Genomic DNA, 71,049 nt, shown 5'->3' with positions numbered 1-71,049 from the left:
CTTTCTGGTTGCTCTTCCGACTGTCGACGACGTCGGTCGCCGGCGCACTGCTCTGAGCTGAGAAACTTGCGGAGGAAGGCGGCGGACGGAGGTGGTGGCGACGGCGGAGAACTGACGGGTAACGGCGGGAGATGGAGGGCGAGAAGAGCGAGCTCAGAGAAGGTAGTCTCAGAGATACGACCATTTTTCGAGGCTCTGAGACTTGGAAGAGGGAGGAGGGGAGAGAGATGAGGTTTATGCTGTAGGTGTGGTGTGGTGAGGGTACATGGTTCGTGATGGTGGTTCTTACTTCTCCACCGTTGGATATGTGATCGAACGGTCACGGGTATGGAACTTTTGTCAATTCAATTTTATCCTTCTTGAACGGTCACTTGTTTTTGTAATGCTACCTCAACGGCAATTTGAGACTTCTCAAAAAAGTAATAGGGGCCGTGACCACTTACTTAATTTTAGTATAAAAATTGCCCACTTACTCAAATACTCTCATTTACCCAATTTAAACTTAAGTGACATTTTTATCCCCAATCTAATTAATAAACTACAAACTTCTCTCTCTCTCTCTCTCTCTCTCTCTCTCTCTCTCTCTCTCTCTCTCTCTCTCTCTCTCTCTCTCTCTCTCTCTCTCTCTCTCCGGCAAGGAAAGAGATCCGACGGATCCGTCCACAAGTTAATCACGAAGGAGTGGCGGATTCTAGAGAACAATCTCCCCGACTCTATCTACATGCGCGGATTCTCAGATCAATCATCGTCGGCGCCACCGGGACTCGCTACCACGACGCGCTCTTCTTCTTTGATATCAACTTCCCGTCAGACTACCCAACCCAGCCGTCCAATGTGCATTACCGCTCCTACGGGTTACGGGTCAACCCAAATCTTTACGAGCGTGTACGTCTGCGTGAGCCTGCTCAACACCTGGACCGGAAAGAAGAGGGAGAAGTGGGACCCGGCTCAGTTCACCGTCCTCCTGGTTCTGGTCTCGATCCAGGTGCTTATTTTGAACGAGAGCCATATTTCAACGAACCGGGTATTTAGTTCGTCTCCATCGCTTGGGTAGCTTGATCGCAGATTTTTGGAATGCTGCTCCATTGTCGCCACCGCCATGATGATGATGATTCAGAATTATTATTTTTTTAAATTTTTTTTTTTTTAAGAATGAGAAACTCGAGTCTTCTTCTGTTTCTATCTCTCTAAAACAGAAGAAGTGACAAATAGAGGGCAAAATTGGCCGACTTCAATATGAGATGTTGCTAGTAGTGATTGATTCGTTTATTATGATTTGGTTGGGCAATAATAAGATTATTGGGGAGCGAAAAACGATTAATGGAAGATAATAATAAGATTATTGGGGGGTAATAATAAGATTATTTATTTGGATAAACCTACTAAAACTTTCAAAATTAAAAACATCTTCATTTTTCACTAATTATTGATCCCTAATAAACTTGTTATTGGGGGGCAATAATATGGTTATTGGGTATTATTAGGGGGCAATAATATGGTTACTGGGTATTATTAGGGGGTAATAAATTCAGACGCCGGAATCCGGTCACCAGTTCGGTAGCCGAATTAGAGATTTCGGTGACCGATGGCCGGATTCCGGTCGCCGGAGTCCATCACCAAAGTCGGTGGCCTGCCACTGGTCATCGGAGTCCGGCAAGGTCTCCGATGACTTGTCTCTCTAAGTGAGAAAGAAGGAGAGGGCAAAAAAGTCTCCCAAAGTACTATCTGTTCTAGTCTCAATGATTAGTTGTTATACATTGTCAAAATTAGTGGCATTAGTACTGCTTATTTTGTAAGAGGCTAAGAGCAACATCACAAGCTAGTCTCAATAATTAGTTGTTATACATTGTCAATTATAATATTATTTGTTGCTTATTGACGTTTTGTTTTGTTTTTTTGGTTTTTTTTTTTTAAGAATAATGACACATTCTTATTAATGAATCAACCACAATGGTCGAAATAATACATCCACCAAAACATATATAAACTGATAAGCTTACGTCTACAATGGTAAGTAGACTAGATCATGGAATATTAAAACACAAAGTCTAAACTAACAAAAAAATCTTCATCTTTGAAGAAACCTATAGCCTGCTATTTACTTCTTGCCGAGCACATAATTATGGTACAAAAATAAATTGTACTTTTAAGAAGACTCATAGAAGATCATCAAGTAGGATAGACTAGACAACTAAATACTAGGATGCATGCCACTAAACTAGGGCATAGTGCATGTATAGACCGGGACAAACCCATAAACCCCACAAAGAATAGTGGGACTAGTTGGAAAAACCTGAAAAACTAAACAGGCCATAGCCCAATGGCCCAAAAGAAAATATGTATCCTAGTTGGCATATTTTGGGTGGATATTGAATTGAAAATATGGATGGGTTTTACCCACTATTTGTTATGAAAATATGGAATTCGCTTTTCTACTTCTACTCACACACACACACACATCATATTTTAGTTTTTCGAGTGAAATATTCTTTGTATTATTATTATTTTTGAAGCTCCCGAGGGCGAAAAATATATTCATAAGCCAAAATAGGCTATTACATACCCTTCTGCTGTCATCTAGACAGACAAGAAGATAGTGGTAGTACCCACAGTGGTACATAGAAAATAAACCTACACATTGTACAATCAAATACATAGACATAGAGGAATCTCCCTTTAGTACTACGCCAGAGGCGCTAGAATGATCTGACCCTCCCAACCTAACTATTACCCAGTAAATCTAATCGCCTAGAGACCTCAATTGGTGTACAACTAGAGACACTGAGAATTAAGTCGACAAGATTAATACCCATAGGTAAAACTAGATGCACACAAGTGCCTAGATTGTCCATGAAAATAGGGAATTATTGAAAAGACTAAGCAAACTAAATAGGGTCTAGGTCAAACAACCTAGCCCAAAATTCGCAGCCCAACAGTCCCAAGAAAGAAATACAGCTCAGGCCCAATTATGAACATCTTGAACCCAGCCCACCGTCCATCTTCAACCTCACCAGTCGACCGCCGCCACCAGAAACCAGACCCTGCCGCAGCATCGACGCCAACCCTCGCCATTACCACTGACACCAGCCTCGCCGCTGCAACGCAACGTCCGGTCATGCTGCCTTAACCCACGTCGAAGCCCGACCGAGCTACGTCAAAACCAGTCTGATGCAGTCCAATCCAATACGCCGCTACCACCGTCCAGCCCCTCCATCACGTCGTCCATCATGGAGATCAAGAAGGTGCCTCGGCGACGCTCGACCAGCGTTGTGTCACCTCCCACTGAGAGCAAGATTTCTTTTGGTGCTCGTCGCCAAAACCATCCAGAGCTGGACTCGAACCATAACCCCTCTCCAAGAAGCTGTGGGGCCTCTAGTTTTCAAATTCCCGTCCGGCAGCAGCCTCTAACAGGCGAGGCGAGCCAACGCCGCCCAGGCGCACCGCCGGACAAGAAGAAGAGTGCAAACCCTAGACCAAGAAACAGTCCGGGTTTTGTGGAACTCAATAAAAGGTATCTTTATAGTTATTCAGAATCAATTTTGGAATCTGTATTAGATTATTCTTTGTATTATTGAAATGACTTACGGCCAATATAGTACAAAACCACAAACATTATATTACTATTGATGTTTAACAAATAGGGTTAATTACATATAAGTGCATCTTTGAATGTTTTTTTAGCCATAAGGCCAGCAACTAATTTTTTCCCCTCATAAGGCCACTAGATTAAAAATAGTGTTATATTTTGGATATAAAAACCAACATATTTACATAAATGCCACTAGAGTAAAAAGTCAACAACCACTCTCTCTCTTCTCTCCGGCGAGGTCTCCGGTCAACTCCGGCAGGTCTCCGGCCAACTTCCGGTGAGTCTCCGACCAACTCCGGCGACTATAAAAGCTACTGTCACTAACACCAAAAGCTACTGTCGCTAGCAACAAAAGTTACTCTGGTGAGATTTCCGGCAATCTCTGGCGAGATCACAAAAGCTACTATCACTAGCAATAAAAGCTACTGTTACTAGCAACAAAAGCTACGCTGGTGAGATTTCCGGCAAGGTCACAAAAGCTATGCCGGTGAGTCTCCGACCAACTCCAGCGACTACAAAAGCTACTGTCACTAACACCAAAAGCTACTGTCGCTAGCAACAAAAGTTACTCTGGTGAGATTTCCGGCAATCTCCGGCGAGATCACAAAAGCTACTATCACTAGCAATAAAAGCTCCTGTTACTAGCAACAAAAGCTACGCTGGTGAGATTTCCGGCGAGGTCACAAAAGCTACTATCACCAGCAACAAAAGCTATTGTCACCAATAAAAGATACGCTCCAAAAAATCAAAAGCCACTAACACCATTAATAAAAGCTACTGTCACCGACACAAAAAGATACTCTCACCAGCAACAAATGGTTACTGTCACCATCACCAGTAACAAAAGCAACTCTCACAATCACCAAAAGCTACTATCAAGCAAAACAAAAACTACACTAACCAACACCAAGTCCTACTCTCACAAAAAACCAAAAGCTACTACCAAGTAGAAAAAAAAACTACTCTCATAGGCTGAGAAAGCTACTCTCAAAGACTAACAAACCTATAAAAATGTAAAGTATACAACAAAAAGAAAAATGCTACAGTAATCGAGAAAAAAAAAAGCATATTCAATGATGCAAAAAGTATGCAGAGTTCAACAATGATATAACTATGTAAAAAGTTGCTTCCATATTTGTAAAAAGCCACTACCATAGTTGTAAAAATCTATTACAATAGTTGTATAAAGCTACTGTCAATATTGTAATGCTACTGTCATTTTTCATATAGCCTTCGTTGAAGTTTCTTGTTGTCAAGCTCTACCACACTACACTAACCATAAGCATTATTTTGCCACCTACAGCACCAAGCTTCATTTCAACATTTCTTGGTTGGCTGAATGATCTCTTGGTCAATGGAGGCTTCACTACTCAAATTCACATGATCTTTAGAATCAACCACCGCCAGTGCATATGGGAAGAATTCTACGAGAACAAAAATATGACAAAATAAGCAATCTTTATCAATTAGATAATAAAAAACAAGCAATCTAAAAGCTACTGATATAGAAACATAAAGGCCTATAGGCCGGAAAAGTGCTATAGAAAGATCGGTGGAGAAAGCCTGTCCTATATAAGATTCCTATTCCAAGTTTGAAAGCTAAAAAGAACCGATCAATTAGTTGCTTGGACTATACTTTTCTCTTACTTCAAGTGGACAAAGATCGATCCAGAAATGCCCACCCAAATAAGAAAGGTGGAGTGGTGAAACATTCATCATGAATTAGGTCGTCTCCTTTGTTGGTTTGCTTAACAACTAACAAAGCATTACGTAGACCCAATCAAGGAATGTGCCCTCTTCCCCTGTCAGCTCTCATCCTCTTCCTCCATGTGTGTCGCACACCATCCATCTCATGATAATTGAACTCTTTTGTAGAGGTAAATTTCACTCATACTAGTATTTCTACCATCCTATAGTACCCAAAAGATTCAGCGTGCATCTTCTTGGTATATGATTGTTTCATTAATATGACAAAATAAGCAATCTTTATCAATTAGATAATAAAAAACAAGCAATCTAAAAGCTACTGATATAGAAACATAAAGCTACTATAACACATGTAAAAAACTACTAGACTAGTAATAAAAAGCTACGACCATATATACTGATGGCAACAAAACCAACTGATTATCCATATTGATAGTGTAACACAAATCTCAAACAAGAAGGGCTAGAGATACGAAATCTCGACAAAAGAAAATTGAGTTTCTCTACAAAATCTTGATTTTCAATTTGATAAAAGCTACTGGAATCAGCGTTCAAAGATACTAACATAAGCATAGATAGCTACTATCATTGTGTTGGAAAGTCATTTTAACAGTTACAGAAAACTACTGACATAGAGAATGTGGCACGCAGCTTGTTCACAAAATCTTGAATCTTAGTTGCACTCAATATCATGTCTTCCTGCCAATTAAATCAATAGCCATTGACAATTCAAATTGTTTGTGTAATGCAATCTTCTAAATTGTTAATAAGCATTTCAAAATGCACAATATGTTAATCGAATCAGAGATGAAGAGTGATACTCATTGTGGGAAAACAACCAGGTCAGGAATGTTAACTGCTTTGTAAAAGATGTTTTGTGGTCTGCCATGGTTATACCTTTCCTCATAATCCATCCTCATAATAGAAATCAAACAGTTCCAAACAAATTGCAATTCACCTCAAATGCAGGGCAATGAAATGCTTGTTTTTCATCTTCATTCTCTCAACCAACTTCCTCCCCATTTCATTAATATTGTCAGTAAATTTCAAGGCGTGATAATTAGTCCTACATCTCAGCTTCTGTAAATGTGATTCCAGGTTATTTGAAAGCCTGTAATCAAACTTTGTGAGCTGAACAGCCAGCACATTAGAAAGGATAAACTACAATTATCATTTACATTACATGGTCCCAAAAGCATATGGTATTCGATAAGCTTTTACAGAAATGTGTTACATTCTATGTGAAAGACACTTACATGCTTTTTATTAAGAACAGGCACTACGCGATTCAGGTAGCATTTCACATTACACTTCCTCGGGACACGCATGGTATATGGACTCATTGGTTTCCCTCCCTTCGAAGGAAGCTTTTTAATGATTTTGACATCATTTGACAGAAAAGATATGAACCAGTCTACATCAAAGATCTCAGGAAGTTGCTGCACGAAATACCCCATCAGATGAATATACACTGATTATTGACCTTGCATCCCAGAAATTGACAGTCAGTAAGAGTTCTTTATAAAATTAAAACTAACCTAGAATCCTTCCAAAATGATTGATGGTCCAGCTTCGGAACAACAAGAGTAGCATTTAAAATATAAGCTGCAACAACATCATCTGTTATCTGTAACCAGATACAATACGGTAAGCATTAGAAACTAAATTAGAAATTAGAGACCAATCGTATGATGATCTGTAATGAAATGAAAATAATTAATAGAAAGTACTAACAACAAGTCCCATTTCCTAGGAGGCCCTATAAGCATAGGCCAGAATGATATACCATACCAATCCTAAAGCACCTTTTCTGCATATTAATTTTATCCTAAGCAATAGATCGTCATACAAAATCCACCCTATGAGCCTCGAAATTTAAAAATGAACACGATGGGATTGGAGAACCATGAAGCTGCAGCTCAATGCATTTCAAATTACAGAATAGAAAAAAGTATATAGGAATCCATTTCTGAAGTACCTTCACCAGAAGATTTTGAGCGACGGAGGTAGGAGATCTGGAAAATCGGAAGATATTGGTAGCAAATCGGAAGGTACCTAGTTGGTTCAGATCCACCGCGTTCTTCATCTCGATGATGTCCCTAGCCTCGAGCCTCTTGGCGAATTAGAGTGGAGCAGCACCATCACGCCGACGCCACGAAGATCCGTGATCGATGAAAGTGAGAGATAGAGAGCACCGCACCGGTCGTCTCTGGAATTGGAGGTGCAGACCAAGATGTGATCTGTGATTGAGGAGAGAGAGAGGGACCGAGAGAGCGTGGAGGTGCATACCAAGATTTGATCTGTGATCGAGGAGAGAGAGCGTCGTGCCGATGGTCGCGGGAATCGAAGGCAAAGATTGAGGAGAGAGAGAGAGACTATGATCGAGGGGGGAGAGACTGTGAGAGAGAGAGAGAGAGAGAGAGAGAGAGAGAGAGAGAGAGAGAGAGAGAGAGAGAGAGAGAGAGAGAGAGAGAGAGAGAGAGATGGATTTGTGGATGGTGCGCCGGCGGGGAGAGAGAGAGAAAGCTTCATCTCGGCTTGCTAGAGAGAGAGGGAGAGTTTCATCGTGGTAGAGAGAGAGAGAGAGAATAACTGGAACTGAAAATTAAATGGTATACAGGTGAGGGTAAAATAGGTATAGCATAAAAAGGAGCTGATGGTTTTGGGCTCCAAAGTGGTCTTATGTGTACAAAACAATTTAGGTGGCCTTATAACTAATATAAGTCTCAAAGTGACACTTCTTTGTAATTTTCTATAACAAATATGCCTATCCCGCTCATCAAGTAATTAAAACGTAAAACAATTACTTAGTAAGCCTAGCTATTAAAGACGCATATCGCATTGAAAGAAAAAATCGACTATTTAACAACTTAAACAGCCTGTAGGGCTCTCACTAGTAAAATAAACTTAGCAACAATGCATCTCAAGATAATTTTCAATTTTATAAAAGAAACTTTCAAAAGAGTCGAAGTTATTGTTATGGACACCTCCTCGAGAAATTGATCTAGGATATCCAGTCCTAAAGGCCTATAGGCCGGAAAAGTGCTATAGAAAGATCGGTGGAGAAAGCCTGTCCTATATAAGATTCCTATTCCAAGTTTGAAAGCTAAAAAGAACCGATCAATTAGTTGCTTGGACTATACTTTTCTCTTACTTCAAGTGGACAAAGATCGATCCAGAAATGCCCACCCAAATAAGAAAGGTGGAGTGGTGAAACATTCATCATGAATTAGGTCGTCTCCTTTGTTGGTTTGCTTAACAACTAACAAAGCATTACGTAGACCCAATCAAGGAATGTGCCCTCTTCCCCTGTCAGCTCTCATCCTCTTCCTCCATGTGTGTCGCACACCATCCATCTCATGATAATTGAACTCTTTTGTAGAGGTAAATTTCACTCATACTAGTATTTCTACCATCCTATAGTACCCAAAAGATTCAGCGTGCATCTTCTTGGTATATGATTGTTGCAGAAACATAAAGTTCACCACCCCCCCCGGGGGCTCTCTATTTACACACACACACACAGATAGCTATATCATCTCGTACACTTGTACAAATAATATGATGCTCACGTATGTAACTCAATTATCTGTGATCAAATTTATATATATGCAGCAATCTTATATGAATGATTGATAAATTAAAGAAACCTAGGCACAATAACTGATTTTAGGAGAAAACTAAATTTTTAAGTCCATTTAGCTTTTTATCTACTGCCTAAACACTAAACCGTGAACCCTAAACTATGCTAAAATGTGAGCAAACACAATTACAAATTCTTTCAGCTATTGAGAATGTGAAAACAAAACATAACTCCTACATTAGAAAAGTATAACCTTGCCTATGAGTTTAAGGGTTTAGGTCAACCTCCATTTATTATCAATTGGTTTTGAATGTGAAATTAGAGCGGGTTACCCATGTATAGCTTGAGCAATCGCCACATGTGCTCACCGTCACCTAATATAACTTGTCCATCTGTATAGCTTGAGAAATCGTCATACATGCGGCACCATATTGAGAATTTGAAAACAAAAACCAATGTTTTAAAAGAAGTGCCTCAAGGCGTAAAATTCACCTTAAAATGAGTCAGTTTTGATGTCGAGGCGATGAGGCGCAAAAAGCGCAAAACAAGGCTTAAAAAACGCAAAAAATGCGCCAAATGGGCATGCCTAGCCTTTTTTTTTTTTTTTTTCCAAAACTTAAAATGACTTCGATCATTTGAAATTTCAATTTTAAATCTTTGATTTTATTTCATGTTTGGTAATTTGTTGAATCATATGGTTCTACTACTTTAATTATTATGAATGAATAACAATTACTAATTTTTTTTGTTTACTCTTAATGTTCTATATATAAAAATTTTAATTACATAAGTATAGATCCTTTATACCGTAAGGCTCTCCATCGGGCTACGTCTTAGTGTTTTAAAATATTGAACAAAACATAACTCTCATATTAGAAAAATATAATATAACATTATCTATAGGTTTATAAGAGTTTAGATCAACTCTATATATCAATTACCAATTGATTTTGAACATGAAGTTTAAATTACTTTATCATCAGCATGTAAAGTGAAGCAGATACCTGAATCTGTTCAATCGGATCACCTACCTAGGGTACGGTAATTCTAGTATACAAGACACATACAGGTACCAAAAATCTACTCATACACATCACATGAATGCAAGAAACTACTGTAACCTTTCCTCGTATTTGATTTCATGTGTCTGTCAAATTCTCATCATCACCGCCCACTAGAATAGATTTATACGGTTAATATTTTAAAGGTCAAAGTCAAGCCCCCATAAGGATCCACAAAGCAGGAGATTAATTAATTAAACATGTCAGCTAGCTGCCAGCACAGACCGGAATGAGATTAATGTTCTGTTTAAATTAAAATTAGGGTAAAGAGGGGACAAATGAGCAGCAGTAGAGGCAGGTCCGGACTCCGGGAACTGTGGAGTTTTGGGATTTAGCCATTTAGGAGACTAAGAGAGCACATTAATGATGATGCTTCACATGGTATTGTTTCCTAATTCAAATTTGTGAATGATGTTCAATAATATTGATATATGTCTTAGTCTGCAAATTTAAGCATATGCATTGTTTTTAATAAACCCTAATTAGACAGCCACAAGGCCCATCGATAATGAACATAGCCTGCTACCGTGCTAGCTTATGATTTATTCTGAAACAGGTGCATGCAGGCCGTTCTTTCTCTCATATATGCCATCTGAAAGAGAATGAATATATGTTCACTCTTTGTTTCTTTTATCCCAAGTGACGCAAGAAAAAGCCAAGAAGAGATTTACCAAACAACTGAACCTAATGAGGAAAAGTGACCTAGCACGTCAACCCTTTGGTCAGAAAGAACCGCACTCACTTTCATATGCATTTATTCCTTTCTCGGCTTCTCTTTCTCTTCAATAACGAGTTCATTTCCCAAGCAAGCATCTCTCTCTCTCTCTCTCTCTCTCTCTCTCTCTCTCTCTCTCTGTGTACTTAGATGGACCATCGATCAGTTTATGCAAAATTATGAGTCGATGAGAGCACGCCCAATGATGATGTCTCTTCAGAAAGTCTCATTGCTTAAAAGGGATTCTCATGCTTGACTTCAACTCAAGTAAGAAGATGCTCGCTCTTAGGTCAATTTTCGATAACGACTGAAATTACATTATTTATTCCTCCTAGCTACATATATGTCTCATACTCATTATTAGACTCTCAAACTTGGATCTGTCCATAGGTATTTAAACCCAGCTGCTAGTAAATTTTCAAAATGAAGTACTTCAAGCGGGTCCATCAAATCCAAATCTGCAAAACTACCTTGTTGCTCTTAATTTTCAAGCCTTAACCGGTCGTCCTGCTAGGAAAGCTGAGGTGGGTGATTCATATCTAAAGCAAAGCTGTACGTGTTCCATATGTAGTTTTCTCAAATCATTTTCATATATTGAAGCTGCTGCATGGCTTTGTGCTTCCCAGCCAGTTCTATCTATATATCTGATTTGCCATGGTACAAGGTAGTTTCAATACTATAAAGAAAACCGCAATTGTGAAGGAAACAAGCTTCACTTGATCAGTAGTCGTCTTCTTGCACAGGTATGTCAAGTATGAACAGGAAGTCTTTCCTTTTTTAGGATATGCAAATTCTAAAACCTTTAGTAATTACTGCAAAACAAGGAGACATTTTTCTTTTATCCATCCGCAGGCACATATATTCTGAGTTTCTAACCGTGGTGTGTGTGTGTTAGCATTCTCATCGATCTATCTTGGACAGATTTTTATCCTAATTAGGAGTTGTCTAGCCAGGACCAGTAATTACGTACTCCCTAGCTATAAGTCGTTTTGCAATTGCAATTATTACATCTACATAATCTATCTATTTTTTGATAAGATACATAATCTATCTATACATCTAACAATTATAACTCTTAATTTCAAACTACTACCAGAATGAAGTCCCCATTCAGAGAAAACTTCAGTGTTTTCAATCAATTCCAAAAACGTAGCCTTTCAATACACGCCTCAGTTCCTCTAAAAGTCTAAATAACTATGGTCTAACTGAATACCATATATATGGTTGCTAATTGACGTGTACTGAGATGACTGGACAACAGGATGAGTAAAAACTATTTTAAGTAATCAGGACACTATTATACTATATATTGAGTGAAAACAACACACCATAATTATTCTACTCAAATGTTGTCATATATGTTTTTTTACCTATCCAACCTGAAATCTCTGCCGTTCACATGTTGACACCATGTCAGGCAACATACAAATGATGATATAATACAGAACTAACGGGTATAAGGGATACACATACTGACATACAGACTCATTTTCAGTTATATAGGCTTATGAATTCAGCTGCATATACTATCGATGTCTATCTCAAATCAGTTGTTGTGTATAATGTAGTGCATGCATCACAAGTAAGAGAGTTGGGGCAGCTATTTTCCTTTTCTCAGATCACTTGTTGTGTCGAACATGACATGTAACTATAAAGTTCCATGCAACCCAAGAAAGGATTTAACAAAGTTTTAGAACATACGAGATATTTCAGATACTAAAAGAGCTAATGGCCTTGTCAATCGGCCTTTCTCTTATGAACGTATATTCATTGATTTCTCATTCATTCGTGCAAACTAAATGGCAGCTCCCATATGATCTCATTCAAAGATATATGATGCAAAAGTCAGGCATTTGCCAATTTTTAACATGCCACGTACAAATAAACAAAGTATACAGTCTTTTAAGAACTGCATATACTCCTCAATTGACAACTGATCATAAGGTATCACCATGCTCTTTCATGCACAATTAGTAGATTTCATAGATATAGGAATTGCAATAATACTTCATATGCATAATAACACACATCTGACAAAGTAGGGTAAGGGATTCACTGATCATAAACATTTGTTTTTTTTTTCCCTTTTCTTTTTTCTTTGCAAAATACTTCGATCATAAACCTTTTCATGAAACAGAATACAATTAACAATGCAAAATAAAGCAAATTACATTCAACAAGTTTCTCCCAGATAATTCAACCAGTACTTCTTAGCCACTCCAGTCCATGTACGTATATAGTCCTCTTGATCGACTAAGTTATTTTTTTATTAAAAATAATTCGGTACTCTAACAAGCTGCAGCTGCATTAGCTAATAGTATATATATTGATGATTAATAAAAAGGGCACAAAAGTCGAATAGGTAATATAGTAATACCATTCTGTTTACCCTATGTACAGCAACGATCAATATATTCCTTTAAAGTACTGTACCTCCTATGATTATAATAGGTAATTAGTATCATGTATGCACTACTTACTGTAGTAATATATGTTCTTAATGCTTAGTTTCACTTCCACAGATCAATTTGGCAACTTGATGTGGATGTTGAGGCGGCATAGTCCTGTCCAATATTATTTTCTGGCCTCTTGGATTCGTTGGCTCCCATATTCATATGTACTTCATCACCCACAGGATCAAATACTGCTTCATTTGAGTAATTTGTTGTTGTTTCCTTGGAAGCTTCTTGCTGGTCATGGCTGAGCTGTGATGCAACAAATTTGTCTAGAACTCGCCAATCTGTCAGTTGATCATCAAGACTGTTGTCATTATAAAGTAGTGGTGAGGAGTTGATCATGAGATTCTGTTGATTCATCTGCTGCAATTGCTCATCTGGCCTGAATGTCGAAGATGGCATTACATGGCATCCATTGTTCCTATGATGATCATAAGTGCCATATTGAGAAACCTTGGGGCTTTCTAATTGAGGGAGCTGTAGAAAAGAATCAGGATGGGGAGGCACAGGCATAGCATTGTACTGCAAATGATGATCAAGTTCTTGTTTGCAGTTGGAGTAAAGCTGGTGATGATATGATGATGATGATGATGTTGTATAAGCAGGGTGAGGAATCATATTTGTCCTTGGAGAATCAAGTTCGGGCATGAATGAGGAGCCTTGGTCATACCAACATGGTGACTCATAATCACCCATTCTCCTTACTGTTGCCAATCGTTTCTTGAAAACCCTACACACAACCCATCCTTCTTCCTGCAATTTTATATGGACAGTTATAGTTAATTAACACCAAAATTTCACTTTAGAAGTAACTTCACTTTTGGTATGAACAAAGAGACATAACTCTAGGTAAATAAAACATATAATTTGGGCGTCGGGTGGTATTTGGTATTCTATGATGTCAAACTGTCAATAGTCCAAACTGACAGTTTCTCAACTTAATATTAAGTAAGATGCAATGCACAAAAAGGATTACATCCAAATGTGGGCTGCCTGGAGAAGGCGAAAATCGATTCCATGACCTCTGTTTTTTGTTATGCATATGTAGCATTCTAACAAAATTGCTCAAAACCTAGAGTCTTCTGATTAAATGTGTTTAATCAAGTATTCTGCAATCATATAGGCCTAATTTCTTGTGTGATGAGAAGTATTCCATACGTACGGTGGATCTGGTATGTATCTTATATTTTGATTAACTCAATGTGGTAAACCTCTTGTTGAATTATATGTGAATGAAAGTGGAGAGGTTCAATCGCGCTATATATATGCCTATTTTAGAAACTTGTCCAACAAATTTAACAGAAAATTTACAGCTTAAAAGCTAGAGCGTGAAGAAATTGTTGTAGAGTGAGGAGAGATATAAAAATACTTGCCTGAGGAGGGCCATTTTCATTAGTTTCAAGTCGATACTCGTGCATGATCCAATCTGACTTCTGTCCATTTGGAGCACGTCCTTTGTAAAACACCAGAGTCTTTCTCATGCCAACAAGGTTGTGCCTAATGTAAATAGCTTTATCTCTTCCAGTTGCTTTCCAAAACCCAGCTTTTGTTGCCCTATTTGTGCGAGTTCCTGTAGGGTACTTTTTATCTTTGTGGCTGAAAAAGTACCATTCATTCTGATCTTCAGTCCCTATTTTGCACAATTCTGTCCAATTGAACAACTACTGTCAGTGCACACTCGGAAGATATCAATCAAAGTCTTTTTTACTCAATTTAATCAATTACTTGATCAACAAGTTTGATGAATTTCTACCTTGAAGATCCCATGGCTCAATCTTATAAAGATCAACATCTCTGATGACATCAAGGTCGATCTTCTTTGAAGCAATCTTCTTTCTAAGATAATAATCAACAAGTTCTTCATCTGTAGGGTGGAATCTAAAGCCCGGGGGTACATGTGAAAAGGTATTCATGTTCTTCAAACCTGCACATATTTTACAAGAATAATTAAACATCAGTATGTAGAAAATTTACGGATTCCATAAATATGCATGAGAAAGACCAATAGGAAATGCCATATAAGAGTTTGGGGGGACTTTTAAAAATCACAATTACTGCAGTCGACAATACAACATGTCAAGAACGAACAATGCAATACCTTGTGTGTGAACCAATAGGAAACTGTTTAATTATTGATACTGGAAACTTATGTCAAAAGTAATGGAGCAGCTACAACAGTTTATAGCTTTTCCGTGAGTATGTGAGGAGAAACTCTATAGGGCATGAAGAAATCTAATAAGAAATAGGAATCGGCATAAATCTAAAAGTTACCTAAACTGAAAGGGGATGATTTGATCAAGGGCATAAAGTTTATTTTCTTATTCTTGCCAGATTTCCTTAGATTCTTTACTAGATTTTATTACAAGGAAAACTGAACTACACCTATACGAGTCTACGGAACAATTAATGCTTATATTATTGGAGATTATGAGCACCATGAAGGAGAAAACTTACTGAAATTCAAGAAATTTCTAGAATTCAAGAACATATCATTGACATGATTCGAAAGGAACCATAATTAAACCATCCAAGACACCAAATTTCTAAATTAGGACCTTTTTCTTACCTTTCTAAGGATAACTAAGGTTACCTTACCTTATTTGAATCGTGAATAAGATGAATGACTGTACAGTACTGATGATGTTATGACTTCATGAATCTACTTACGTATGAAAACTTATAATTTAACATTTTAAAAAGAAAACCTATATATATTAAATTTTCCTAGTCATTCAAACCTGGATGATTAACATTTTCAAAGATTTCAGATTTCTATAAATGTGACTGGAAGAAACTCAGGCATCTTATGGGATATTAGCGAAAAAGCAATAAGAAAAATCCGATCAATTTTTGTGGGGTGACCAAAAGTTGTCTCTAGATTGAATTGCATAATTTGAAATGGGGGCAAAGTATAATCATATATACTAAACGAACTCGGCTATCTATACATATTAATTATTGTCTACACCATTTGAAACAACAAACAATTTGCATGATGTTCCATACTAGATTTTAGTGATACAGATAAGGTTATAGTAAAGGCATACATATATGTTGCTCCTCAATCGACCAAACCAAGACACTTTAAACCCGTACCAGAAACACACGAAACAAACAATCAAATCCTGATGATTCAAAGATATCTAGGGAAGTCCTTACATAATTCTCAGATATATTTACTGGTAAGCTCATTTGCTGATAGTACTCAAGAACAATCAAAGACGATGCAGCAAGTTACTACATAACCAAAAACAAAATGATTATGCTTGTAGGACTCATCTAAATGATTTTGCTTTTCTTTTCTTTCTTTTTTTTGTAACCATAGTATGACATTATTTACATGTTGGACATAAAGTACAAGTATAGCTATCTAGATCCATGCGTATAAAAAGGATATGGTATGGTGAGTGTAGTGCTAAATTGTTGATTTTTATGAAGAAAAAAGGAGATTTTTTTTTTGTCACTGCTTGGGTAAACCAAAATTACTATATTCCATGGAAGATGAATTTTCAACCAAAGGAAAAAATGCAGAAGATGAACTAATTGTAAGAATAACCGTGCGTTTTTTCCACATGAAATCATGAAGAAGTAAAAAATCGATCGGTTGGTCAAGCAATTCCATAACAAGAAAAGATCCTAGCTTCAACAAATTTTAGCATTCACTTAGCTATATGATCAATCCATATCCTGTGAGGCCACACAGATCGGGAAACTAACAAAGAATATAAAGCAAACCCAAAAGAGAGAAAAAGAGAAGAAGAAGACGATGATGATAATTAATGATAATGAAGCAGACGAAGAAGAAGGGGAAGAGGAAGAAGAAGAGAGAAGAGATAATAACAACCTTCGCTAAATTTGCTGCAGTACAGATCTGGTTGAACCAAAACCTCGTGTCCACCAATCAGCCTCGAGATATAAGATCGAGAGCTAGGTGTGCTGAGCTTTCGTCACTCTTACTTTTTGTTGGTAAAATCCCACTGAGAAAGCAGACAAAACAGAAGAAGCACAGAAAGAAAGAGAGAAACACAAACAGACAAGCAAACAAGAAGGCCAACAGAAGACCTCGGGAATTGAGGTGATCTCCTCCTCAACTGATGTACTCTCTGTCTTAAGAACTGTCTTGTCACAATAGAGAGAAAGAGATCAGATCCCGAGGACTGGAAAAGAAGGCAAGGAAACTAGGAAAGTGAATTCGGAAAAGGGAAAAGGAAAGCTAAGAATGGTAAAATAGAGAAGAGGTTGAGTTAAATTACAAGAGCAAACACAACACAACAGAAGAAAACAAAACACATGCCCTAATTATAATCCATCCCTCTCATATATACTGATCGATTACATTAGTTTCTTTCTCTCTCCTCTATCTTTTCAGCGGGCTTGATTGCTGCAAAAGCTTCAAGCTTAGAAAAAGGGAGGCGCTCAAATGGCTCACTGAGAGAGAACGAAGGAGGAAAGAGAAGAAGTGTATAACCTCCACAGCCACCCACCAGCTACTGATGGAGACCAGAAGAGAAGGCTTCAGCTTCTTAATGAGGCTTTCTCTCTCTGAGAGCGAATGAAAAAGATTGGACGGTGAGATCGAGATGGTGAGATCGTTTTGGTTTTCTCTCTTAAATATCTTAAACGACAATGAAGGACAAGGGATAAATCTATTAAAGGAGAGTGTGTTAAAGAAATTAATCGATGTATGATGATGACTATTACAATTATAAATATATAGCTAGATTTGTAATCAATGGAAAGGATATTTTTGATAGTGGTGACCTTGACCTCTCTCTCTCTCTCTACCTGAGGTGGCGGTGAACATTCTCCCGCCCAAAAAGTTATCCCTGCCCTAGCTTACTTAGCCCATCGCTTTCAGCTAGTCCTTCTATATACTACTGTTCCATCAATTTGAGAGTTGAGGCTACACCGCGTGTTGTGCACGCCCAGATTAATTATAATAGGACAAAAATATGATTATCTAGCCACCCCTTCTAGATGCTAGCTGCAATTTGAGACTTCTATGAATTTAAGATTTAAAATCAGAGATTTCCTCTAAAAAGATGAGATATGGTACTTATGTCTCTGTTGTTTTAGATTGTTGTTCAATTTTTTTTCGGATACAAATTTTAAATTCTAAATCCTCGCCTCAGAAGTTCGCAACATTAAACACGTATCATATTGAGGATTTGTTGACCGCTTTAGTATTAATTGTTCGTACTATGTCCAAAACGATATTATCTCTATTTATTTAAGATTATTCTTTATTTTTCTTTCTAGTATGAATTTTAAATACCAAATCCTCAACTCAAAAGCTCGCATTGTTTAATTTACACGTATTAGATCAAGGATCTGTTGGTTGTTTTAGTATTAAATGTCCGAATGACCGTTGTTTCTTCTCCTCATGTCATTTTTCGGCTTGTGTAGGAAGATATTATCGGAGATATGATTTTCCATGCTCCCTTTCCACCATTCATACCATCAAGCTAATATCACAGCCTATTGTTTCGGTATTAGTTGTATTTATGTTCAAAATGATATTGTTTTAAGGGCTGAAAGGTTCACTATTTGAATTTCATACTATACTTCCATGTTTGAGTAACAATGTACCATAATTTTAAACACAAACCTAATAACAACAATAGGGAAGATCAACTGCAACTCCAAATCCAATCTTTAACCCTCGTAACACCATTTTTTTTTTTTCTTTTGAGGGGCTCGTAACACCATTTTTTTTTAAAGTAACACCATATTAGCACCCAAATAACTAACAAACAACCCTACTAACGAACCTTATAGAAACATGCTATACACGATTATTTATATGTTGCTCTTTTATATTATTATACCTTTTGTGACCAACCATTACCAACACCTTACTTTAATAGAGTTGTCATAAGAGAAACACAAACACCCAACTCGATAGAGTTGCACTCCAAACCCTAAACCAAACTAGCTCAATCGAGCCCGTAGCAATGAACAAAACAAATTAATCCCAAAAAGTGCATATAAACAATGCAACAAATTCAAGAAAGAAAACCTTAAATTAATAGAATTTTTATTATCCTATTCCTCACCAGCAATTGCACGCGGGCTCTGGTTGGTTGGTCCGCAATAGTCTATGTTTGTATTTCCATTCCCTTGGTGACCTGGACCCCACAACCGACCCTAGACAATACGGACAGCGACGCCTCTCCTCTCATCGGCTCGGCTCAAGCCGGTCGATCGAGCCAGGTGAGACAGTGCGACATTGAGAGTCAGGTCGTTTCGCTGTGTGTGTTTCCGTGCCCCTGTGCTGGTGGAGAGTGGGGCCCAGGGACAACGGAATGATGGCCGGGACTGGGTTACGTGGCGGCTGATGGTCCGGCGTGGGCTTGTCCAAGAGATCATTAGGCTCACGATTTCCGTGCAGGCCGGTTTGTGCTTGTGGGGCCCGTCCCGTAATCCCGTTATGAGCTCGACTTAAGGGTCCCACGCTCGGCCATCTTTTTTGTAGGAGAAGCTTACGCTTTGCCTACTTACACATGTACCGGTTTCCGTTTGAGAATGACTGGTACAATTTACAAAGCGTTTATCTTTCTTACTTTGCTAAGTTGTCCATCATCAACCTTCTCAAAATGGAAAAGTAGTAATAGAATTACTCTGTAAATAGAAAGAGAATGAGATCAATTATTATTCATACTCCTTTTTGAGTTTAAAACTTTAAATTAAATCGCAAAAGGAATTGTGAAGTAATTTTAAGAGAAAAATGAGCGTGAATATTACATTTTTTGTATGTATTCAATTTCTTAGTTGTCTAAAGCATTTTCACTATCAGTTCTTATTTAGCCATTCTTCAAAGAGAATCGATTGCATTACAATGCAATCAGTAGGACGCCGTGACATTGTAAGCAGCGCAAGAGAATACATATAAAAGTTTAATGGATAGATTACATGTGTCGAATTGGGAAGAAAAAAAATGATGTACCAAAAATCTTTGAAAACCCTAATTTGAATTAAACTATGTGATCAAGCATGTCTAGAATCGAATTAAAACTCTTGGGAAAATGAGAATATCCAAAAGATTAAAATTTATAAAAAAAAAAAAAAAGACTCGTATTGGGATTAATTATCAAAATACCAATATATAAGTTGAGATGCTCGAGATTCAATGGAAGTTGTAAAGTAGAGATAATTGGTATTTCAGTTCATAGAAAAAATATTGTGTATTTGATATGTACCGGCTATTGTTCTACTTGAATAGTATTATGTTAGAAACTAAATTCGTATGTTACCGAGTTTGTATGTGATGACAAAAGTTCAAAGTTCATTTGTGTGAACTTAAAATTTAAAGTTTTAACATAACAAGAATAAATGACATTTGAAGTGAATTTAAAGTTTTAAGATAATAAGAATAAATGCCATTTGAAGAAAATGATACATTGCGTTAATATGCATCGTAATCAACTATTCAATGCATTTATTCTCCTCCAATAATTTTTTTTCAGAAATTAGGATGAATTTTCTTAAGTTTACTAATTATTTTATATTAAATTTAGGCAAACCCACCATCGTTTTTTGTTATTTTTTCCCGTCTATCGGGGCGGTGCATTGCCTTTGGGTTTTGGGGTCTTTAGGGTAAAGGAAATAAATATGTTAAATGTGATATAATAGTTGAATAAGCGTGTTTCGCTGTAACAAGCTAGTAAAGAAAGAAGTGAAGCTAAAGTCTCACACGTGATCCCAGTGTCACTTAGGACCCATGCTTACGTGGAGTTGAGTATGGTTTCAAGTTTAAACTCCTATTCGATCAAAAGGGTTTCATTGCTAGCTCTTCCATATCGATAATGATAAGTCTATCTAAGCTTAATTGAGTTAATGGCACCAAACACCAATAACCATAAGACAAGGTATAGTTGCATGCACTAAAAAACTCAATGATAAACACAGTGATGCACTTAATTGTTGATTTCAATTGCAATAATCAATCGAAAGCATTACTTTAATATTGATAATTAGGAGTTTTGGTGCAACATATATTAATCCTTGTTGATGATGTGTAATTGATAGAAGAGTGACGCCATTACAATGGCTCCCATTGAATGAACAAGTTGTTTTGGGATGGCAATAGTCTTATTCGATCGCCCTCTTCAACTTCCTAAACTTGAAATGGCTAAACTTTCCTTCTAAGCTTTTTACAAGTTACCAAAACAGATAGCATGCATGTATGAGTAAACCGGCCAATAGAGAGCTTGTAGTAAGTGAAATGGACATTGTACGTTGGACCTGAGACCAATTTCGATCGTTTGTCCAAATGTATTTGTACAAATTTTGGAAAACAATAGCAATCTGCTATTACCATAATCATCTGTTTATGCATCTATTAATTACTAACAGAATTATCATGATTTTGATAAAAATGATTGATTATTCGTTAAAAAAATTATTAATGAAGCATGCATTATGTCATAATTGAATGTAAGCTGTGAAAAATGAAAATTAGTGTCGGTAACTTGTGGCCTGTTGGTTATTTGGAGTGACCGACATTGTGGAGGCTATAAGTTTAAATCTTAATGGCATATAATATTATGGATTAATTTCAGTTTACTCCCCTGAGGTTTGGGGGTGTCATCATTTCACCCCCGGACTCTCAATTTCACTTTTTTACCCCCTTAACTTTCCAATTTTTGTCTTCCGTGCCCAATGTCTCATTTTCGGTCCAAATTGGACGTTAAGTCCAATAATGGGGCCCACTTTGAGGGCTAAAATGGTTATTTCAAGACTAATTCAGTTTACCCTCCTGAGGTTTGGGGGTGTCATCATTTCACCCCCCGACTCTCAATTTCATTTTTTACCTCCTAAGCTTTCCAATTTTTGTCTTTCGTGCCCAATCTCTGATGCTCCGTCCAAATTAAGGACTAAAGAATGGAAAAAAATCACTGAAATATCTGCGAAATTTTCTAAATATTGCGATATTTCCCGAAATCATCGACATTAATGATAATTTAGCGAAATTCCAAACAAAATGGAGCCCACGCGCATAGAATTTCTTACATTCTAGAGCCTTGCCACTGACATTTGAAATTGTAAACAAAATACAACCACAGGCAGTCAAGAAGTTTCGAACCTTGATTGCTCATGGAGAATCAAAGGGACTTGTCCACTGCCGCTGCAATAATAGCTTTTGCTAATATATTGTACATTTTATTATATATATATATATATATATATATATATATATATATATATATATATATAGACACACATAATAGCTTAAGTAATATATATTACTTCAAAGTCTGGAAATTAAGAGAAATATCTAATCAATAACCAATTTACAATAATTTTTTTTTTACCAACAATTCTCAATCTAAAATAATTTTTGTTACTTTGAAAATAAGAATATTTTCATCACACAATTCATCTTCTGTAGCTACATGCTTCACACTAAATATATCTCTTATACTCTTATTTACTGAAAATTAGGTCTACTATTATTTAATATTACTAAGTGTTTGGTTTATATACTCTCTTTATTGAATTGAATTAATCATACCTACTTTTCCATCTAGTATAAAAAAATATTAAGAGTATTGAGTTAAATTTTATGAAATGCCAGCATACACTAATTCATCTTAAATTACTATAAGTCAATATGTTATAATTTTTATTCAACATTTTCTTTTGAAATATAGTAGATAATTGATTAAATAAACATTTTCAAAAGTCTTATTTAAAATTTTCTTGTTTTTATCTAAATTTCCATCATTTTTCTCTAATATTTATCGATATCGATATTTCCGTCAAAATTTTCATGTTTCGGACTATCGATATATCCTCGATATTCGATATTTTAGTCATTGGTCCAAATTGGACGTTAAATCCGAACTTTGATGGCTAAAATGATCATTTCTTCGTCCAAATCCGACGTTAAATCCCAAATCCCAAAACCTTACCATAGGGACGTTGGGGAGGACGGGACAAAACATTTGGCGTTGTGATAGAGAGATGGATTTAACGCAGAGAGAGAAGGGAGAAACACCGGTAAAAAAGTGAAATTGAGAGTCGGGGGGAGGGAGGGGGTGTGAAATGATGACACCCCCAAACCTCAGGGGGGTAAACTGAAATTAATCATATTTTTTTTCCTTGAAATGACCATTTTAGCCCTCAAAATGGGCCCCATAATCGAACTTAACGTCCAATTTGAACGGAAAATGAGACATTGGGCAGGAAGACAAAAATTAGAAAGTTCAGGGGGTAAAAAAGTGAAATTGAGAGTTAAGGGGGTGAAATGATGACACCCCTAAACCTCAGGGGCGTAAATTGAAATTAATCATAATATTATAATGCATGGTATGAGGAAAAAATTGTAATTTTTATTCAAAAAAAGAAAAAGATAATGAATATAAGTGTTCTTTCATACTAATGTGGATGCAAGCTTGGTTGTTCATAGATGCGTTAATGACCGTCATAAGAAGATGTAGATAGTAGAGGCGCACGGACTAGGGTTAGGTTTTTTTTTTTTTTTTTCTTCAAAAACTTATCCATTAATGACATCATGCATTCTTCATAGTAATATTATTATTGTGTCTGGGCGGTACGTATTCCAAATAGGGCTGTCAATTCCGAACCCGCATGATTAAAAAGCGGGTCGGCTGCGGGTCAACCCATCATGACCCATTTAATAAACAGGTCGGCCGCGGGTCAACCTACCAACACGAAGTGAACCCGTATAACCCGATTATAGTATACTTATTCTTGAAATTTTAGACGTTGGGAGTATTTGATCCTACGATTGGACAATTTGAAATATTTTGCTTCATCATTATTAGATTTAATTATTTATGAATTATATATAATATTTATATTCTTCGTCTTATGGATTTTTTTATTGAATTTGATCAATTTATGCATTTTTTTAGTTAAATGGGTCGCAGTGTTAACCCTTAAATAAGTCATTTTGTCCAACACGACACAAACTTTTTATTAAATGGGTTAAGTGGGTTAGAAATGGGTAACCCGTTTAATAAATAGGTTGGGTTTGTGTTTAAATTTTCGACACGATTATTAAATGTTATGACACGACAAATACTTTGACCTGACATGAACTCAACCCGACACGACCCATTGACGGCCCTAATTCCAAGAGGAGACCCGCTATCCACCAAATCACTTTCCAAATTTCTATCCCTGATAATGAAGAGAAAACCCAAGAAAGGAAGCTGGAGCCCTAGACTGTGATGTTTTTGATCCCTCTTAATCGGTTATGTTGGAAACCCAAAGGCCATGTTTGGTTGGTGGAAAGGAAAGGAATCACTTTCCTTTCCTTTGGGAAAGTGTTTCCCGAGGGGGGGGGGAGGGAACCAATTTCCTCCACTTTTTCCTTTCCTTTGGGAAAGTGTTTCCCTTCATTGGCTGTCCCAAACGCAGGAAAGTACTTTCCTTTCCCAATGCCCACTTTCCGGGAAACAAACATGGCCAAAGTGGAAGATGCCTCCCAGACTGATGAAATAGGTTTCTAGTGTTGAGAATGTATAGATCCCACATGGGAAAAATGAGACTTTGTCTATGGATTTTAAGAGTTTGGGCAACTTCATTCATTGCCAATTGATTTTAGATGTGAACTTTAGATTACTATACGCTTCTAATCACTTGACAACAATCCCAATTGCTCGTTGGGACAGAAAACCGTACGTATCAACTCAACTGAATTTGGATCCAAAACGCTAGGGATCGATGTTGCCACAATATCCCCCTAACTCTAGTAAGCCACAACCCTAGCTCGCCGGCGCATTAGAGACTTTCAGACAAGTTTGGTCAGTGTACAATTGCTAATTATAGTTAATTACTAGTGGCGGAGTGGTACCAAGACGTCGCAGAATGTGAAAGGAACCTTATTAGAAGTTTAATTGCGTGACATTAGTTAATGACTGAACCTTAATTTCTTTTTGTTGCTTTCTAGTACACTTACCAACATGATTAGCAAAAGTTTAAGAGAGCAAATGGGAAGCTGAAAGCCAACAAATGGTGGGGGCTTGGTTGATGATTGCTGATATAGACTCATTATTGTTTCGGTTCCCCACGTTTAACCAAGGATGGGCAACTCCTCAAAAGGTTCCTATTAAAATTAGGAAAAAGTTGTCATCCTCTCACTCTCATCCCCATGAGCAAGCTTGTCCTACATTCTATCCACCCTATATAGTTTTGTTTACTAATATTTGTAGGAATATTCCTCTTGGCGAGTTCCTATAGGTAATTAACCAAATATTTTAGGAGATACTTTTCTGTTAACAGCTACCTAGCTAGCGATGGAAGATATTAGTAGTTTGGACCATGTATTTCTCAAGTCTCTGTATGTACCTAAAAAGTATTGAGTAAAGCTTGGACAATATGAATACAGGTAGGCCATACGTACGTTATGGACATAAAAAGAACTCAAACTGTAGACATCAAGAAAGATGACCACTTACCCGAACTCTTCATATTCAGAGGATTACATTGCCCGGAAAATTTGGGATGCCATCATGTCCAGGCGGTCCAGCTGAGCTGAACCAGACTGGCTACTTCTTATCAGTCGGACCAAACTGGCTATGGATCAGTACAGACAACACATAACTCCACTACTAGTATAACAGCTAAACTGGTTGGTGAATATTAAATCATGTCTTGCTCTTCAAACTTCTAGAACAAAAATATTTTTGTGCTTTGATTATGTACTCCAAAAGGATAGGTGCTTTATCGATATAAATTCAAGTATACGTTAATGTATACATGTCGTACATACTGTTATAAATAGGTAATGTGTGCTTAAAATCATTAGCAAAAGAATAGATAATGTAAAGGCGAAATTATCACAGTTGCAAATAAATATGACCAAAAGTATTTAGGTTAAAAAGTATGAGTTGATCGATATATATAACCTCCTTCCAGCCCAGCCCGAACAGAACCACACTTGCCATCTTCAAGTAAGTCACTCCGCAGCAAGACTCATCCAGCAGATGTAGGCCACCGAAATCTACTCTAAACCCATCCGACCTAGACGATAGACCGCATCATACGTCTGAGAAAATTTCAGTATGAAATGAGTCCTTGAACACAACTCGCTGAGCATTGCGATACATAGAAAATGAAACTCCAACTGATCCCTTGGCAAGACGTCGCCCATGAATAATGACATATCAAGCAGTTCTTAATATTCGGCGAATCGTATGTAACGGGATAAAGCCATTTGCTTGCCAAACTTCTTCAAGTATATATGAACCTTAGGATCATCCGAGTATAGATCCTCTTCAATTTTTATTTCAATAATATGAATTTATGACATATTGTCTAGGAATAATGAGCTAAAAATGTTACCGTACAGGCCAAAGGTCCAATTATTTTATTTGGGAAGGCCATAACCTAATTTTGCATGAATATTTTACATAAAATGGCACAACAGCTACATATAGATAAAGCCAAACCATAGGTCTAAGTCTAACAATGTGGTTTCACAGTAAATTAATGACACAGTCTGATCTCAACATCAACTTCTCTTGACATGCCTCTTTAACACTTTTTACTTGTGAAGGTACCACTTCAAACCTTTTTCTTAATAATCTACTTCTAACTCAAACAGCCTTAACATGGTACTCATACATTTGCTTGGCAGTTGGGAAAAAGGTAAATGATCATCATGTATAACCCAGAATTCTAAGAATATGAGAGAGAGAGAGAGAGAGAGAGAGAGAGCTGATCGAGGGCGCCCCGGGGGGGCGGCCGCCATGCTGTTTAGGGTTTAGGAAAATAGTTTTGGTACATGCGCATTAACACGTGGCAGACAAGGATTCATTGGGTCAAACACTAATCGTCTGTCACTGTCTCACAAGCATGCATGATTGCATGATTAGCTAGCTAGCTAGGGAGTAAGTGACCCAGAAATATTTGAACACATGCCTAAAAAATATGTAATGCACGAGATCGATGAGCTGCTCATTTGTCTGTTCCGAAAAGAGAAGACCACTTCTGATCGATCACCTTACACAAAATGCATGCACCTAACAGTTTCCAGTCACTTCTTGCCTCTTAAAAAGCTTCAACTATTCTCATTCTTCTGACTAGTTTGTATAATGATATTGTTCAGACAGAAAGAGCTTAGCCTGTTAAATCACATTTTACTCGCTCCAACCATAAAAAGGACCCTGTGATGTTAATTTCATGGAAAATTATAACCAAATCGTTCATTTTACTTACTTCACACATTAAATGCGATTTTGTGGTGTTCCTTGAAGGATTATAACTATCGAGAATATATATATCTCATATGAGAAAAATGAGACCCTATCTATGAGTTTATAAGGGTTTGGGTCACTCTATTCATTGCCAATTTGTTTTGGATGTGAACTCTTATCATGGTATCAGAGCGGGTTACCCACGTGTGTATGCTTAACGGCCACACGGGCTCCACGTCACCCAAAAGTTGTTCACGTGTATGGCTTGAAAATTCGCCACATGTGCGGGGGCGTGTTGAGAATCTATACATCTCACATGGAAAAAATGAGACATTGCCTATGAATTTATAAGAGTTTGAGCCACTTCATCCATTGCCAATTGATTTTGGATGTGAACTCTAGATTACTTTATCAATAACCGTATATATTACATTCACGTACTCATAATCTGAATAAAACAAATTTGAGTTTACTTGTATTATTCATTATGAAGTTACCAATGAAATAAGTAAACTAATTTGAGTTATTACGTACATTATAATTTGTTTGTGCTATTTGCAGCTACATTTATATGTGTCTTTCTCGGAGGGCCTACGACTACCAGAGTACCAGTACGTACTCGAGTAATTTTTTTTTTTTTTTTTTTTTGAATATCTAGACGTGATACGAAGTTTTGGTTTCAAATATAAACGTTCTTTTATATATAAACCATCAACCCATCCACCAATATAATTATGATCCTCCACATAAAATAGCATTATTTGATATGCAATTTGACTTCATAGGTTAACTGTTGGGCACAGAAACACATGCACATACTGGCATTTTGTACTGTGTTTTTCTCAAAGCTTCATGGCTAATTATTACCGTTTTCATGTTTTTAGAAAAAAAAGAACATTTTTTTGTGGGGCTGTGGCTCTTTTTAGGAGTCTTCATTGCTAGTTAGAATGAAGAGAAAATTGAAATAATCATGATGTTAACCGCAGCAGAGATTATGATTGCATTTTGGTTTATATATCCCCATCAAAAATAATACCAATTATGGCAATAATAATAAGATTAAGAAATGAGAACAAATAAAGGGCAGGTTAATGGAGTTTGGAATTATTATCATATTGTCAATTTGTATCCCCACAAAATGTATGTGGCATAATCAAGAGTGAAAAGTTAAACGTACGTTTAAGTTCATGACCTCATTGGATCGCTTATACTGTGAATGTTCTTTTTAACTATAATTTACTTAATTATTTATTTTCGTGAAATAGAGAGGACCCAAATTCATAACGTGTAACAACGAAATCAACCTTAATAAAAGTTCACATGAATAATGAATTGCAGGAGTTCTAATTACGACTCCAAGTAGAAGCAAGCATGGAATAGAAGGCTAATCAGAGAGATTTATCATACAAAGATGAGGATAAGGTCATGTAACATAAGGCTCAACACTAGGAACAAGAAGCAGTGTTGCATGAAATTGCAATCTTATGTTAGCATGCACCATTCCCTGTCTCAATTTTATGGAAACATGTTTCTAAAATTGAGGTAACAGATTGATTAGGGTTTCAGCAGAACGAAATTAGTTCGAATCTTGTTCAGGAGTGAAAGAGATTGGAACATGGAATGTGCGGCAAAGAATGAAATTGGTGGGGCAACGAATTATAAGAACATCAGGAGTCAAACATATAATCATTCTCATGATTATAGACGCAGCTAAGATCGTTCATTAATAAAAAAAAGATCTAAAAAACTATCTAGTTAATTGGATCTTCCCCCCAAGCGGGACTTTTTCTTTCTTTGGATGATATTGAAAGGCCAGGTTTGCCATGTCTGTTGCTTTATCTCAAAGCCCTTGAAGCGCACTCGTTGTTTGCACATATTAGCTCTTGCAAATGTGAACTTGTTTTCCTAGAAAAGGGAAAGAGCTTTCCAGAGGTCATATTTAAATAATAATACCAGAAAAAAGGATAATTAGCTAGCTAGTTTAGTTTTGTCCCACAAAGTAGTTAAGGTGGATTATGAGGAACGAAGTAATGGTTTGAGGGATTATGTGGGGCTTTTTCAAGATAAGGGCATCAAGTAGAATCCCAATATAAGGCGCTGTGCCCTACACTCTGTTCACATTTTGAGGGAAAAGGGTTTGCCCTAAACCCGAAAGGCATTTCCCAACCTCCAGGATAGAGCAACCCACAGACTGATATTTTAGGATATGCATGCTAGAAATACCAAAAGCTCATCGAGTAGATAATAATTTAGTTTAACTAAGACCGAGGGAACCAAAGAAAGCAACATTTGGAGAGGCTATATATGGACAACCGACTATAATCATTTGGCGTGCCACATTATAGATCGAGTAAAATGAATTTCCAACATTGACGGTTTGGCATGGTAGAGCGCAAACTCCAATAAGCTATAGGTCCCTAAAAAGTCTAATCTAAGCTCACTTATATATTTTAAGGCTAAATACTGTTTAGTACCCTGTAAAATGGGCTCAACATCGATTCAGTCTCATGATTTTCAATTTCATCAAAAACACCCTCGCAATATCATCTTCTCGTCCAATAGGTCCATCCGTCAGGATTCAGTCAATTTCAGACGTTAAGCTGCTGACATGACGTTCTAACTCAGCAAAAGTGAGGCCCACATAGAAGTCAAATTTCTAAAATGACCCTGCCTCTTTAATAATTAATTCCCTCCCACTTTATTCCTATCCAATATCCACCAACTTCAACTTTCTCTCTCTCTACTCTGTAAGCTCCGAACTTGAACCCATGGACCACTAGGACTCCGTTACGACCCGCTTCACTCTCGGCAGATAGTCCTCACTCGCCCCCGACCACAGGGCGACTTGGAAGGCATTCAGGAGCTCTTGGACTCCGGAACCAACGTCAATTTCACTGACATAGATGGACGCACGACTCTCCACGTCGCAACCTGTCAGGGCTGGACCGACGTCAACGACCACTTCTTCTACTACAACCATTGCTTTCTAAGAACCCACCATCGAATATGCAGGAAGAAAAATGGGGGAGAGCCACAACAACCTCCACCACCACCACTACTACCGCGCAACGATGTTGTCCTCCGCTGCTTCTTGATTGGGTTTGGGGATAAGGACTTCTCACTACTAAAAAAACATGATTTAAGGACATTGAAACAGTGTCCTTAAATACATACAAGGACTCTTTAAACTATCTGGGAGTCATCATAAGTCCCAAATAAGGACACTGGAAATGTGTCCTCTTATCTATACGAGGACACAGTTTGTGTGTCCTAAAAACTTTAGTCTCGGTGTCCTTATATCCATAAGAGGACACCTAAATTGCATCCTCATATTATCTAATATGTGTCCTCTTTTCTATACAAGGACACACAAATTGTGTCCTAAAAACTCTGAAAATGGAGTCCTTAAATCCATAAGAGGACACAGAAAATAAACTCTCATATGTGTCCTCTTTTCTATTCTAGGACACACAAATTGTGTCCTCAAAGATTTGAAAATGGAGTCCTTAAATCAATAAGAGGACACAAAATATACATTCTCATATGTCCTGTTTTCTGTACTAGGACATAGGAATGCATTTTGTGCCCTATTTTCTGTACATTTCCATCAAATTTGCATACAAATGACATATCAACAAGTCCTTATAATATGAGAACTGATATAGAAAAAATCCAATACAAGTAATCTACAAACACCATAAGTCCATCTCATTAAAGGAGATTAAAGATCCAAAATCTCCCTACTCTATTGTTTTGACCAATTTAATTCAAAGTTGTTGCTACACTAAGTAGGCTTCAAATATATATAACTAATCTGATTCATACCAGAAGTAAACAATCTGCATATACATATGCTAACTATTTTAGTTCATCTGCACCAAAATCCATCAACCTGCTCTGCCCACTCTACTCGATAAACATCTCCATGGCACTACATCATGAAAAGCTTAGTAAGAAACCAAGAACACAGTAAACTATTGATCTAAGTACTAAGGAAACAACAGCAGTACATAACATCAAGTAAATAAGCTCATCAAAGAATTTGAACTGAAATTGAAAGACTTCAAGTCCTGACAGAGAATATCCATAAATACAACTGAGAGGTTTGAAACTATATAAGAGACACTGATATTCAATGACTGTTTTATTTTCAGGTTGAATCAAACCTAAGTACTCTCAAATCATGGAATAATTCAATTCAATAGATTTATAGATTTTCACACCTGAAGCAATCCCATTATGTCTTGTATTGGTGTCTGAGAACTTCCATTCTCCAAAAAACTGACCCAAATATAAGAGCTGATGCAATTGACATTCTTTCCTGAACTTTATTTGTGGGTCCATCACGAGAAGCCTGGTCAGTTGCTCAAAGGCCATTAGATAAAACAAGGAACTTGGATTATATTTATGGAACTACAACCTAATTCATTATGAAAAGCTACCATACTAAAATGCATATCCTCTTCACCTTTAAGTGATAAATTGTTACTTAAGAGTGTGGATGCTACTGTTCATAATGAGTTATACTGATCTTAACCTTTGTCAGAAATGGTAAAATAAAGTGGCTGAAAATAATCAACAAATGAAAGTGAGTTAAAAAAACGTCAGCATAATTGTTTGAGATTACCAAATCTTGTCTTTCTCACATATGTACATTAGCATAAGATATTAGTAATGTTGAATTCTATTTTGATGAAAGTAACTATGAAGCATGCTAGTAAAAATTTACCTGCATCCACGCAAGCCTTAGGAGCAACCAGAATTGCCTCCACCAACCTCCCTTCTTCTGAACTCTACTCTTCCTGCTCAACCCGGTGCTGTTCTTGGAGATTTCCCTTAATGTAATCGAAGTTGCATACAGAACTAGTGATGATGTTGTGAAAATGATTCAACAAGAGCATCTTTCTTTTCTGAGAGGAGTAGACTTTCAGTAGAGCTGTAGTCAACAGATATAAGATCAGCTAAAATCTTAGCGGGGTTCTCACGATCTGGGCAATGGTACCTATTGCAAAATCAATGATTAGTCAATACTTTCATAACTTTACAGCCCCAGGTTGAATCATGCTTGGTGGGCAACACAATTTTCCACTTAAAAGAGCAACAAAATTTTTCCAACTAGCTTCATATATATGCTACAAGATACACATTATAACTATATATAAGTTCTGAAAAGCCAAGAATACTATCAGTTAACATACACATGATGACGCTAGCCATATATAAAACGTGATATCTAATGGCATTATGAATAAGTAAAAGCTACCTGTCCAGCCGAGTAGACCTTTTAACATAATCTAACCTCCCAAACTTGGTCGGGGCATGCTGCATAAGAGGAGCAATTACCTGGACATAAAGGAAAGCATCAGCAACAAAATTACCTGGGAAACCAGAATCAGGAATTGCAAGAATGTAAGGTAGGCTGCGATGCAACATGATCCCAGTGAAAGATGCAAGAAAATGAATCTATATATGGCCTCAATGTTTTGGCTAATTAGATGAAGAGAAACAACTAATATGAGGTAACAGAAATCTTTTATACAAACTTTTTGTTGAGAAGCAAGAAACTTTATTAAATCAAACTTTTAAAAGTACAAATATCTGTAGGAATGTCTTGTTTTATTTACTCAAAACATGAAACCACCAGACCAAGCCATGATATCAAAGATCTCTTCTTTTAGATTGTAATGGAAAAGGCAACCAAGATCAGACCACATACAACAGATTCATCTAACCAAGAATCAGCTATAAGGTTCACTGAAATTGTTTGTTCAATTCACAGAAGTTTTACTGGTAACACCAAGAGCCAGCCACCATAGTCCAAATTGGAGATAACGGATAAGCTCCTGCATGTGCTGCACAGAGATTGAATTATTAAATGACTAAATTATAGTCCAGAAATGCGTACAAACCATCTGATCAAATACCACATTCAATAATGGTACAAAGTCCTACAATTCAATAGAAAAACAATCTTATCTAATTAGCAATCTATAATATTTTTTCCTATCTAACAATCTAAAATCAAATGTGAAAAAAGAGACTTCTATGCTTGAAAGTTAATACCTTTTCATGAGGTCCGCCAATTATCATAGTAGAAATTCCTATACCTCCTGCTAGCATAATAACAGCACAAATGAACCACCAATTTCCATAAATCAGGAAAAGGAAAGCAGGCAATGTATACCTTACTGCAGCCCATATAATCATCAATGATGACTAGTGGCTTTCCTTCAGACCCAACCCTTTTTTATTCTGAAAGAGGTAATTCAAAACTCTGAAAAGGAAAGAAAAAAAAAGGTTAACTAAATACAAATTCAGATTATTGATACGATACAATTTCTGAAAGTGGTAATGTGATAACTTAACGGAGCCTAGCTATATAATCATTAATGATGACTGGTGGCTTTCCTTCAATCCAAACCCCTTTTTAATTTTAAAACAAGAAAATCCAAAATTCAAAGTACTGATAATCTGTCTTTGCTACCTCTAAGGAGGCAGATGGGAAGTAATCCTGCTAAATAGCATCAAGAAGCCCTTCCTCAGATACTTTAGGTTCCACTGAAGTTTTCACAGGTACACCATTGCCAAAGTCCACCTTCTAGAACCAGTATAAACAAATTTAAGGTTTAGCAAGATCTAGAAGATATAATGTATAAAAATCCAAAGTATTGATACTTAAACTTATTTCCACAGTACCACACGTGGCGGCAGATGGAAAACAATCATGCTCGACAGCATCATGAAGTCCTCCCTTAGAATCAAACAGTATTTAAATCCTAAGTCTCACACATATTCAGCTTTGTGATTATGATACCATCAATTTGCCAGAAATACAATTTTGATGCTAATCATTCTATAATCGTTCACCGCATGTTAACTCAAAGAACCAGCAGGTAAATTACAGTAAGACAAGGATTCTCAATAGCCATAACTAATGACATAAGGAAAACCATTACAAAATCCATATAAATATAGGGCATTAAGATAAGCAACAATTCCATCTCTGCCTACCATACCAACTCATAGATTGAATTAAACAGCAAACTCATTGTAAAAGTTAAGAAGAACCAGAAAGTAATATACAATTAACATAAACATTGCTTCACTACTAGAAATTTGGCCAAAGGGCTCCGATAGAACCACTGGATACAAGCAACACCACATACGATGGCATAAAACCACCAACACTAGATATGATGACATGAAATCACCAACACCACAGCTTACAATAGCTGGAAGTCACCGAGTACAGAACATTCAACCCAACAATAGCAAAAAAAAAAAAAAAACAAAAACAAAAACAAAAACAAAACCAAAAGAAATTTGGGATCGAGCAACCTCTAATCGTGTAACCTCACCTTGTATTGAAATTCTTGCCAAAATCTGTCAACCCAGAGTATATCTCACACCGAGTAACCTCACTATGAGTTGAATCAACTCAAATAGTCACCGCCACCTCCACCGAATCGAAACAGATCGAATCTGTTTTCAGCTCCAGTTTCTTTCTATTTTTCTATTACAACTAAAAGCTGAAAAGAGAGTGGATGAAACATCTTTTCTCTAATTGGTGAGGTTTTCGATTGAAGTGGGAAGTCGAAAATGGGGAAGGAGGGAAGTCGAAAATGGAGAAGGAGGGAAGTGAAATTTGGGGAGGGGGAAGTGAAATTTCGGGAGGGAATCGAAAACGCCAAGTACTGCAGCTCCCCCTTTTTTATTTCAATTGGATTTTAGTTTTGAAGCCCGATGAGGACACAACATAAATGGTTTAGGGTGTCGTTAAAAACTGTCCACCCACTTAAAAATTTCAATTTGAAGTTGTGTGTCCTTAAAAACCTTCAAGGACTCCACATAAATTATGTGTCCTTGTTTGGTGTCATTGTATGTGTTTTTTCTAGTAGTGGCTTCTTCCTCTACCGCCAGCGAGATTGATTAGGTTTGTTGTATGACAGACAACATCGGCCTTTTTTGGTTGTCCAATTTTTTCTTGCACCTTTAACAAAATTGCTTGAGCGTTTGACGATTGCACAATTGCAAATATAAATTCACCGTGTAGGACTCTTATCAAACAACACATACCTTCTCTTAACTCTTCTTCATTTACGTTTACGCTTCGACTCCGTCCTCACCGTTTGTCTGTGTAAATTTTACAAAGTTATAACAAATCATAGGCAGAATTGATGAATCAGTAGAAAATACATAATAGGAAATAACACGGATTCATTAGCAATTGGAGAGTCATATACAGGACAGAGTATTCCATCGATTTCCATGTTCCTTGGTCAAGCCCAATAGTTGTTCCTTCATCAACACCAACAGTCGGATCCGGCGCTATTGCAGATCTACGGTTTCTCCTTGATGGAATTCTTATATTACAATGCAAGATTACACTCACCATGTGATCTAATCTATTTCGTTTGCAGATCTACAGTTTCAGATTCTTCTTCTTGTTGCAATGGCTGAGTGAGATCTGCCCTCATGTTGTAATCTCAAACAAATAAGACACCACGTGCCCATCTCAACTTCTAGTTGAAGATGTCATTTTGGGAATTTGAGTTCCATATGGGCCCCACTTTTACTGAGTTGGAACGCCATGTCAGCAACTTAACGTTTGAAATTGAAGGAATCCCGACTGAGGGACCTATTGGATGAGAAGATATTGTGAGGGTGTTCTTGATGAAATTGAAAGTCGAGGGACTGAATCGATGTTGGGCCCATACCACAGGGTACTAAACAATATCTAGCCCTATATTTTAATCAAGCAAGTCCACAAACTAAGAAAATTTTCCTTGCTTGACTGGACTTTGGAGATGCGCTTGACGCCTTCTCCATAAATTCATGCGTTTATGCGCCACCTCCTGCCTTATATATTAGTTTCTCTATGTATGTAATCGTGGTACAAATATATTGCCACTGTTGAAAGAGAATTCACAACTGTGAACTTGTTAACATCCTAAACAACTAAAAGTTATAATTATCAAATGAGCTCGTGCTTGTTTAATGTTGAGTCACAAATTACTTATGCAATTGTGCCCCATAATTATGAAAATTGATTTGTCTTCCATGCTATTTTACCCTTTTTAATTCATTTCCTTTTATTTGTAGGAAACCTTGCATTGAGAATAAAATGACTATTTGAGGCTTGAAATGCGGAGATTTGAAGATAGGGGAAGAAGACACAGAGATTGGAAGAAAATTGCAAATTGACTTTTCCGACAAACTTTTCCGGCAACTTTTCTGGCGAGCCGCCACTCATGGAGGGTTCTTTCTCCAGCAAAGGAGGACCATGGTTGTGAGAATCTCCCATCACTTGAAATTCAAATATCTCCCTACACCTTGTCCTTTTGTCACCTTGCCAATTTGGGACCATTTGGGGGGCAATGGTGTAAGAGCATCTCTTGCACACTTTGAGACCAAAGAGGACACACATAGCTTATCAAAGAGAGGCCAAAGACCAATTCTTCAGCATTCTTGACTCCATTCAATCATCTTCATCTTATCCAAGATCAATTTTTCTTTCGAGAAAAAACACCACCACTACAACCTCTATTTCCTCCACCACTTAACACCACAACTCACCTTAAAGATTTCAAATTTCACTATTCTTACCAATATCAAGAGCTTGGAGCAAGGAGAAGGAGGTGACTACCACCACATCATGTTCTTGGAGACCCATCTCCACCACCTCTTCCGGCATCATCAATAGTCACCATTTATTCCCTATCTCTTTATGTATTTGATGTTTAATAAAATGTTGAAACTTGTGTATCTAGCTATGTGTGAGTAGTGAACTAGTTGGGGCTAGGGTTGAAAGCCCTAGCCAACCTTGCTTGTATTGATGCTTTTGTTTATAAATTGATGTAAATTCATGTTGTCATTCTCACATGCTAAGTCAATAGTTGAATGCATTACTTAGACCTAATCAATTTGAGTTATGTGTTTCCCATGACATGAAGGTTTTCCTAGAGATTGATTACCTTTAGGCAAAAAAGGGAGCATGAAAGCACACCATGTATGCATGTGAGGGTAGTGAGCTAAAACCACCTAGAGATAGGATTGGCTTGCTTGCTTGGGTACCTAAACTCTAAGCTTTATGCATTTAGGGGCAAAGGATTGAGACCTATCCGGTAATTGAATTTATCTCTAGGTAGTTAGCTCTAGACTTATCCGGTTAGAGTTAATAAAATGAAAGGGGTTTAAGCCTTAATTAGTAGTCATATCCGGATGCTAAGAGAGTAGTTGGACAATTAGCTTTGCATCATTCATATTCAATTGCTTTAATGCTTGTAAGGGAGGCAAAAGGTGAAACCCGATGCCCTAACTCCCATCCATTTGATAACAACTTGTTTAGTGTAGCTTAGTTTATATTACTTGCTTTCATTGTTTCAATTTGAATGGAAACCAATCTCAAAATCAAAATTAAATCTCTATACACCATCTTGCACATACTCACCATGAACTTTGATTCACTTGTGAGCCTTTGTTTGTGATTGTACATTTGCATATTCTTCTAGTTTTTCCTTAGGTTTTCCCTAGCTAGGAAAGGATTTACCAATCCTCGTGGGTTCGACATCCTTACTTAATCCCCTATTCTATAACTTGTACCTCTTGCACTTGAGGGTGGCTTCAATGCTAACATTTAACAAATAAGTAATGCTCAAACTTGAGAAAGCTCATTAGAGTTAAGTGGAGCTTGATCTTAAAAATATAAATTCAATTGAGCTCGTCCCGAACTTAACCTCGACAATAATATTCTAGATGAGTATCAAGGTCTTGTTATACGGCTTAAGTTTACACCTTAGAAAAAGATTTATAGATGATGTATTTGATGTATTTAAGATTCGTAGATGATGTATTTCTATATATTTCAGCTGAAGAAGAAATGTATATACATTACATATTAATACTAGAAGCGAAAAACACACCCTATAGGTGTGAATAACTATGTAGGCAGTTACTCTACAGAAAGTGGAGAAACTGCTCCACCTTTTATTTTTTAATTTTGTGGGTAATATTTGTGAGGAATATGTTAACCTTTTTCTCTTTTTATTTTTCTTTTCTTTTGTGAACTGAACTTTATGGAACATGGAGAAAACTGCTCCACTTTTTTCAAAAAAAAAAAATTGTGGGTAATTTATGTGAGGAATATGTTAACATTTTTCTCTTTTTAGTTTTCTTTTGTTTTGTGAACTGACTTTGTTATCCTTTTTGAATAATTCAATTTTAAATATTTAAGGGTTATAACCGTAAAAAAAATTCAGTTATAGTGATTAAGGTATAATATAGATAATGCTTATTTTGGTGGCCTCACTACAATCTTGCAGCCCAGCAGCAATTCAAAACAATTTCATCAAAAGTCAAGAATTCAAGAGATTGGGGTTTGTTGTATTGGGCCAAGGCCAATTACAAGGCCTCAAAACGCTTTCAGTATTCTTGCTCCAGACCAAGAAAACACAAAAGTGATTAAGAGCCGAGAAGATTGAAATCTTTATTAGCAAAACTGGTAGTTCCTTATTTGTTGATTTTTTTAGGTGCGGAATGCCAATTACTGCTTTGAGAAGCCTAAAATATTATCAGAGTAATATGCATAAAAGTTTATCAGATAGGGTAAGACATGACTAAAGTGGATTGAAGTTGATCATGCCTTATATATTTGTTAATACTTTTCTAGTGATGGATTAAGATGTTATATGCTTTATCCTGTGCTCGTTGATCAGTGCTAGAATAAGATGAGATATTGAGGTTTTGTATTTCCTTTTGCATTGGCAAAAAGAAAAAAGAACAACAAAAAAAAGAAGGATATAAAAGTTTATCTCTAATAAGATATAGATAATTCATGCTGGGATCATTCCCTGGCCTCATTGGTTTGAGTAGTGGAAGATGTTGACTTTGTTCTTAATCAGTTGGCAAGTTGTTCATTTGGGTTTCGGGATTGCACATTGATAGCACGTTTTGATTCCGAATCGTCGAAATACTATTCTTGGGAGCTAGCAGCTACGTTGAGATCCCTGGAATCATCCAAGATCTACTCACTTTTAATTGATCCTCAGAAATCTGTATTTTTATTTTTATTTTTTTAATTGTGTTTCTATAACATTTCGAAGCAGGGTACTCTTTAGAGTTATATATTTATAACCCATAGAATTCTTTGTACAAAGTTTTGATAAATGATAAGGCTACTTCGATCTACCACTGTCATGAACTACTTCTAATTTAATCCTTAATTTGAAATTTTCTTCTCTTCCCTGTTGTCATTCAGAATTCTATTTTTCTAGCCAACTAACCTTTTCGACATGCACTTGCTGCAGATCCTTTCATGCAGGGGCGGAATCAGGATTTAAACCTTGGGGGATCCAGATAGAAGTATAAATTATCGGAAATAATTTATTATAAAAAATTTGTTTGTAAATAAATACAACTATAACAATAATTTAATAAATTATGTAGTATATAGTTTATAAGCCAATAATTAAAACTAAACCAATGATAACTCGAATGAACAGCTCAATAAATGAAGATAAGATGACTTTTAATCAACCAAGTATCAAAACTAAATTGACGATCATGCAAATAAGGAAAAGAAAAAAAAAGAACTAATCACTAATCATCCTTTATTTCTGTATATTTATTTATGGCTATGTTATTTATCATAATCCCAAATACCCCTATGGTCAATCAATCAAATACTACTACTATTTTTATTAGTACTCACCTGAGTTGTTGGGGGTGGGGTCCAGTAGCAGATTTTCCTCAGCAAACTCAACTTTTGCTGTTTTTATTATAAAGCTTATGCATAATTAATAATTGGGAAAAATTCACCAACGGTGTCTGGACACTTAGGGGGCTTTCAGAATGATACCTGAACTTACAAAGTTATCAATGTGATACATGGACTCATTTTTTCATATCAACGTCATACCTACTACCAATTTCCATCACGGAGTCGTTAAAGTTTGCACGTGCAATGCACGTGAGTCACTTAATGAAGACAAAAAGACTGATTTACCCTCGAGAAAAATTCACCAACAGTGTCTGGACACTTAGAGGACATTCAGAATGATACCTGAACTTACAAAATTATCAATGTGATACCTGGACTCATTTTTTTATATCAACGTCGTACCTACGACCAATTTCGGTTACGGAGCTGTTAAATTTTGCACGTGCGATGCACGTAAGTCACTTAATAAAGACAAAAAGACTGATTTACCCTTAAAAGTTTTTTCTTTCCTTTTCTTTTCTTTCTTTCTTTATTTATTCTTCTTCTTCTTCTTTTTCGGTTTCTTTATTTTCTCCTTCTCTCCTTGCCAACACCACCGCTTTCGGAGAACCCACCATGGAATATGCAGGAAGAAAAATGGGGGAGAGCCACAACAACCTCCACCACCGCGCAATGACGTCGTTCTCCGCTGCTTCTCGATTGGGTTTGGGTATAAGGACTGCTTCTTCCTCCACCGCCAGCGAAATCGTGGAGGCTCGAGGCCACATTCTAAGGGCCACCGACCGGAAAGATCGCCACAACAAGGTCTACACCGCCAAAGGCCCAAGGACCATCGCGTCCGGCTCGCCGCCCACACCGCCATTCAATTCTACGACGTGCAAGACCGGCTCGGATACGACCAGCCCAGCAAGGCCGTCGATTGGGTCATCAAGAAAGCCAAGGCCGCAATCGACGAGCTTGACGAGCTGCCGCCGTGGAACCCGAACTCAATTTCTGTTCAGACAACATCTTCTCCGACGGTGCCGATATCCGCCGTGCAGGACACGCAGAACGCGAGCCTCCATTTCTTGATGGTGAAGGCTCCGAGTTCTTTGTCTGCTAATCGGCGAGGCGCAATGGTGGGTAGCAGCGGAGTGGAGGAGCTGGTGAATCAGAACAACTCGAATTTTCTCCAGGTGAGGATGATGTGGAGGCCGAAGTTGTTAATCTTTGGTTGCATACAATTGCTTCTGATTGAAGTTTGGCTAGAGGCCGAAGTTGTCTGATAGACCCTGTCATCCTCTCCGTCGTTCCCGACATGCAACACCACAGGGTCTGAGTTTCTGATCAATAGTGTATAAAAGGGGGTCGGAGGAGAGAACAAGAGTGGTGGTGGCTAAGTCGTCGTCGGCGGCGGCGGGGATGATCTCGGAGTGAGCGGCGAAGCCTCAGTGCAATTTCAATTTGCTGTAGGATTTGAAGTGGGGGGAACCATAAATATCTGCGGTGCATGTAGGTGGATTGAGACACAGCGGCGGTGTTTGATTGGCAATCGGCGGTGGGAATCGGACTAGCAAGATAATTTAAATCTTGATGATTCAAATCAGGGGAAGAAGAAACAAAAAAAAAAGAAGAAGAAAGAAAGAAAGAAGAATAAAGAAAGAAAGAAATAAAAGAGAAAAAAAAAAACAAAATTTTGAGGGTAAATCGGTCTTTTTGTCTTCATTAAGTTACTCACGTGCAAAATTTAACGGCTCCGTGACTGAAATTGGTCGTAGGTACGACGTTGATACGAAAAAATGAGTCCAGGTATCACATTGATAGCTTTGTAAGTTCAGGTATCATTCTGAAAGTCCCCTAAGTGTCCAGACACCGTTGGTGAATTTTTTCCTAAAACAAACTGAGAGCAGAATGTCTTTTTTGCCCTCATTTTTAGGTTCACGTGAGTCACACGTGCTCACAGTTGACGGAGACGTGACAGAAGTTCGCCAGAGGTACGACGATAATACGAAAAGTAAAGTCTAGGTATCACATTGATAACATTCAGAGTTCAGGTATCATTCTGAAAGTCACCAAAGTATCCAGACACCGTTGGTGAATTTTTCCCTTAAGAACCAAGTGAAAAAGGCTTGGGGGGGGGGGGGGGGGTGTCGGGACCCCGTCGGGCCTAATAACAGGTCCGCCCCTGCTTTCATGACGTTTTTTTTTTTTTTTTCTTTTTTGAAGAAATTCATGTTGATATATTAATATTACTCAGGCCAGAAAGGACCATTACATATCCTCCTTCTACCGTCTATGGGTAGATAAAGAGTTTGTGGTAAACCACAGCGATACATAGATTAAATCTGATCATTTGACGGTACCCATGCTCACTTATTCAAAGCAAGTCTATAACTATGAACTAATCTCGCATAGTAATAGGCTAGTTAAAAACAAAACTAATTAAAATGGGTACAAAGACCCAATACTCATTCTGGACCCAAGAGATCACGGCCCAAAACTTGATTACAGAGCTGCAGTATCAACTAGCTGCCCAAGAAGCCCAACGACCCACTAGCATGCTTCCCCTGCCACTAGAGTCACCGACGGCCATTCAACCAGCCATGATTTGAACACTGACATTGGCGACGTTAATTCCTCAGTCTCCGCCGTCAAAGCCATAGAGAGTTGGGCACGGATAGGAGCCCAAAAGCGGCAGACCGCTTGCAACACTGATATGGACATCCAGCTTCGCAGGCATTAGCATTCTCACCACGACATCTCCATCACCTGCCTGTAGTGACGCTCCTCCATCCTTTGCACTGGTCTCCAGTCCATGATCAACATCGCTGTCATACCCAGTGGCATCAGCAAAGCATATCTCCTTACTCCACAGCCAACTGGTTCCTTTGGCTCCTCCGCCTACTAGCAGCGCGCCCTCAGCAACCTTGGGGATGTTCAATTGTAACCACATAGGCGTCACACAGGTCCCAACAATTGTAGGAGGCAACCAGGATGAGGAAACCGGGTCACCATCGTGGATGAAGTGCTCCACCCTTTCACCACTGCCATGGCTTTTTCCAGCCCGAATTAACAGGGCTACAAGATCGCCGCCATAATAATTGTAAATAGTAGGGGTCAGATCTGGCAAAGATAGATCAATGGAAGGGCATAGGTGCCCTGATATTGGAAACTGGCCGGAGCTGCTAAGTGCCTCATCGGCAAGAGGAGGTGTTAGCATTAAAGCCACCCTCAAGTGCAAGAGGTACAAGTTATAGAATAGGGGATTAAGTAAGGATGTCGAACCCACGAGGATTGCTAAATCCTTTCCTAGCTAGGGAAAACCTAAGGAAAAACTAGAAGAATATGCAAATATACAATCACAAACAAAGGCTCACAAGTGAACCAAAGTTCATGGTGATGAGTATGTGCAAGATGGTGTGTAGAGATTTGATTTTGATTTTGAGATTGGTTTCTATTCAAATTGAAACAATGAAAGCAAGTAATATAAACTAAGTTAAACAAAACAAGTTGTTATCAAATGGATGGGAGTTAGGGCATCGGGTTTCACCTTTTGCCTCCCTTGCAAGCATTAAAGCAATTGAATATGAATGATGCAAAGCTAATTGTCCAACTACCCTCTTAGCATCCGGATAGGACTACTAAGGCTTAAACCCCTTTCATTTTATTAACTCTAACCGGATAAGTCTAGAACTAACTACCTAGAGACAAATTTAATTACCGGATAGGTCTCAATCATTTGCCCCTAAATGCATAAAGCTTAGAGTTTAGGTAACCAAGCAAGCAAACCAATCATATCTCTAGGTGATTTTAGCTCACTACCCTCACATGCACACATGGTGTGCTTTCATGCTCCCTTTTTACCTAAAGGTAATCAATCTCTAGGAAAAACTTCATGTCATGGCAAACACATAACTCAAATTGATTAAGTCTAAGTAATGCATTCAACTATTGACTTAGCATGTGAGAATGACAACATGAATTTGCATCAATTTATAAACAAAAGCATCAATCCAAGCAATTTTGGCTAGGGCTTTCAACCCTAGCCCCAACTAGTTCACTACTCACACATAGCTAGATACACAAGTTTCAACATTCTATTAAACATCAAATACATAAAGAGGTAGGGAGTAAAGGGTGACTATTGATGATGCCGGAAGAGGTGGTGGAGATGGGTCTCCAAGAACATGATGTGGTGGTAGTCACCTCCTTCTCCTTGCTCCAAGCTCTTGATATTGGTGAGAATAGTGAAATTTGGGATCACTAAGATGAGTTGTGGTGTTGAGTGGTGAAGGAAATGGAGGATGTAGTGGTGGAAATGGAGGTTTTAGAGGTGGAGATGGTGGTTTTTGTGGTGGAGATGGTGGTCTCTTCTCTAGAGAGAAAAATGGATTTTGGATAGGATGGAGATGATTGAATGGGGTCAAGAATTCTGAATAAATCCCTTTTGGCCTCTTCTTGATCAGCTATGTGTCCTCCTTGGTCCCCAAAGTGTGCAAGAGATGCTCTTACACCTTGTCCCCCAAATGGTCCCAAATAGACAAGGTGACAAAAGGACAAGGTGTAGGGAGATATTTGAATTTCAAGTGATGGGATATTTTCACAACCATGGTCCTCCTTTGCTGGAGAAAAGACCCTCCATGAGTGGCGGCTCGCAGGAAAAGTTTGCCGGAAAAGTCACCGGAAGAGTCGATTTGCAATTTTCTACCATGGTCCTCCTTTGCTGGAGAAAAGACCCTCCATGAGTGGCGGCTCGCAGGAAAAGTTTACCGGAAAAGTCACTGGAAAAGTCGATTTGCAATTTTCTTCCAATCTCTGTGTCTTCTTCTCCTAGCTTCATATCTCCACATTTCAAGCCTCAAATGGTCATTTTATTCTCAATGCAAGGTTTCCTACAAATAAAAGGAAATTGATTAAAAAGGGTAAAATAGAGTGGAAGACAAATCAATTTTCATAATTATGAGGCACAATTGCATACGTAATTTGTGACTCAACAGGAGGTTGGGTTAGAGTGAGCGCAAGGGGAGGCGCTGCTAGAGACCCAATACTCATGCAAAAAATGAAAATCCTTTCATGACGTTCTTTGTGTCAAAACAGTAGAACTTAATATCAATGGACATAAGTTTATAAATATAGACACACACACACACACACACATATATATATCCTTCTAGTGAGGGATCCCTTTTTTTTGGCATGTTAAGAGATAGCTTATTAGACACACTTTTCGATCACATATTCACATCTCAACCATTCAGTTTTTAGGTTTATATGAGTAGATTACCTCTGCAAATTTTCAGTCAAATTGATAATGATTAAGGCATTTATAACTGTGATTTATAATTATAAACATGAACGGTTCAGGTTAGACAAATTCGACGATTTACTATTATAAACATGAACAATTATATATATATATATATATATATATATATGTAGAGAGAGAGAGAGAGAGAGAGAGAGAGAGAGAGGTTATGAAGAGGACGTCCGCAACCCAGAAAAAGTGCGAACGTCTGGCATTTCTCCACCATCAAGTTGCGACGGCGGCGCGCCTCTTTTCGGATGGAGGCCAACGGCATCCCAGACCAGTTTGTAGTGAAGATGAAGGCCAAAGAGATCGAGATCACAGGTCTGGGTAGTGTGGTCGACTGCAAAGTGGTAGTCCGATCAAAGTCGACTGAAAAGTGGTAGCCGGCGAGTCCACCCAACTGCAAATTGGTCTGGGATGTCACTATGCCAATAAAGCCTTCAGACGACAGATGAGATCTGTCATCTGATATGTAAATTATATGTTGTCTATCCAGCTGCAGTCTCTTACGGTATCAGACGACAGATATCCTCCGTCGTTAACAAAAGTTTCACAAGGCTCCGTCGTCTGAACAACCCAACACTGAAGGATTTGTGACTTTCTGTGGTTAATAATCACATACAACGACAGATTAATGTTGTTCAAATGAACTACAAACTACAGTTTTAATAAAACTGCTGTTGTCTGACATGTAATAAGAACACATTTATATGTTGTCTGAAGTTACCAAAATAAGGGCTTGTTTAACAATCTGTTGTCTGAATGCATTTTCAAAGACATTTGATTGTTGTTTGAAATTCACTTAAAATTGGGTAAATTATAACTCATCTGTCGTCTAAATAGTTTTAAGAATTTATTTTTATGTCTTTTGTCTTGTATTCCAACCATAGTTTTAAGTATATATGTTGTCTGGTAGACAATATAACTATATGTAATCATGTAGTTGTGTAGTTTGATTGAGGTCAGAAACTCACTCTTCTGTTGTTTGAAGCACATTTGAAATATAAATAACCTGTTATTTCTGTTGTTTGATATAACAAGAAACAACAGATTTTGGTACCATTTAGTTGTTCATTTTCATGTTGAGACAACATATGTTGTAATCTTATGTTGATTGTTAACCATATGTGTAGAATAGCTGTAAATCTTATGTAATTATGATTCTTATTTATTTAGGTTATCATGTAATTATAGGAATGATTGTTTCCTATTAGGGTTAGACTACTCTTCTTGTCCTTGTATATATACCCCTTTGTGGGATGAATAGAATATTATTGAAAACCCTAAAATCAAAGTATTCTTTTCTACTTGGTATCAGAGCAGGTTCAATCCTTTGAACTTGCCTGCATCCTTTGAATCCTGAATCCTGAATCCTGAATCCCAAAGCACACCACAAACTGCTGCGTACCACCACCATTAAAATCAAGCCATCCCTGAATTTTTTGAAACCCTAGAAAAACCAAACCTGAAAAGAAAAAAAACAAACAAACCCCAAATTCCTCAATGGCCGGACCTGCAATTGAAGGCGAACAGTCAAATCCCGAGAAGACAATGGTGTCATCCTCACCGATCATCCATCACCACTACACCACCCAACAAGACAACTCTGCTTTCCCCACAAGTGTTGTCTTGAATGAATCCAACTACACCATATGGGCTCCTCTTATGAGAATGCGCATTGGAGCACGAGGGAAGGTTGGTTATCTGACCGGAGTAAAGGCTGAACCCGCCATGAATTCTGCAGAGTATGAAGCTTGGACCACGGACAATGAAAAGGTGAAAAGTTGGCTAATTGACTCCATGGAATCCTCTCTCATGAACCGGTATATTCGTCTTCCTACTGCGAAAGATATTTGGGAAGCTGTAGAGAAAACCTTTTATGATGATTCTGATGAAACCCGAATCTTTGAGTTGAATAAAAAGTGTTTTGAAGCAAAGCAGAATGGAAGGCCCATTCCGACCTACTACAATGAGTTAGTGGCAATGTTCTAGGAGATTGGTCAAAGGGTGGCCTCTCAACATGATAATGTTGCAGCTGTCGTTCAAGAAACTTCAGCAATGTCCCAGATGCGTGTTCACTTGTTTTTGAGTGGACTTGACCCAGAGTATGATCAGGTGCGTGGAGAAATCCTACGCAAGGAGCCTAAATTCTCCTTGGAGCAGAGCTATGCTTACATTCGCAAGGTGCAATCAGAGAAACAAGCTATGGGGCGTTCGGTACCTACCGAATCTTCTGTTATGGCCGTTCAACGCCGACCAGGTCCTCCTCCAGGCTTCTCAGGTCCTTCTCCACACCGTCCTCATGACAAACCAAACCCATACTATGAAGTGATTAGCTACCCTGATTGGTGGGACTTCACCAGGAAACTACGAAAGAATCCGGGCAAGGCGGCTATTGCTACTACAGAGGAAGAGCATCTTGACAATGTCTCCGCTAATGTAGCGCAGTCAGGTATGAAGGGTAAGGCTACTTTGAATAATACATGGATAATTGATACAGGTGCATCTGATCATATGACCAATGACCCTAGTCTTGTGAAAAACCTTAGACGTTCCTCTCAAAATATTGTCTCTACTGCTGATTGTACTCCAACTCTGGTCACCGGAGAAGGTTCTATTGTTGTATCTGATACCTTAACCCTTGAATCTGTCCTAGTTGTTCCCTCACTAGCTTATAATCTCCTATCTGTTGGTCAGATTATTTTAGCACTTGCATGTATTGTGACCTTCTATCCATCTCTCTGTGTGTTTCAGGACATTCTGACTCGGCGGATTCTTGGTTATGGTGTTAGAAGGGGAAAATTATACTACCTGGATCTGACAGAGACTGGAGAAAACCAGAATCATCTTTTGGGGCAAGCTAATCAGATTAATGGGGTAGAGAATGCAAAGGAAGCAGTATGATTATGGCATCGCCGTTTAGGTCATCTATCTTTTAGTTATTTTAAGAAGCTGCAACCTCATTTGTTTTCGGTTGTCAGTGATTTGGATTTCCATTGTGACATTTGTGAACTGGCCAAGAGCCACCATATTTCATATTCACCAAGTCTTAATAAAAGTCCTGTTCCTTTTATGAAAATTCACTCTAATGTCTGGGGTCCTGCAAAGATTCCTTCTCTTTCTGGAGCTCGGTATTTTGTAACGTTTATTGATGATTGCACTCGCATGACATGGGTGTCATTACTGAAGAATAAGAGTGATGTATTTGGAATGTTTATCGAATTTCACAAAATGGTGGCAACTCAGTATCAACAATCCATCAGAGTATTTCAGTCTGACAATGGTGGAGAGTTTGTGAATGGCCCTATGATTGAGTTTTGCCGGTCACATGGAATTCGTCATCAAACCTCCAATTCTTATACTCCTCAACAGAATGGGTTAGCAGAACGGAAGAACATGCAGTTGATGGAAGTTGTTCGTGCTTCCTTATTTGGGATGAATGTACCTCGGTCCTATTGGGGAGAAGCAATAAAATCTGCAACATATCTTATCAACCGTACTCCTTCACGGGTGATTGAGTTTCAGAACCCTCATCAGAAGCTTCATACATTTTTGACCATCCCTTCTATGCCTAATTTGGAGCCCCGAGTGTTTGGGTGCACAGCCTATGTTCATATTCCCAAGCCTCAATGCAGCAAGCTTGATCCTCGTGCCCGTAAGTGTATCTTTGTTGGTTATGCTGACTTCCAGAAGGGTTATCGATGTTATGATCCCCTTACTGGCACTTTACATGTCTCTCTTGATGTTGCTTTTCGTGAATCCGAGCCTTATTACTCAGGGGGAGCTTCTCAGTCTTCCCTTCAGGGGGAGAGAGGTTGTGAAGGGAATCCTCGTTCTATTATTGATTTTGATGTCTTTGAAGACTTGGAAAATTTGGAGGATACATTTGAGGTTAGAAATTTGGAAATAGAAAATGCAGTTGCCGAACAGAGCATTGTGAATTCTGAAATAGACAATGTGACTGCCGAACGAAGTGTTGCGAATTCCAAAACAGAAAATGCGACTGCCGAACAGAGTGTTGTGAATTCCGAAACAGAAAATGTAACTGCCGAACAAAGTGTTGTGAATTCCGAGACAGAAGAGACGACTTTTCTGGATAGTTTGAATCAAAATCAAGACGTATCTGAAGCTCACACATAAGATATTCCCCCTTCTGCATCACCAACTGAAGATCCCGGTCAGAATGATCCTCCTCAGGTACCCCTGAACTTTAATGAATCTTCTGGGTTAGAAAGTGTCGAACCTAGGAAATCACAAAGGGTGACCAAGGGAATTCCTAAGAAATAATATGAACCAGATATCAAAGCCAAAGCTAAATACCCTATAGCTAATTCTATGTCTAACCATAGGATTTCTGGGTCACATGCACTTGTTATTGATCAATTATCTACTGTATCTATTCCTAGTAACGTGCATGATGCATTGACGGATCCAAAATGGACAAAGGCGATGAATGAAGAATTGGAAGCTCTTCAAAAGAATGCAACATGGGAACTAGTACCTATGCCGGTTGGAAAGAAGACTGTAGGGTGTTGTTGGGTATTTACTGTGAAGCTTAATGCAGATGGAACTATTAATAGATACAAGGCGAGGTTGGTTGCCAAAGGATACACACAACGTTATGGGATTGATTATGAGGAGACTTTTGCACCTGTGGCAAAGATCAATACTGTTCGGATTCTAATCTCACTTGCAGCAAACAAAGATTGGCCCTTGCACCAGTTTGATGTGAAGAATGTGTTTCTTAATGGGAATTTGGAAGAAGAAGTGTACATGGATGTACCCCCAGGTGTTAAGAATTACCCAAGTGAAGTTGGCAAGGTGTGTAAATTGAAGAAGTCTTTGTATGGCCTGAAGCAATCTCCAAGAGCCTGGTTTGGGAGATTTTCAAAGTCCATGAGAGCCTTTGGGTACAGACAGAGCAATTCTGACCATACCTTGTTTATCAAGCGCAATAATGGTAAGATTACAGCTCTTATTGTGTATGTTGATGACATGATTGTTACAGGGGATGATCCGAAAGAGATGAATGAGTTACAAAAGTATCTGTCAAAGGAGTTTGAAATGAAGGATCTGGGGCAACTGAAGTATTTTCTGGGTATTGAAGTTGCGAGGTCTAAGAAGGGAATTTCACTGTCACAGAGGAAGTATGTTCTTGACTTACTTACTGAAACGGGGATGCTGGACTGCAGTCCAATTGAGACACCCATTGAGATGAATCACAGACTTGCCATTTATCCTGATCAAATTCCAACTGATAAAGGAAGGTATCAACGTCTTGTAGGAAGATTGATTTATCTTTCACATACTAGACCTAATATTGCTTATGCTGTGAGTGTTGTCAGTCAGTTTATGCATTGTCCTAGTGAAGAACATATGGATGCAGTTTTTCAGATTTTGAGGTATTTGAAGATGGCGCCAGGTAAAGGATTACTGTTTGAGAAAAAGGATGAATTGGAAGTTGGGGGATACACAGATGCAGATTGGGCTGGTGATAAAACTGACAGGCGATCTGGGTACTTCACTTTTGTAGGAGGGAACCTTGTCACTTGGCGTAGCAAGAAACAGAAAGTTATGGCCAAATCAAGTGCAGAAGCTGAATTTCGAGGTATGGCACATGGAGTCTGTGAAATGTTATGGATTCGTAATGTCCTGAAAGATCTAGGTTACAAGCTTAGACAACCTATGGATTTGCATTGTGATAATAAAGCTGCAATTGAGATTGCACATAATCCAGTTCAGCATGATAGGACAAAGCATGTAGAGGTTGACCGTCATTTTATTAAAGAAAATCTTGACAGAAAGGTTATTCGTTTTCCATTTGTAAACTCAAAAGAGCAGTTAGCTGATGTTCTTACTAAAGGAGTGTCCAGGAAGATATTCGATAGCTTAGTTGACAAGTTGGGCATGATAGATATCTATGCACCAACTTGAGGGGGAGTGTAGAATAGCTGTAAATCTTATGTAATTATGATTCTTATTTATTTAGGTTATCATGTAATTATAGGAATGATTATTTCCTATTAGGGTTAGACTACTCCTCTTGTCCTTATATATATACCCCTTTGTGGGATGAATAGAATATTATTGAAAACCCTAAAATCAAAGTATTCTTTTCTACTATATGGACATCATTCATTTTGGAACAATACAAAAGGCTTGTTATATCATCAAAGTCAAAAGGCTTGAAGCCAATTCAGAACATAATTTAGGAGAACACCAAGCCAAACTAGACTACTTCTAACCCAAAACAAATAATTATAGAGTAATATTACTCCAAAGCAATCTACCATATATATATATATGGAATTGACATGGCGATCTGCAAGTTCTCTTCTCCCAGTAAAATCGACACGAAAGAGTCAAAGCAATCTGCATCACACATCAAAAGGGAGACATAAGTGAACTGGAATGTTAAGGCATGAACAACTTAGCTTTGGGAATTTATTAGAGTCCATTTGTATAGCCATGAACTTGAACTTTTGCAGACTCATAGTAAACATGTTAAGGTAGAACATACTGAATTTTCATGGAATTCGGATTTAGAACAGCAAGAAAAAAGATGAACACAATCTGACTGAACTGCATGAGTCATATAAAAAAAAAATCTCAGCAGCATGGTCAACTTAGAAAATTCACCAAAAATTCATTGTAAGTCCAATTGACATGAAATTAGTTTTGAAACAACTATTTGAAATGCATAATTCAATATACATAAAACCAGAAGTTAAATGATTCAAATAGGAGTTCAAATCTCAACAGAAAATCAGAGGATACATTAAAAATGCTGGAACTTTCCCAAATGCAGACCAAATTTGGAAGAATCACCGAAAATTCACTTTGCTTCAGAATAAGATGAAACTTTCCAGATCCTTTGTTGACTAACAAAACAGAAACAGGTCAAAATTTCAGTATATTTGAAGATCAGTAAGTAGGGTAAAATAAATACCAAAGAGAGCTGTGCTGCAGGGCAGTTTCTGCAGAAGTCTAAAAAAAGTTAGCACCTATCCATGACTGCTTAGACTACAATTTTATAAGAGATTAAATGAAACATAATCACTCACAAGTCCCAAATCCCAACTAAAAGATTATCAATTCCAAAAGCTTATCAATTTATTAAAATGGATGCTAATACAATAGAGAAGGTCATGAAGCAATCTAGAAACTAACAACTACTTGATTGCACTATGTGATCAATTTTGTTTATATATTAAGTTTACAAGAAAGGGTATTACCCATGGAAGCTTCCCAGCGGTTTCAAAAGCGGAATACTTGTTGATGGTAAGCCTATGGGACTGGGAGTTAGAGGTAGCAACTTCATGGGTGATGGATTATCTAATCAAAACTGTTTTGCTACATAGTAATTGAGTTTATGGTCTAGATAGTTATTATGGGAACTAAATTATAAAATTGGTTGGTTCCTAAATTGTTGTTTAAGAGGAGAGTGACAACAATTGAAATTACTGTCAGAATGACCTATAGTACTAAATTTACAAGTGAAGAGTAGCACCAATCTATCCTTACCGTTCCTCCACCAACACCAAGTCCTTGTCTACTTGTCATGAAAGTGATACCCTTCCATTTTGCAACATAATGAACCTGCAAACAGAGATGCATAGTTAAATTGCATTCATCGTACTTGAATTACTCATATAAATATTTGGTAATTTGAAAGACTCTTGAATTATTCATAAATTTTTGGTAATTTGAAAGACTCTAATTATGTGTTTTAGCAACCTTATCTGAGGTCAAGTTTACTTTAAAATCTATCACAAAATGTATCCATTACATGCTTAGTTGATTTTTGAGGATGCAGCTAATGAACAACTCTAATCCCAGAAGATATGTGAGGGCTTACTGATATGGATACCAAAAATTTTTAAATAGAATTGAAACATAGCAAAGTAAATCCAGAAGAGCAAAATCAGAAAAAGAATAAGCAATTACAGAAATCTGTGAACCTTTTCCTTGGAAGGTGGAGAAACTCCTCATATTCTTTGATGCGTTCATCAATCTTATGAGGCTGGAACAGTACTAGAGGATGCCAACTAACAATTCCTGCAATTATTTCCCCATGTGTCATTTCCCAAACATCCAAGAAAAACATCAACATAAATGAAAACATCCCAAAAATGAGTGGCAAGAATAGCCAAAGTCTAGCATTTGATATCTACATGACTAAACAAATTAATATGGCCACTCTATCGACCAAACCAAGCCCTCACAGATGACTATGAATCTTATCAGAACCATGGGGTAAGAAGTCCTTCTCGACAATGCTCTCCAAGACAAAAGACTTCCCCAAATTCGACCCCACAAAACTGAAACATAAGTAAACAATATCCATTAATATCACAATAAATTCATTTTTTCATGAATTTTCTTCTCAAATACACCTTTCAAATTAATACACATGCTTAAGCTAACATGAGCAAAATTCCACTTCCACCAAAATGCATAAAAGGCAATTTGCTTCCGCTACACAACACAATAACTAAAACTAGTCTAGCGTCTAAAAACTGGTCTAGAATTCAACGAATCTGTGATTAAGCACAATAATCAAGCATGCAAGATTATATCTAACATTGATCACTACATTTTTGCTTTGGAAATGCTTCTTTTCTTTCACTCAAAATGGATCTATTTTTGAAAACAAGCGATCTGAGTATACAAGAAATTGCAGGCCAAGTTTAATTATATCAAAAACCATATATTAGTCTAAAGAAGAACCTATTCAGTCTTCCAACAGGAAATCGTTCCCTGCTTTCTATTACTACAAGTAAATAATTGACCTATCAAACAAGTGATGAGTAGCAAGGCATGCCTCCAAATCTTACTAAAGCATGTCTTGCAGCATAGAAATAACCATCAGAACCCAAGCTATAAAGTAAATTGGACACCAATATTTATCCTTTTCCCACCACTAACATACCAAAGGTAGAGGACGCAGCTCATAGTACACTCTGTAAAACGGACTATGTTAGGATTGCTGATAGCTTGAAAGCTATTTCAATGCTTCTGCTTAACATAATAATCATACTCTCTATCTTCATCGCTAAGCAAATTATGCAATAGACTTCAATCAAGTAAAGCATTCACACAACATCTACTATGAACTAGGTTATACATCTGACCAAAGCAAAGTCCAAATAGCTGGATCAATCAGAGAGAAAAGAGAAGGTGGAGGAATGAACCGGGAGCTCACCTGGCCACCGACGACAGCGATGGAGGGAAGCAAGTCCCAAAGAGTCTGTAATGCGCGGGTTTCGCCGTGGTCACCGAGAGCTGTGCAAGCTCTCTGGATTTTGTTGACCAGCAAGATCAGGTTCTCTATCCAAAACTCAGCGGTGACGGAGGGAGCTATGGGCGGGGTTGGAGTACTCAAATCACGTGGGATCTGAGAAAACGTTCACGATTCGGAAAAGGTAGATCTGCTATTGGGATTGTGACGGTGATGAGTCGGCTAGACAGAAATAGAGAAAGGAGGTGTGGGGATGTTCGAGAGTATTTGAAAACTTAGACCTGACCTGCTCAAAAACCAGCAGAAAGTTATGAAAATCAAAAGCCCAAAAAGAGAATTGGAATAGCAATTTGGTATGCAGATGAGGGAGACATGATAGAGAAATTTACCCACTGCAAATGCTGGAGGATAGGCTGTTGGTTCGACATCAACTGGTGTTTTTGGCCATGTGAGTAAGGATGAAGAGGGAAATTTCGCGAGAGAGAGACGGCAAGCTGTGAGTGTTGAGCGTCTGAGAGGAGAGAGAGGTTTCGTTTTCGATGAGCATCTTTATTTCCTTTCAGAAAACAAAAGGAAAAAAAAAAAGGTGAGAAGTTTAAGTTTGGCAACAAAAATTGAGCGGGCAACGTACACAGTTTGGGTATACTTTTTCTCCATTTACTCAGACAACATATAAATGTCGTCCCAATTTTCGACATTTTAATGAGAAATCCTCAGTCTTTTAAGACGACAGTTATCTGTTGCCTTAATTTTCTAACTTACAAAAAAGATGAAAAAACCAAAATAGTATGGATTCTCATGCTATTCAGACAACATAATTAATTTATATGTTGTCTGAAGAAGTTTAAAAAATTCAGACAACAGAAAACAACAATTCTGTCGTCTGAAGGCATTATTGACATAGTGTGTCCAGAGGGAGTTCGTCCGGCGACCGCAGCGCAACCATCGCCGCCTTCTCGACGCCGGAAGAGGGACGTATGCACTTTTTTTGGGTTGCGGACGTCCTCTTCAGAACCTCACTGTATGTGTGTGTATATATAATCCTCCTCTCCCGTGACCGTTTTAACTTTTCATGAACTATAAGAGAGAAGTGGGGCTTAAAAAGCTACGGTTAATCTAAACATGTTGAAAATAAAGAAATGTAATGAATTATAGGAACTGAAAACCCCACTCTTGTTTTTTACATTGGATTTTAAGTCCTAATGCATGCATATCTGTAATTTATAGAGATCCTTCTTTACATAATCTTGTAGATCGATCATTGTCCCCAAAAAAGAAGTATACATATCAAATTAACTTGTCTTTCTCCAAATTGATAGGTTCAACCTCAAACCCAAAATCCAAAGTAGTTTCTGGCATAACGCACATACTGTTCAGCTATAACATTGCACTGGCATTCTTAATACTTTAAATGTCTTAACTGAGTACACAATATTGAACTTCAAAATTTTGATTAAATTTGGCAGTAGGTTCTCCAACATATTAATTAAAATAGCATTCAATACATCAGTTACTGGCTAATGTCCCATATCTACATATATATGTGGAAAAGCCCCGGATTCGATGAGTTACAAGATCGATGAAGATGCTTAGTGTTTGCTGGTGTAATATGGTAACACAGATGATCATGTTTGTTAATCTAAGTCATGTAGCGCCGAAGAACATAAATGCTAAACTGACCAACGTACTTAGCTCATACAGTCTTATGTAGGAACGAGAATCTTATCGTGAAACTCAATATTTGATTAATTCATGTGTTTATAACTTTGTTTAATTTGTTGTTTTCGTTCTCATTTGGTTCTTCTGCAATTCTAGCTTTTCCCCAAGGGTCTAGTGAGAATAGTGTGTTTATATATATGTGTGTGTTTATTTATTTTTGCAATGGTTTGGGATTTCTTAAAGTGGGGGCATAATTAAAACATCCCCAACCATCATCTTTTAGATACTTTGTCCTATCAATTCGTGAAGAGCCAAAATAGTGGTATTTAATGGTCAAATTTCTACATGCATAAGAGATGTATAAGTATTTTATATTGTATATATATGCGTCTCATACTCTTTTTTTAAGAGATTAACGTGAAATTTTATTCTCGTGAGATACAGTTACATGATATAAGTATGGGAGAGTCAAAAATGACAATTCACAACCTAACATGAAAGTCAGGAAATAAAAACACACTTTGTTTGGCTGCAAAACCAGTTGGCGTGCAAACTGTCTCTTTTGAGCGTGTGCGCAGGCGTGCCAGCACCGTGGGGTGCAGTCGTCGGGGGAGTCCCTTGACCTGACTTCTTCTTCAAGCGTTTGTGGACGAGGAGAGCACCAACCTCGCCACAAGGTTCTTCTCTAGCCTTCCTGGAAAGGACTTCTTGCCTTACGGATAAGGACTTTGGTTGTGATCTCTTCGCATCACCGAATCGATACTCAACGTTGTAGGTTGAGAAGAGCAATCACTGGGAAGTTTGGAGAAAGCACGGGTTTTGCTAAAGCATAACTTTAGCTTCGCTGGGTTGCGAGGGCGTTACCCTTGCTTCGCTGGTCGTATCGGTGGCAATAATACTGGCAGTCGGCTCGCGGGGAGACTAGGACTGGAAGTACAGTCGCCGGGTTGATCTGGTGATGCTGACAGTCGGCTCTTGGAGAGACTAGGACTGGCGCGCGGTCACCGGGTTTCAACGAGGTTGAAGGTTTGCTCCGGAGAGGCTTTGTAATCGCTGGGATTGATTGATTTGAGACCCTCTTTTCGTCCTTGAAACCTAGTATTTATAATTAGGGTTCCGACTGTTCCTTGGTATAGAAGGATTATTGATTGAAGTTTCCTATTCAACCTCTGCTACTTGACTCCAATAAGGTTTCGTTTTCCTTATGGATTACGGAATAGGCGGAGCTGTAACCCAAACCTAAGTAGGCTTATTTTTGGGCCGCAGGTATCGGCCCGCTGTGCTAAATCCACTAAAGAATCTTGCCAAAATTACTTTTGGGCTCAAACACACTTATTACTAACTAGCTAGTTGTGGCCTATAACTTTCATGAAAATATGTACGCGTATTATACTCGCATACATATGTACCATTGGAAAAAAATGTGGCATATGATGAACTAAAATTTGACAATTAATAATATTGATTACCCTATTCCCCCATGCTTTAGCTAACTAGTTAATTTACTCTTGAGATCATTTTAGGAGTCAAAAAAGATGAGCTAATATAAAAAAATGTCTATATTTTGATTCACAAAAATTATAATAAAAGTTAGATCATGTAGGAAAAAGTTATAAGAAAACAAAATGATCTTGCTGGGAACTTTCCCTTTCTTAACGACTTATATACAATATATCTCAAACAAAAAATGAAGCATGCATGTTGCCGTCAACATTTTCGTACTCCATACGTACAGACTGTACAGTAAGTAATTCATAGCTGGAGTGGAGTATAAAGTACGGTATAATGTAAGCAAATTAATTGACTAGTTTAATATTGGTATCTTCCGATTAATAATATTTCTAGTTCTCATTTGGAAATTATTCTATGCACCGACGGTGTAAATGACCCAACCCTTATAAAATAATCTCAACCCTTGATATTTATTATCAACTTTATTTTTAATAAACAAAAAGTGTATTTAATGTAATCTAACCATTCATTTATGTTGGTGCAAGTGCACGGCGGTGCACTGAATAATCTCTCGTTTTCATTTTGTACTAATCGTACAGTTGGATTTCATAATTTCTTTATGTAAATATTAATAAATACGGTTAACAACTAATAAACATGGAAATTTAAAAACTAGAAGGGTCACAACTTACAAGGAACAAAACACTTCTTGCTAATAGCTAACAATTAGGACAGTCCAGTTCATAACTTTCAGATTCTCTGTCTTTTGATCTAACATTGCCATTTTGTTCGTTCACATAAGCACAAGGTTTGCATCTAGATGCCTTTCCCACTAATTTATAACATATTTACACTGCATATTATATTGCATGCATGGACCAGATTACAAATCACATCAATAATAGAAGTGAACTATTTTTACATCTGAGCTTGAACTTAAGTTTGGCTGATTTTGACTCAACAATTCAATTAACTTTCAAAACAAAAAGAAAAATTACGTTTATAAGCCGAGATTTGAACTTCGTTCTTTTAGTAAACATACACAACCTTCTCAAATGTTTCAAACTCTGATTATCACTTTTAGCGTGCTTTTGTTTTTCAATTTTTACTCGATCAATTTGTTACTAGCTTTTATGAAATGAACACTAACAAGCCAAAAACGATCGTTAGCTGAACAAGAGCGAACTTGAAGTACTAAGCTGATTTTCAAGTTGAAATGGGATTTCTATATATGATTCAAATAGTTTCAGAATTGTCTTTGATAAGCGAACTTGAAGCACTATGCTGATTTTCAAGTTGAAATGGGATTTCTATATATGATTCAAATAGTTTCAGAATTGTCTTTGATAAGTGAATTTATTACACATATTCAATTGCTTAACTTTTCCTCATGATAGTTTGGATGATTTAAGTTTCGAAGGTCATATAATTGATGAAGTCAAGTTTTTAATTTAGTCTTTTTCTATTTGTAGTAGCCATTTTATGAAACGTGACGGTAATAAAGTTGCTCACCGGTTAGCAAAAGAGGCTTTGAAAGTTAGTCAACCTCTACTTTGCTTGGAGTCGGGGCCTTCTTGGCTCTATCAGTGTGTCAGTATAGATTTCCAGTGTGAAGTCCAGTTTGGTAAGTTTTCGTGCAATAGTGGTTGTTGGTGAGCCTATGCAGATTATTGTTCCATAACTCATTGTACTCAATTCATTATTAATGAAGTTCTATTTGATAAAAAATAAAATAAAATAAAATTTTCCTCATCTTTCTCAATTTTTTAAGATTTTGGGAACTAGAAAGGCAAAACGTAAATGCAGCCTATAAATCCAAACAAGGAAAACATTTTTCATTAAAAAATTCTTTCTGAAGGACCACAAATATTTGTGGCGGATCTTATTGTTCAAGCTCTAAAATGCTTTTCGAGTTTTCGTCTTCAAAGACCAAAAGAGAAGAAAAACAAATCGATCCAAAAGAAAAAGAACAAGAGGTGATCAGAACTTGGTTTTAGGTTTCCTCTGTTAATTAATTAAGGACGTGCGTGTACCATTTCGTAAGAATATCTCACGTGGAATAAAGTCTTGAGTTTAGAAAAGTCCAACAAGAAAAGAAATTGTTTTGTCCAAAAACAAAATATTATTTTGGCTCTACCAGTGAAATGGAATTATGGAAGTGCGAGTAGGAATCTTGAACAAATCTTAAGACAAAATATGAGGTCAGCGTCCGAGACAGAGACTCCAAAGCTAAGCTTCAAGAAATATCTTACAATAATTATGTATGAATATCTTACAATAATTATGTATGCTACTATATTTAAGTACCAACTATATTAATAATAGAGCCCATCCGATTGCGAGTTTGCATTATCAATCTATAAAAGGCGTCCGTTAAAGTGGGGGAGTGACCCCTCGAGCCTTTTTAGAAGATTGATCGATCAAGCGACTCTTCAACTTGGGATTTAGACATTTCAAAATATTATTAAAATTACTCCTTACCCGAGATATCGTAACTACATGGAATATGTCTAATTAGAGTACTGTTGCTTAATATTGGCCGTAAATATGATGTACGTTAGTCATAGTACTAATTCTATTTTTAATGTTCTTCACTCACATTCTCATCTAGCAACTTGCTCTCATCATCAGCATTATTGATTTTGTAGATTTTCAGAATGTATTCTTCTAGAACTCGATCAAATTAGAAAGTAAAAGTTGTTTAATCAGGAGTTCAGGCTCTACGTCCCTTTCTTGGATTCTGCAGTTTCATTAATCAAGGCTTGAGGGCAGTTGCACCAGTTTCCTATTTTTTCTTGAGATGTTTTTTTTTTGACTTTGTCAAGGGGAACCCAAAGGCTTCCTAGGCCCAAGATAAACCCCTTCGGCGCATGTGAAATGCTCCAACTGTGCATTGCAGCACAGTGCCTGACCACTTTGACAGCTTTGGGATTCGAACCTAGGTTGAGGAGCACACCCAACTAGACAAGAACCACTAGGCTACTTGCAGTGGTTTTTTGGGATGTTTCTAAATGTACCCAACAAAGTTCTAAACATACCCAGCAAATTTATTTATTTTAAATATATTTAATTAAATCACCTAATTTCCTAAACTATCCTCATTCTGTACCCTGCAATAGAACACAGCGATGAAGTGGGTCTAGGAGAAGGCAGACAGCTATGTCAACCATTACTATTAGAGAGCTTCAATCAACAAGAGAAACTAGATTGCTTCTTACAGTTCCTTCGAACATGATTCGTTTATGAGGGATAATGATTAGATTATACTGCAGATCATGCAATTCAATAGAAGAGATATTGATGCTATCTATCAGAATTTGGCTAGCATCAGGATCAACGACTAGAAAAAGAGTTTGTATGAGAGCTGACATTCCACTGCCAGTTCTCCGATCCCCACAATCCTAGTTTTCATTCCTCCAGGAAAGGTAGATGTGAGACCCAGTAACACAAGTGGCAAGTGTGGTAAAAAACCCAATCTTGAAAGAACCCCATTGCCTCTGGTCTCATTTAATATAGCTTTCTCAAAAACCCCATCTTGAAATAACCCAGAAATTAGAATTGCAGAAAAGATTCCATGAAAACTATTCTCAAAGCGGACAGCAAAGGTGAGGCCCAAGAGTAGTGATTGAAGGACAAGACGTGAATTAGTTAATCCATACTTTTCAAAAAAAAAAAAAAAAACGGGATAATCGAAATCACAGAAGAGCGAGGGTTGGATGATTGGTATAAGGAATTAAAAATGCCGGCAAATTTTCATCGCCGTTTTTTTTTATACTGGGTACAAGATAAGGTTAGTTTGGGAAATCAGGTTGTTTAATTAGATATATTTTCAAATAAATAAATTTGCTTGGTGTACTAAGAATTTTGCTCGGTACATTTAGAAACACCATTTAAAAAAAAGAAAAAAAAAGTAAAAGTTGTTTAATTATTTGATTCTCATAAGGATCATTTGATTGTTAAATAAAAAACATGCATCTGATTCTCATAAGGATCATTTGATTGTTAAATAAAAAACATGCATCACGTTGTGTTGCTCATTCGCCGGAGATGAGAAATTCTTGGTCAAATTTTTGCAAAAACGATTTGTAAAATGCCTTAAAACAAATGAAAAGATAGAGATAAGAGAGCTAGAATGAGTAGGCAGAGTTGCGTCTTCTTCATTCCAACAAACCAATGATGTTTGGTTGTACGGCCTTGATCAGTCTGTATAAGATAAGCATATTAGTTAGTACAAGCAAAGAGTCCATCAGATACATCCGTACGTTTATCAAAGTACCGATTAAAACCAATTTAATACATAATTACCTCTCTCTCTCTCTCTCCCCCACCTCTTGCCCATTCTGCTATATAGCTTCATTTTCTTCCCCATACACTCCAAAATTCTGTACCGAGTGCCGACCACTAATTCATCATATACACACATAACAATTCTCTGATTTCCCAAAGGAACCATATTCTCATCTTATTCCAAGAATCCCACCACCTCCACCAACGCCACTATAAAACCTCACTACTATAAACCACCTCAAAAACCCAACACACTCCAAACACATATCTCAAAGAGAGTACTTCAGTCCAGAGTTGGGTAATATTTTCGTCTGGACGCAAAACCAGGTACAGTGTTGCCTTCTTTTTGGATCATGAACACCCACAGAATGAAAAAAAGCAGAGGTTTCAGGCTGAGAGTACACAAGCTGGTGAAGATCTTCAAATGGATAGTCCGACCCAGAAGAGAGCCGGTCCGGTACAAGAGGCTGGAATCCCCTGCTGCCAGAACGTACAACCCCATTTCCAAATTCTTCACCTTGGCAAGGTCTCTTCGACGTGGAGCCAAGCAGCTGTGTTTTCCTAACTCGGGTTACATGCGGGTCGGGCAGGCTCCGGAGGAAGGGAAACCGGTGGTTGTTCCGAAGGGGCACATGGCGGTGTATGTGGGGGAGTCGGACGACGACACGCAGAGGTACTTGGTGCCTGTCATATACTTCAATCACCCGCTGTTTGGGGAGCTGTTGAAGGAGGCCGAGAAGGTTTACGGGTTCAACCATCCGGGTCGGATCGTCATACCATGTGGGGCTTCGGAGTTTGAGAAGGTGCAGATGAGGATCGCTGCAGGGGACCATTGTCAATGGCGGAGGAGGAATAGTAACCGTCGCTATTAGTGTGAGTTGAACCGCGGGTGATGATCATTGGGGTTTGTCCAAATTCATGATAGTGATTTTGATTTTTTCTTTTCCTTTTTCCCATTTTTCTTGTAAGAAATAGTCACAAGAGGGGGTTTATTTTCAACCTATACCAACTAGATGTATATTGTGAATATTAAAATCAATACACGTATCTTTTGATGTTCACTGATTCACTGAATGTTAAAGCGTACTTACGTAGTAACGTTATTTTTTATTTTATTTTTGTCTTTTTGCTCTTGACAACCTGAGACTTGAATATTATGGAGAATTCACGAGCTTAATTAGTGTCAAATATGATTTGTTTGGTATTCACGTACATCAAACTAGAATATGAAAGAATCTCTCTATAATTTGACCTAGCCGTCTCTGCTAGGGTTTCTCGGTGTAGGCTTCTTCACTGATAAAAATTCCAAAACTCACTTCTCTCCTTTCGATCTTATCTTCTTCGATGGCTGACATCCGTTTTGAGACTGAGGAAGTAGGGCTACAGTTGGACTCGAGCCTTGTGGTGTTGGGGGCTGCAGCGCTTCAGGATGGGAACTGGTGCATGGTGGGCCGTTTGTTGGCTCCAAAAGCAAGGTTGCCCGGCTTCAAGGGTACTATTTCCACGATCTGGAACATCAGATCAGGATTGACCATTCAGGATGCAGGGGAGAGATTTGTGTTCCAATTTGAGAATGAACGTGTGCGCAACCGGATCTTGCATGGAGGTCCCTGGTTTTATCGGAATACTATGCTCGTGGTGGGAGAATATGATGGCCTCAGTCCTGTGGAGGAGGTGCCTCTAAATCTTTTGGAGGCCTGGGTGGCTGTGAAGGGGCTTCCTTTTTCTCTGAGGAACAAGACGGCGCTGGCCATGGTGGGTGCCTCTTTGGGGATGATGGTTCGAGTGGATCAAAATGCTTTAAAGAGGAAAGAAGAAGAACAGCGCATCAAGGTGGTTTTTGACGTTCAGCGCCGGATCCGGGTTTGGAAGGTGTTTGAGTTCTCACCGGTGGTGAAACCGGAGTTAACTTTTATCTTCGAGAAGGTTAAGGGTTTTTGTCGGGACTGTCGGCGTTTTGTTCATGATGCCACTGGTTGTGACAAGCTCTTAATCCGGAGAAGGAGGACATTCAAGCTGGGCCGTCGGCAGGAGCCATGGCCGGGTTATCGTTGACATCGGGGCTAGAGACTGGTTTTTTCGTGAAGGACAAGTCTTTGAGGTTGAGCAACGTCGATCTGGAAGTTGGGTCGGGGTCTGTTGGACAAGGTGCCGTGGTGGTAGCTGGTGAGAAGGGCGACCATGTAATGTCGAAATCTGTCGAGTTCATGCCCTCCATATTGTCTGGAATACCTAGGGTTTTAGAACTAGTGATCCACACCATGGGGAACTTGAAGCTGAGAGTTCCAATGCTGGTTGCTCCGCAGGAGATCGACTCGCAGTCCGCGACCTTGTGCCCTAGGTTATCTGCGACAGGTAACGAGGTTTCAAGAATGGAGTTTTCCTCCATGCATTTGGTCCCGGTAGGGAGAAAGAGAAAGGCTGCACTGTCTGTGGATCGTCTTCGAAAGAAGTACTTAACTTTCCCAGAGTTGAAGCTGGAGGTTGGGGAGAGTGTCCCTTTGATTGTCCAACACAAGAATGGCAAGCTTCTGGTCTCACCAACGAAGAAGAAAGGTGGACGTCCTAAGGGAAGTAAAAATAAGATTAAGAATGCAGATGAACAAGAAGTGAAGAAGATACGTAAGTATAAGCGCAGAGGGAAAATTTTGAATTTTGACTCATCACGTGAAGCATTGGATCCTGCCATTGTGGAAGAGCTGGGGACTATGCAGATAGGGGAAGAGGAGGTTGTGAAGGAACTCCCTATTATGGAGGGCGGAATGGAAGGTGCTATGTCACCTTCTAGGACTAGTTCAATTTAATTTTGTCAGGGGTCGCAAAACCGGAGCCTTAGTTGAAACCATTTTATGTCTGCTTCGAGGTTTCTTGGTTTTTGTAAGAATAAAGGTGCGTGGACTTCCTAAAAGGTGGGTGTACTCGGGATTTGTTGGGGTTTTATTCTCCTAGAATAGGATTTCAGGAGTTTCTAAGGAACGATTCTTTCTGTCGACCCCATAGGGGTGTTTCGTTTTTGTACTACTTGCTGAATATTAATGAAAGGGCTGACCTATTACTGAGCAAAAATATGATTTGTTTGGTGTATCTCAAAGATTTTGGGATGAAACTAGAAAGTTAAGTCCGTTAGAGTATATTTAGCAATGTTAGTTATTTTTGAGTCAAATTTTAGCTAAAGTAGCTAAAAAATTATTTTAGCTAGCCACTTTAAAAATACGTCTGTATCAATACTATCTATTTTAGCTAATTTTGAATTTATATTATTTTTAAATTAAGATTAAATAATTTAAATTATAATACATTTATATAAAATAACTCAAAATGAATGTTTTAAATTATAGAGAGCCTCATCTTGCTCTCTATATTTAGGAGCGAGATAACTAAAAGTTATAATGGAAAGTCACTTAGGAGTCTGGTGTAGCTGCTAAAATAGATAAAAAGTTAAACATGCTCTCTAAAATAGCTAATGAGCTAAAACAGAGTCTGCTAAAGATACTCTTATTATACAAGAGAAGATTCGAACATTGCTCCTCAGGATTCGAGCATTAAGGAGGATCGAGGGAATATTAATTTCAAAAGGTCCCAAAATTTTCATGTTGGTCAAATGGGCAAGTGGAAGTAGGACTTTCAAGTTTGATTATTTGATTGATCTGCTTTAAGTAATAATGTTGATATAGACACAATGAATTGAAATGTGCCATAATTGCAGTGCTCCATCTTACAGAAAATAACGTATGCACTATAGAATTTAAGCATTTTTTAAACGGTGACAAAGGCTTTGTGATGAATAAGAAGCTCATTTAAGCACTCGTATAATACAACATTACCTATGTTACTCCAAATTGTTAGTTATTTTGTACTTGACTATACCATGCGGTCGATATAAAAATGTTGGCCAAACAAACTAGCATGAGCTTGATCGCAACTACTAATCTTTGCTCCACTACTGAGATTGTTCTCAACTAGTCAACACGGGCATGTTATCTGAATAAAGCCTCGGTGCACGCTATAGTAGTATAGGTCGCCAACTTATGTAGCTAATCTGGATTAAAAATTGCGTCACCTGTATGATTGTACAGATAACTAATTAATGTCGACCATTACAAGCAAACCAAAACCTTTTGCTATCCTACCAGCTATCATCTCCTCCTAATTAACAAATAGAAACATGTCAAGAAGACACGGAACACCAACAAGACAATTAGCCAAAATTCCATCGGAATAAAAAAAAAAAAAAAAAAAAAAAAAAACAAGAGAATAAGCCAATTAGGCCTTGGTACAGCAAGGAGGGCACAAAACAACAAAGCATCATGGTGGAACAAGACCTAAATTACCATAGAACATGCGCCATCATCATCAGAGTTGCATGCATACATTCCTTTTTCTACGAAAAGCAAATTGGTTAATGGCTTTTTGGTCCCACATGGTGAACCCTTTAAGATCGGAGATCTCGAGTTGGATTCGAGCTAGCCATGTTGATGCTGAGGCTTACTTCTATCTTGGTCCCCCCTTACTACCCTTTCTGTGACCAAAATGCACCACAACTAATTCGAATTCGTGACCGCTTTCAGTCGGACCGACCACTCAAAGCAAGAGGTGAGGAGAAGGACTCGTGGCAGTGCCACAAAATTTGGTGCAACTCAAGTTTGATTCTCGTTGCTTGGTTTCTCGAGGGGTTTTTGCTTTTAAGAATAAACCTGTGGTATTGTTCCTCATGCTGATGCACCTGGAACACGTACTAATATTCATGCATTGATGGTGAGCTTGATTCCTTGGCGCAACTCAAGTTTGATTCTCGTTGCTTGGTTTCTCGAGGGGTTTTTGCTTTTAAGAATAAACCTGTGGTATTGTTCCTCATGCTGATGCACCTGGAACACGTACTAACATTCATGCATTGATTGATTCCTTTGTTAGCCATTGTGATCCATCATTGTGATCTCCTTATCTCCATCCTAGTGTCAGACAGATCTCACATCAATAGGATAGTGGAAGTTTACATGTCAAGTCCCCAAAATATGTGCACTCTGATCCAACTAGATCAATTTGGTTGAGCTGCACAATATGTAGTCCAACTATTTGGCTAAAATACAACTTGAATTTACCACCGGGATTCTCACAGTAGCTACAAATTAATTGAAATGGAATAAGATGAGATTCAAACTTGATTTACCCACCTAAATTTTAAGAGAAATTATACGAATTCAAGAGAGGAAGTCTGAGGTTTCTTCTAAAATAGAAGTACCATTAATGTTATGACAGAAGGCCAGCTGCTGAAAACACATTACTTTTTTATATATGTTATATATATTCACATGGATATTATTTTTGACATATCTATATTACCTTCTGCAATAGAAATATAAACGATGTGCCGTCCATAACCTACTACAAAGCTTTCAAAATTTCCAACATTTATTTCAAGCACTATAGCCTTTGTTTGAAGGATGCAGTCGGCCCAGATCATGACCATCACAAGCAGCCCAAGATGCTTCCTCCATTTGGGCTTGAGATACACCACTGTTGCAGATGTTGGCAAATGCACGCATGTGTTTCATGCCATACTGAGTCAGTGACCCACAATGTGTTTCAAACACTCGCACCTGTGATTCAAAGTTTTACAATCAGTAATTACAATGGTGAAACAACCGAAAGTCGCAAGATGCAAAGTTGGTGGGTGCAAGTAGTTATTACCATGGATTTTAAGCATTCCCAGTCATCCACAAGAGGCAGACCAAGTGGTCTGACGAAATTGAGCAGTGTAGCACGGTTCTCAGGTCCATAGAGAAATGTCCCTATGAATTTTATGCTTCCATCTATGTGATTCCTGTGCTTCATAATTTCTCTAATCTGTTTCAGGATTTTCCTCTTCTTTTCTGACCCGTGTTCTGATCTTTTGTACTGTATGAAATTATCCAAGTGAACATTACATTAAGCTCAAGTGACCTGACCTAATTTAGTACTATTTGCCAGCTTAACCAGATCCCGCTTAAATTTTAGACTTTAATAGTTGGTCAACAGTTTCGTAGCTCAGATGATCGATCCAAATATGCTACAAATGATTCTGTTGGTTTTTTGTTCGTGTGAAAAACGAAAAAAAAAAAAAATGAGGGGAGAAGCTCACCAATTGCCACATGAAGAAAATCTCTGCATCTCTCTGGTTGACAACTTCCATGTGCTGTTCTAGTTGACCATTGTTTGGAGGGAAGTTAGCAGAGGCAGGATCAAAACCAAGGTACAAGTAGAGCTTCTCTTCTGTGAGATTTTTATTTCCATATTGCATCACATGAGATCCAATATTGTAGTTATTAAAATTCGAAGTCCGTTTCTTTACCTGCACAAATGCACATATTTACATTTGTCATATCAGAGTAATAAATGTTCAGATGAATGCTTAGAAATAATATTTGGGTCCAGAATATGAAATTTAAGTGACAATCTATCGTGAACCTCACCGTCAGGTATTGTTGTTTTAATGTTTCTTTCTTCAGATTGTGTATCTCACTGCAAAACAGAAGAACACAGCAAATCATAGTGTTATATAGTATGGCCAAACAATTATCCATTCATTGAGATATAAATTCATTAATTTCAAAGGAGTAAAAAGTCAGATAATACCTGTCCTCCATCCAAGCAACACTGTACAAATCCCCTAAGCAAGTGATGTATTCAGGTGGTGGTGGAGGGTTCATCCCAGGACAGTAAGTCCCAAAGCTGTTTTCCTGTGCATTTGATGCTGTAGTCACGTAAATGTTAAGGTCACTTGGCATTATTCCTTCAAAAACGCTCCCACTCTCACATGCTTCTACATATATAACCTGCATATGAGACAATTGAAGTCGAGCACTTAGCTGTCATGTACTCTTATCTGTGTAATCATAAAAAGTGGAACAAACTAATAATGGAAAAGAAAAAGTGACATCCTTACCATCTCTTTGTAGCTCCCAGATGCATGTTTCTTCTTCAAAACCTTAATGAAATCCATTGCATACAGAAAAGGCATATTTGGCATTCCTATAATTGAAAATTGGTGAGTTGTAGCTTTAAGTATATAACATTTTCTTTCTACAAATTTGATCACATCTGAAAAGAGCAGTAAGGCTGACAAAGTTGTCTTGAAAAGGAGGAGGAGTTCTGTCCAAATTAATATGAGTTTTGATACATCACAGTAAAATGAGAAAGTTGGGAACTCACCAAGAACACCAGGACCACCATGATCCGAGTAGAATAAGAAGATCCTGTCATTAGGTTTGCTAGCCACAACCTTCCCACTTCCACCTTTCACAGCCTTCTTGTCCCCAAGAAGTACTGCATACAGGTTCGCAGCAGTTACATGCGCGCCGGTGTAATCCTACAGCATATAATACCAAAAGTATATGAGATTCCAATTCAAAGTAAAGCTCAATAGACAAATCAACAACCAAGCTTGAAGCTAGCTATGTTGGATATATGACCTCTTTTCATTGTATCCTTGTCCTTACTACTGAAATTTCAATAAACTGAACGAACCAATGAGGTTAGCTAGGGTGATTGGATTAGTCCAAGTGATGTTCTACATCACAAGAGAACCAATGTCATCAGTCCTCTGTATTTATTAAAAGGTGATAATAAGACAGATGAGGGGCAGTAAGAGGCAATTTTTTTTTTAATAGGCACTTCAACAATATTATGTATTGTATTATTGATTTATGTACTATATATCAATATTAATTTTTTCATTTGGTTTACTTGGAGGATGGGTCGGACCAGTCCTAATAATTCTGAATTATTTAACTTCACACCCTCCTAGAGAAAAGATTCAAGTTTGAGAATTACTGTAAAACGGAGGCCAGCATTGAAAAATGAGCTAAACAGTTGGACAAATTTGCAAAATGGAAAAGCTTGCTTAAAAGTTAGACAAGCCAGAGACACAGGTCATAGATCAATATCATCACTCACCAATCAGAATTCATGCTATAACTTACCACCCACACAAAGATGCACCTGCCATGACCTCTAACTTAATCACTGTGACTCCAATACACACATCACTGGACATTTAGCTTTTCATTCAATTACTTTTAGACATGTTTTTAGAGAAGTAAATTTCATCGCGGATGCAATTGCAAATCTAGGCCATTCTATCCCTCATAATATATCTTGGGTTGAGAGGGTTCCTGCTGCCGCCTCTAGGGCGTTGCTATTTGACATTGTAAACTCTGGGTATCTCAAAGGCTTTAATATCTAAATTATTTTTCGTTTCAGAAAAATATATATAATTTATTATTTCTCCGGGTGAGTCATATTTATAATGTTTCCTATTTTACTATTAATGAACTGACACCACGCGTTCAAAAAAAGAAAAAATCTATCAAAAGTCATGTCACATATACTTGCCCGTTGAAAAACTTTAGAATCTTTTTCAATTCGTCTAAATCTTAAATCATAAAAGTAGTCGGGTAGGGACAATAATAAGTAATGTCTTTTTTGCTAAACCTTGTGGGCTTGTGGTAAGCTTGATATAAACACAAGCTAGCTTATGGTTTTGTCCTCGTTAAATAACTAATCACTTAGCTCACAGTCTCACACGTGGCAACCATGATTAAGAAAAAAACATATCGTACCCACTGTTTTTTTGGTCAGATAAGTATGAATGATACTAGACAGAGAAAGCATATTCAACTTCTACAATATTTAATAATATTATCATTGATTTGAGGGGAAAAAAAAAAAAGAAGGAAAACTGCAGCTAGCTTTTGGTACCTTTGGGACGCCGGCATAAACATCATGACCTTGTGGATGGTTGATGATGATGCCTTTCCTGGGATTCATCTCATGCATGGCGATGTCATCATACATGAACACCACTATGTTCTCCTCCTTCAGCCCTCCTTTTCTCAGTATCTGATATGCGTGACAAACATCCGCCTGTACATATATGCATATGTATGTGAATCAATAAACCCAAAACCAAAACAGAGAGTAAGAACAAATAAAATTGATATCACACACACCTGATGCCTGTAATTTCCATAACCCTTTGAACCTGCTACGAGAACCGCCCATGTTGTCCCGGATTGTTTATCAGTACCTTCGGTCTTATCCTTCTCCGAAGGCAACCGGATTGCAGAGTCCCAGAAGTCGAGCCTAGCG

The 71,049-nt window shown here is 37.8% G+C and overlaps 7 protein-coding genes across 22 annotated transcripts in view; 2 read left to right on the top strand and 5 right to left on the bottom strand.

The window, feature by feature from the left end:
* The window catches only part of LOC112178522 (proline--tRNA ligase, chloroplastic/mitochondrial), a 3,501-nt gene extending 3,278 nt beyond the window's left edge, over positions 1–223 (bottom strand). Inside the window, exon 1 of the mRNA XM_024316656.2 lies at positions 1–223. This exon is cut by the window's left edge and continues 149 nt beyond it. Within this exon, the coding sequence (XP_024172424.1) occupies positions 1–184 (184 nt within the window). The 5' untranslated portion in view covers positions 185–223.
* Positions 224–12,670: 12,447 nt separating this feature from the next.
* LOC112175843 (NAC domain-containing protein 7) lies at positions 12,671–17,726 on the bottom strand. The gene is made up of 4 exons (XM_024313592.2): positions 16,956–17,726; positions 14,865–15,035; positions 14,485–14,756; positions 12,671–13,864 (listed from the first exon to the last, which is right to left on the bottom strand). Exons 2-4 carry the CDS (start codon positions 15,022–15,024, stop codon positions 13,166–13,168), a joined length of 1,131 nt encoding a protein of 376 aa, XP_024169360.1. The 5' UTR covers positions 15,025–15,035; positions 16,956–17,726; the 3' UTR covers positions 12,671–13,165.
* A 13,155-nt stretch (positions 17,727–30,881) lies between these two features.
* LOC112180729 (vacuole membrane protein KMS1-like) lies at positions 30,882–34,987 on the bottom strand. 9 transcript variants are annotated; one of them, XR_002928445.2, is made up of 6 exons: positions 34,638–34,963; positions 33,764–33,877; positions 33,343–33,553; positions 32,996–33,131; positions 32,543–32,622; positions 32,226–32,281 (listed from the first exon to the last, which is right to left on the bottom strand). XR_002928445.2 is itself a non-coding variant. In XM_040511727.1 (6 exons), exons 3-6 carry the CDS (start codon positions 33,484–33,486, stop codon positions 32,261–32,263), a joined length of 273 nt encoding a protein of 90 aa, XP_040367661.1. In that variant the 5' UTR covers positions 33,487–33,553; positions 33,764–33,877; positions 34,638–34,987; the 3' UTR covers positions 32,234–32,260. The 9 variants fall into 9 exon arrangements, 2 of the variants coding, with proteins under 2 accessions (XP_040367661.1, XP_040367662.1); XM_040511727.1 differs by having other exon boundaries at positions 32,234–32,281; positions 32,579–32,622; positions 33,068–33,131; positions 34,638–34,987; XR_005803697.1 differs by having other exon boundaries at positions 32,244–32,281; positions 32,561–32,622.
* A 5,682-nt stretch (positions 34,988–40,669) lies between these two features.
* Positions 40,670–41,262, top strand: LOC112177558 (transcription factor TCP10-like). The gene is made up of 2 exons (XM_024315839.1): positions 40,670–40,700; positions 40,802–41,262. Exons 1-2 carry the CDS (start codon positions 40,670–40,672, stop codon positions 41,260–41,262), a joined length of 492 nt encoding a protein of 163 aa, XP_024171607.1.
* A 10,100-nt stretch (positions 41,263–51,362) lies between these two features.
* Positions 51,363–55,096, bottom strand: LOC112180775. Of its 8 annotated transcripts, XM_040512252.1 has the most exons (8): positions 54,915–55,095; positions 54,490–54,811; positions 53,232–53,342; positions 52,809–52,883; positions 52,234–52,261; positions 52,062–52,165; positions 51,805–51,866; positions 51,363–51,656 (listed from the first exon to the last, which is right to left on the bottom strand). In XM_040512252.1, exons 3-8 carry the CDS (start codon positions 53,292–53,294, stop codon positions 51,647–51,649), a joined length of 342 nt encoding a protein of 113 aa, XP_040368186.1. In that variant the 5' UTR covers positions 53,295–53,342; positions 54,490–54,811; positions 54,915–55,095; the 3' UTR covers positions 51,363–51,646. The 8 variants fall into 8 exon arrangements, 1 of the variants encoding a protein (XP_040368186.1); XR_005804254.1 differs by lacking the exon at positions 52,234–52,261 and having other exon boundaries at positions 51,376–51,656; positions 51,805–52,165; positions 53,246–53,342; positions 54,915–55,096; XR_005804253.1 differs by lacking the exons at positions 51,805–51,866; positions 52,062–52,165; positions 52,234–52,261 and adding an exon at positions 53,510–53,605 and having other exon boundaries at positions 51,380–51,656; positions 53,246–53,342; positions 54,915–55,094.
* A 6,802-nt stretch (positions 55,097–61,898) lies between these two features.
* On the top strand, positions 61,899–62,988 carry LOC112180920 (auxin-responsive protein SAUR36). The gene has a single exon (XM_024319500.2). It carries the CDS (start codon positions 62,277–62,279, stop codon positions 62,793–62,795), a length of 519 nt encoding a protein of 172 aa, XP_024175268.1. The 5' UTR covers positions 61,899–62,276; the 3' UTR covers positions 62,796–62,988.
* A 4,200-nt stretch (positions 62,989–67,188) lies between these two features.
* The window catches only part of LOC112176024 (legumain), an 8,388-nt gene continuing 4,527 nt past the window's right edge, over positions 67,189–71,049 (bottom strand). The window contains exons 3-11 of the mRNA XM_024313835.2: positions 70,911–71,049; positions 70,660–70,824; positions 69,112–69,268; positions 68,846–68,931; positions 68,536–68,735; positions 68,373–68,421; positions 68,042–68,251; positions 67,612–67,818; positions 67,189–67,520 (exon numbers count right to left, since the gene is read on the bottom strand). The exon at positions 70,911–71,049 is cut by the window's right edge and continues 376 nt beyond it. Of these exons, the coding sequence (XP_024169603.2) occupies positions 67,338–67,520; positions 67,612–67,818; positions 68,042–68,251; positions 68,373–68,421; positions 68,536–68,735; positions 68,846–68,931; positions 69,112–69,268; positions 70,660–70,824; positions 70,911–71,049 (1,396 nt within the window). The 3' untranslated portion in view covers positions 67,189–67,337. The remainder of the gene's footprint in view (positions 67,521–67,611; positions 67,819–68,041; positions 68,252–68,372; positions 68,422–68,535; positions 68,736–68,845; positions 68,932–69,111; positions 69,269–70,659; positions 70,825–70,910) is intronic.

This window comes from Rosa chinensis, chromosome 7 (genome assembly GCF_002994745.2).
Source record: "Rosa chinensis cultivar Old Blush chromosome 7, RchiOBHm-V2, whole genome shotgun sequence".
In the NCBI taxonomy this organism is placed as follows: domain Eukaryota; kingdom Viridiplantae; phylum Streptophyta; class Magnoliopsida; order Rosales; family Rosaceae; genus Rosa; species Rosa chinensis.
The sequence above is the reverse complement of the archived record's forward strand: the minus strand, read 5'-3'. Positions and strand labels throughout refer to the sequence as shown.

Coding starts and splice junctions, on each gene's coding strand:
- LOC112177558 (XM_024315839.1), top strand. CDS start 40,670: ATGACGTCGTTCTCCGCTGCTTCTCGATTGG. Junction 40,701..40,801: donor CTCCGCTGCTTCTCGATTGG/GTTTGGGTATAA, acceptor CGCCACAACAAG/GTCTACACCGCCAAAGGCCC.
- LOC112180920 (XM_024319500.2), top strand. CDS start 62,277: ATGAACACCCACAGAATGAAAAAAAGCAGAGGTTTCAGGCTGAGAGTA.
- LOC112180729 (XM_040511727.1), bottom strand. CDS start 33,486: ATGATTATATGGGCTGCAGTAAGGTATACATTGCCTGCTTTCCTTTTC. Junction 33,132..33,342: donor TTGGCGGACCTCATGAAAAG/GTATTAACTTTC, acceptor ATCTCTGTGCAG/CACATGCAGGAGCTTATCCG. Junction 32,282..32,578: donor GCCCCGACCAAGTTTGGGAG/GTTAGATTATGT, acceptor ATTTTGCAATAG/GTACCATTGCCCAGATCGTG.
- LOC112175843 (XM_024313592.2), bottom strand. CDS start 15,024: ATGAATACCTTTTCACATGTACCCCCGGGCTTTAGATTCCACCCTACA. Junction 14,757..14,864: donor TGAGCCATGGGATCTTCAAG/GTAGAAATTCAT, acceptor TCAATTGGACAG/AATTGTGCAAAATAGGGACT. Junction 13,865..14,484: donor ATGAAAATGGCCCTCCTCAG/GCAAGTATTTTT, acceptor ATAAAATTGCAG/GAAGAAGGATGGGTTGTGTG.
- LOC112180775 (XM_040512252.1), bottom strand. CDS start 53,294: ATGAACGCATCAAAGAATATGAGGAGTTTCTCCACCTTCCAAGGAAAA. Junction 52,884..53,231: donor GAAAAGGTTCACAGATTTCT/GTAATTGCTTAT, acceptor CTCTGTTTGCAG/GTTCATTATGTTGCAAAATG. Junction 52,166..52,233: donor CTGCAGCACAGCTCTCTTTG/GTATTTATTTTA, acceptor CTGTTTTGTTAG/TCAACAAAGGATCTGGAAAG.